The 70180-nt window shown below is 57.7% G+C and overlaps 2 long non-coding RNA genes across 4 annotated transcripts in view; one reads left to right on the forward strand and one right to left on the reverse strand.

The window, feature by feature from the left end:
- Positions 1-49752: 49752 nt before the first annotated feature.
- LOC144318160 (uncharacterized) lies at positions 49753-52511 on the reverse strand. Its single transcript, XR_013383989.1, has 2 exons — positions 52465-52511; positions 49753-51910 (listed from the first exon to the last, which is right to left on the reverse strand). It is a non-coding gene; the product is annotated as an uncharacterized LOC144318160 (long non-coding RNA).
- Positions 52512-69729: 17218 nt separating this feature from the next.
- LOC144319436 (uncharacterized) overlaps positions 69730-70180 on the forward strand; it is a 2886-nt gene continuing 2435 nt past the window's right edge. For all 3 annotated transcript variants that reach the window (XR_013385255.1, XR_013385254.1, XR_013385253.1), the window contains exon 1: positions 69730-69976. This is a non-coding gene — a long non-coding RNA (uncharacterized LOC144319436). The remainder of the gene's footprint in view (positions 69977-70180) is intronic.

A 70180-nucleotide genomic window follows, 5' to 3' on the forward strand; every position in this document is an offset into this window, starting at 1 on the left:
GGCTAACCTGACCCAGAGGGGCCATTGGACCATTTAGCATGCCCCCTCCCAGCCCCCACACTTGGGCAGACACTTGTTTACAGGCTGCCGAGAGGCCTAGATGGAAATTTATGGTGTCGAGGAAAGGCCCTCTTGCCCAGGGTTCCGGCCCATCGAGGGAAGTGCAGAAGCTCTTAACAAATCGATGAGCTGCATTGACTCAATAATAAAGCACACACGCCAGCCCCCACCTGCCCCCCAGGGCTGCTCAGGCTTCTCAAGGGTGGGGTCCTGTGGGCAGCTTCCAGGGGAAATCAAGGGCTTGGTAGAGGCAGCAGAAGGCCCCCCCTGTTGCTGTGGCAGCTCAGAGGTGGGGTCTTCCTGCCTGGGGGAGCGTCCTCTGCCCATCCTGGAAAGGGAGGGGGGTCTGGGGTGGACACGGTTCAGCATTGTTGGTAGGCCAGGCTGTGGTTTTCTGTTTACATTTCTCCTTGAAGCTGAGGGGTCTCTGGCATTGCCACCCCACACCACATCCCTCCCTGGGTTCCTCCTCAGATCCATCTCCAGGAGAGGCCCTGTCACACCTGTGGGACTCCTGGATGGTGTGTGGGGGGGTGGAGTCCTATGCTGGGCCTGGATATGGAGTACGGGGAACACAGAGAGGACGGCAGGTGCAAAGGCCCCAAGGGAGGGAGGACCTGGGTGTTTTCAGGGTCTGGGAGGGGCCAGAGTGGAGTGGGATTCTAGCAGCAGGGCAGGAGACGGGGACAGAGACGCGGAGATGGAGGCAGAGAGGCAGGGGGACAGTGACCGACCACCTACTGAGGGAGGGAGGTGGCGGCGGCTGGGGGGAGATGGCGTTGTCTGGGAGAAGCACCTCATGAGCCCTGTTCAGGGTGGTTAATGTTCTAGCGGCCGTGTTAAAAAAACATGAAAGGAAACAGCATTAATTTCAGTGCCGTATCCTGTTTAACTCAATACATCAGAACTGCTCTTGCTTCAACACACCGTCAGCACGGAGCGCAGGTGAGGGCTCCTGCAGCCTTTTTGTGCTGACGAGGCACTGCCCAGTGCCCTCCTAGGGCCCGTCCGCCAGCAACACAGCTGTGTGGAGGGGAGACACGTACTTCATCACTTGAGATGTGAAGTTCAGTCCAGCTGGAAGTCCACGTGGAGCTCGCAGCTGGCCACATGTGGTGGGGACAGTGGGCATGTCAGCTGGTGTCTGGGTCCCTGGGAGGCTCTGGGCGCTGCCAGGGGGACATCGTGGAGGAGGAGGGATTGGCAGGCTGTGTCCCAGCCTTCTGAGAGGTACGGCTGCGGACTGGCCATCTCGGCCAGTGGGTGGGGGGAGCCGTGGGCTGGTGGCACCTGGACCTGAACTGCGGGCGCCCGAGGCAGGAGGACACAGTGCGCATGGCCCTTCTGAGGGTCTGTAGCAGAGAGCTGAGAAGTGAGGGAGGGGTCTGCGTGGACTGCGGGCTCCCTCAGAGCTAGGCCCTTCCCCAGCCCTCCCCGCTGGGCCACTGGGGGTTAGGGGCAGGGGGCGAGGGGTGCAGGCCTTGTGACCCAGCCTCAGTTTCCTTGTCTGCCTAAGGGGCATGAAGGCGCGTCGGACATCTTATGACAGGATGTTTGCAAACTGTAGAGGGCTGTGCATGAGCATGGGGCGGAGCGATGTGTCTGTCCAGGATGAGACTTGTCCCATCCCCTTCCCTCACTGGTGGCAGAGCGTGGTGGGCCGCCTGCCCAGCCGGCCCCGGGGGACGCCACGTGGCTGGGACGTGGCACTCAGACTCTGCTTCCCATCTGGTGTGACTTGTCTCTCTCCGGACGCCCCCACCCCCTGTGATTCCTGCCCTCTGTGCAAGGAGTGGCCTGTACAAAGCCCAGGCAACTGTGTGCTCGCCTCCGCCAGTCACGCAGGATTCTGTGAGGCACACGGGGCTGCTAGGCCGGCCTGTCTGGGGGCGCCCATGGCCCCTCTTGGACATCTGGGGCCCCCAGGAACCAGGTGCGGGGCATTGGGGGATCTCTGTGTGTGCGCCACCCCCACCCCAGTGGGCAGGGTCCCCAGGATGCCTGGGGCAGCTTCCTTCCCATGGTGCGGGGTCCCGCCGCCGAGTGAGGCCTGGGCATTGAACCCCGGTGACCCACGCGTCCAGACAGAAACGGAGTACGGGCAGATCTGTGCAGGGCTCTCCCGGGGGCTCGTAGGACAGTGGCCCTCATTCCACGGCACTCCTGGGGTCCACGAGCCATTGTGCTCGGTGCCCCATATCCCAGGGTCCTTGAAGGAGGCTCTCTTCGGGGTAGAGCCGTCTGATTCCCAGCAGCGGCTGGGCAGGGGGCCTCCCTCCAACAGAAGGATGGGACCTGCCATCACAGCCCGAGCCTCACCCGCCTTCCTCAGGTGGGCGGAGGGAAGGGCTCAGGTCACGTGCATTGGAGGCCCCTCTTCTTAGCACCCAGGGGCTGCTAGGCGCTGATAGGGGTTCCTCGGGTCCTCAAGTGACCTGTGAAGTAGGTCATCTCATCCCTGTTTTACAGATAAGGAAATGGAGGCCCCAAGCCCAGGCCCCTTCCCAGGCCCCATGTTCTCCCCGCCCTCCAGCACCGCCACCCCCACTGTGCCCTGGAGCAGCTAACACTCTGGCAGCCTCCTGGGGGCCTGCAGCCCCCCGCCCGCCAGGCTCTCCATAAGGAGCCTGGGTGCCTAGAAACCGGAGAAGCCAGACGGCTTGTCCGCTGTTGCCCTGGAGATGCCAAGAGAGGCCTGCCTCCTTGTCCCACTGCCAGGGCTGTGCCGGGTCCCTCTACACCCACATCCAGCCAGTCGCAGCTCCAGCAAGTAAATAGGGCAATTGGAGTGCCAGCAACATGGACCCCAACTTGGACCATGGGTCCCAGGTGCTTGGCCCCGAGACCCAGGTGTCTTCCCCAGGTTCACAGAAAGGGGCACCGTAGGGCTGTCCCTGAGCCTCTGCACCCCTGAGCTGAGGCGAGGCCCTCCTGTCTCTGCAGGCCCCGGACATCCAGCAGGATGCCCCACACCACCTGGGGCATAGGTGGCAGAGCAAGGGCCCACGGGCTCCTGTCCAGACCTGAGTCCTCCTCAGCAGAAGCCGAGTGTGCCCAGGATGGTGTCCTGGCCAGGTCGGCCGTGCCCAAGCTCCTAGATACTCACTCTGCAGATTGGCCAGGCCCAGGACACAACTCCATTAGGGTCCCGCCTCCATGTAATTAGCCCTAATATTGCCCTAATTCTCCCTAATGCTACGTAGTCCTCTGTCCTGGGTTGTCAGGCCCTCCCTGGCCCTGCCTCTGTGGTCTCCTTCCACCCTCCAAACGCAGAAATGACTTTCCCTATCAAAGTGTGCAATAAAAGCTTCGAGGCCCATTTCTTTTTTCTATTTTGAATTCTGTTAACTGACAATTTAACCTAAAATCCTCTGTATTTCCAGCTTGTACAGCTGTAAATAGAGACTGACAGTTTATTTTCACGTCCCGGCTCGAGGGGGGTGGCGGGGGGGAACCCATTTGAAATAAATACTTGCGGGTCCCTGACAGACTCCAGACGGGCCGTCGACGCTGGCTGGCAATCTCTGGGACCTGTCACACTCTGTGATCCGTCTTTTTACAAACACAAACGCTGCTGATTTCTTATCAAATGTAAAACCAGCCCGGCTCTTTCTTAAATGGTTACCACGAGCATGAAATTGACATTGTGAATCACATGTGACACTGGCTTGTCTGCGCTGTAATTGATCGGTGCTTAGGAGCAGGCGCAGGGCGGCCCCGCGCCCCCTCCCGCGGCCGCGCCCCGGCCCCCGGCCCCGGCAGTCCTTGTCAATGGGAGAAAAGTCGGAGAAAATGCTGGATCTGTGCACGTTGTGGTTCCCCCCACCGCGATCCTTCGAGGTGTCAATTCCAATTTCCACGGCTTCATCATTACGCACATCAAACGGCTGTAATTGGCTGCTACAGAAATTTATCCTCCAAAAGCAAGGGGGGGGGGCGCAGAGGAGGGAGCCGCGGAGGACGGGGAACGGTGGCGGTAATGAGATTTTGGAAGCCGCGGTGCCACCCCTGAGGTTGGCAGGCAAGGAGAGCAGAGGCTGGCGCGCGTGGGGACGCATTCGCGCTGGCTAACAAAATGCCGTTTGAAAACAAGTCTGGCGGGGTGTGGGTGTCACACAACAGCCGCAAACACACAGCCCCGGTCCAGGAACAGCCGGCCGCCTTTCACTGCCGCGTCGTCACGGTTACCGCGGGGCGCTGGCAGGCCTCCTCCCCCCACCTTACAGTTTGCACAGCTGGAGGTGCCTGTTCTCATCCCACCAGCCAGACACTCGGGTCATGACTGCTGTTTAGCAGACGGGGAAACTGAGTCCAGGAGGGAATTTGTGGGGATTGCCCAGGGTCCCAGAGCCAGAGCGCCGGGGCTCCTCCCTCAGGGCTTTGCCTCCACACATCCCTGAAGCCCCCTTTCTGCCACGAGTGACCGCCAGCTGCAGTGCTCTGCATCGGGCTCGGCCTCCCCCCACCCCAGGGGCTGCCCACCCCTTTGTCCGGCGGGGACGGCCTGCGCTCCGGCTGGCCATGAAATCTGAATTGGTTTTTCAGGCCATGGATTTTCCCCGGGCCACCTGGGGAGTGAGCAAGTCTGTGAAGACAGAGCAGAGGCCCCGCGGTGCCCCCCCCCGCTGCCCCTCCAGGCTTTCTGCTGCAGGGCTGGCTGCTCGGAGCGAGGCCACCCCCTTGTCACCTGTCTTGGCTCCGGGGACCCCGCCCAGCCAGGGTTCAGCCTCTGACCGGTGTCGGCCGCGCTGGCCCCAGGGACCTGCAATTCCCACCTCAGCAGCGCCCACACTTACCTCCTCTGGGCCCATGCACGGTCCAGCAGCTCCCTGGGCGAGCGTATTTATGTCTCTGTTTTTCCATTTGGATTTTGTGACTGATGAAACAATGATGCTGAGTTACACGCGCAGTGATCATGCCTCGCGGCAGGCGAGCGGCAGCCTTCCCGGTCCAGGGCTGCACAGCCAGCCTCCTGCAGCTGGGGAAGCCGGGCACCTCGCCAGGACCTCCCGGCAGCCTACGCACGGCAGGAAGCACCGCCCGGTTCCCAGATGGGGAAACTGAGACCAAGGAGCAAACGTTCCCTGGTTGGGCTATCACCTAGATACTCAGGCTCACATCCCTGGCCCTGCACCACAAAGCCTCCAGTGGCTGCCTGAGCATCTCAGGAAATCCACTTTGTAGAGCCATGTCTAGAAGCTTCTCAGGCCTCCCGAATGGGAAAGGCAAAATCCTCCTGAAGGCCTGGCTTATTTTTCTCTCACGGGTGTTACTGTGGATGCACCGCAGTGGGTGTTACTTTTTGCCTTGGCCCCTAGGAAGCTCAGACTCCAATCACAGCCTGTTTAACCATGGTGCACTTGTCTCAAAGCTGTCCTTACCTCTACCTTCTCTCTACATTCACCCAATTGAGTGTCGCGTCTCTCTTACTGAGCATCTCAAACCCTCCGGGGAGTGATAAGACTGAAGTGTAGTGCTGGCCGAAGCGTCCCTGGGGGGGGGGGGGGGCTGGTGCTGGGGAGCGTCACTGGAGCGTGTATCTACCACCTCCTTCCTCTTCCCACTTGGCTGTATGTGGGGTCCATCTGGGGGGCTGGCACCCAGGGTGCTTTGATGGGAGGAACATGTGGTGCTGTGGCAATGGGTGGTGAGCCACTCTGGCAGCCCCCAGGGAGACCTCAGTGGACCTGTGTAGCAACTGGTGAGTCCAGAGCCAGCAAGACATTTCTTTTCTTCTGCCACTGTGGATGGAGGACAGCTTCCAGGGCACTCTGTCAAGAAGGATTCCGCGATCCTGTGTGAGAACGCGGGCAGAGGTTGGTTAGCACCGTCTGCAACGGAAGGCTGCCATGTGGGGCTCTTGGGAAGCCCAGGCTCGCTGGCCATCCACCTCTGCAGTCGCCGTTCTTCCCTTTACGCACAGTCCTTGAGAATGGTCCTTGAGCACTGCCTGGGCACCACAGGCCCAGGAAGCCTGCCGTCAGCATAGCCCAGCAGGTGACACAGGGGACGCCTCGGGGGGCCGGACCTGGGGCCCTCTTGCTCTCTTGTTCCAGGTCTGTTAAGATGGACAGCTGGGGCCACCTGTGAGCCTGAGCAGGAGCCTGCGTTGGGGGCATGCCACAGAACGGGGGCTCTGAGGGGACCCCTGGGAGGTCCACGGGGAAGAACCTCGACATGCAGGTGGGAAGATGGGGAAGGGTGAGCTGTAGCACAATCCTGGGCAAGTGAGTGGACGTCTCAGAGCTGCAGGTGTGAACCCTGGGAACATCCAGAGCCTCAACCTACCTCCTTCCCTCTTGGACAGCCACGTGGAGCCTGGGTGGCAGCTCCCAGCCTCAGAATCCACAAGAATGGGGGGGCTGCTTGGCTGTTGCTGTACCTATTCCAGGATGACCTCCGCCAGGGGTGCTCCATGCCAGGGGGAAGCTTGGCCAGTGCACATGCATGTCCTTACCTTCCCTAGGGTTCTTTGAGCCGCCGATACCCCATGAGAAGATTCTCACGTTCAGGCAGAGAGCAGAGACCATGTACGCGGGGTGCTGGCCCATGAACCCGGGTGGGGGGAGCCTTCCCCATCTGCTCAGCTTGATGACAGAGGGGAGGCTGAGGCCAGGCCAGCCCTGGGCAGAGAGGTTCTTGGGGTCTTAACCTCTTCCCAAAGAGTCCTCACCCATCCCTCAGACTCAGAATGGCTGGGGTAAGGTGCTGGGCTCTGCAAAGCTGCCCTGAAGATGGAGCAGAACCTGCCCGCGGCTGCCCGGCGAGAGCCTCCGGGAAGCCCCCTGGGCAGGCAGAGGGATGCTGGCCGAGGGCACAGCAGCGGAGCCGCACACCTGGAGCTCCCCTCCGGAGGTGCTGGTCCTGGGTGCTGGGCGTCTCTCTGGCCCCCTCTCCTCATCCTTCCCACCCCCGACAGCAAGAGCAGGGGCTGACAGGCTCTGCAGGAGCATCCCCAGCGCCTCCCTTCCCTCCGAGGCTGTGGAAACAGAGTCGCAGGGGGTCAAGGTCAGGCACGGCCTGAACCCAGCTTCCTGGCTCCCTCCTTGCTCTTCTTGCTGTGTCTACTCCTGCCGGATGCCTGATGCCCGGGAGACGTCCAGACCATCTGTCCGGGGCCGGTGGGCTGCCTCACGGTGCAGACCCCGGGATGGCGGGCTCCGTGGACAAGCTTGGGCCAGGGGTCTCCGTGCCCCCAACCAAAGCCATCTGAGGCGGGGCAAGGCCGGGCTGGCATCTGCGAGTGAGCGGGGAGGGGAGGGGGAAAGCCCAAACTTTAAGGTATATGGACTGTGAAATTAAATCCAAATACTCAAATAAGGAATCGCATAACAACATAAGCAAAGATGTTTACCAGGGCTTGAAGTTAAATACAGATTTTTTTCATAAACCCAAACACAAAATGCAATAAAGTTCTGTGGAATGTTAAATATAATTTACAGTGGAAAGAATGTTCCTTGCCATCATAAACCTGCAAGCGCAACGTCCCCGTCAGGGTGCCAGGCGGCCGAGTTCCACTAGCCCCTCTCCTGGACCTGGCGTGGGCTGGCCGGGCACTGGGGCCGGTGCTACCTGCAGGTGTGAGCACGGTTCTCCTTCCTGGAATGGATGGTGTTGCCACTAGGTCTGGAGCCGGCTGTGGCTGCCAAATTGGTCCCGTACTCAGGCATCGCTGGAAAACTCAGATTAAGCAGAACTCAGGGAAAGATCATCTGCCTGCAAGTAGCCACCACAGTGCCAACCAGTTCCTGGCCCCACCTGGCCTTCGTCGTGGGGCCCTTCCCTCCTAATATGGCCAGGTACAATGCAGGCCTGGAGAGTTCCCTCCCCGGAGACACCAGCCCTGGGCCAGGGGACCCAGTCAAACTTCCTAACGGGAAAGGTCCTTTGGTAGTCATTTACACTGTAGTGAGAATGAGATCCTTTACTGAGCTCCCTCCCTCTCTGGCTGTGGAATGTGCAACCAGAGTCTTTGTTGACCCTGGAAATCCAGTGGCCTAGAAAGTGTTGCGGAGGGGATGGGAGCTGCCTAGAGTCACACACCTGATTCACAGTGAGTTCCAATTAGAATCTGAGTTTCTGGCCTTCAAGGTCTATGGGGAGAGCAGCTGACATCAGGTAGAGCTCTTACCTGGGGACATCCACGCAGCACAGCAGCCCTGCCAACCAGAGCCACACAGCCTGCATTTCAGGGGTATGTGTGTGTCGGGGGGTAGGGGGATGTAGGTGTCTGTGTGGGCGTGTGTGGTTTGGCTGTTGACTGGTCCCCGACTAGTGGGCTGAGTGTGTTCTAGTGTCTCTGTGGGTGTACCCACACCTGTGTGTCACCTGGGGGCGGCAGGGGTCAGTGTGTGCCTGGGTGGCTGTGAACCCTGCCTCCCTGAACCGGGTATGGGCTGAATGTGGGGGGTGTCTCCCCCTGGCACTGAGTACCTGGGGTGCAGCCCCAACCAGGGCTACTAAAAGTGGGATAGATGGCCTTGCCTCCACTCTGGGGGTATCCAGCCTGGCCAGGGGCCTGAGCACTGGGCTTCTAGGCCGTTGTGGGGATGGGTTGGAGCACATTTCTTTGGTCTGTGGTGGCCCTGTCCCTGTGGTTCACCAGTGCCCCCAACCCCAGGCCAGTCTTGGCAAAGGATCTTGGGCACAACCACCAAGGCTGGAGGGGCCAGGGGGATCCTGGGCAGTAGGGAGGGTCAGCAGCATGGATGTCCCTGGATGGGCTTGTCTTTCCGGGCTCAGGTCCAGCTGGGGGCCCATTGGGTAGATTTTAGGAGGTGGTTGGGGTCACCGTCCACCAGGTGCCAAGCTGTGAGCAGCAGTGGGGGGTCAGCACCCCCCCACACACACACACCACCTGGCAGAGGGACACAGGAGGGCCCAGGCACGGACTGGCTGTCCAGGATCACAGCCCAGGTGGCCCGTCTCTGACCGGTGCCCCCCACTCTCTGCCCCCCTGCAAGAGCAAGCACGTAGGCACCCATCTGCCTACTTACCCAGCTTGTACTGAGTTCCCTTCGCATGCCAAGCCCCAATCTGGAGACTGGACCCCCCAGGACCAGATGTGGCCCCTGCCCTCCGGGGGTCCCCTTCCTGAGGGTGGGACAGAGGAGGCAGTCACGGCCGTGTGGCCAATTGATTTCTGTCCTCATCAGCCCGGCTCTGGGGAGGGGCTGGGCCCAAGATGGGCCACCTGGGTCCCCAGGCCTCAGGGTTCTCTGGGCAGCCTTGTCAGGCCCAGGGGCAGCTGCCCGCTCAGCATCCTGCCTCCTGCTGTCTCTCCCAGGGCTGTGCCCCTCTGCCTGCCCGTGAGTCGCCTGGTCACTCTTAAATTTGCAGGAGGCCGGTGGCATTTCTCCAGACTCCCAGCCTCCTGATTTATGTGCTGCCGTGGGGAGTGTTTTCTTTAAAAACAGGATGGATATGAGAAAAACAACAATGCCCCAAAACCACACTTAATGTGTGGGTCGGGCTGGCTCGTTAGCACTGAATAATCGAGCCTCAACCACACCGCTAGGAAACAAAAATAAACAACACCCACCAAGCGCTCCGGACGGGGCTGCCATCCTTGGGGCACAGTCGGCACCCGGGGCCCAGGGTCCCCCGGACCACGGCGTGCGGCTCCTGGGCAGCCAGGGCTCGGGCGCCTCCCCGGGGACCGCTTCCTCCTGCCGCCTTTGCTGGGTGCCCGCCCTGGGAAAGGTCAGCTGGAGGCGGCACTTCCCAGGGGGACAGGCCTCCCGACCCCTCCCGGGGAGGAAACCCTTTGTGGCCGGGGAACCTAAATCCTGCCCCGTAACTTAAGCCTGCTTCCCCCTGCCGGCCCTCAGTAGAGATGGAGAACAGCTGGCCGCCTCTCCCTCCAATAAATCCCGCCGACCGCGCCGGGACGACCCGCTGGAGGCCGGGAGGCTCACGGGCCTGGGCCCTGGCAGGAGGACGGCGCGCCCCAAGCGGGCACCGAGTCCCCTGCCGCCCCTCCTGGGCCCGCCGCCTTTGTGCGGGTGCTGGGGGCGCGCGGCCGGCGGGCGGGTCGGGCCTGGGGGGCGCACGGACTCCTTTGTGCAGCCAAGTTCCAGGCGCATTGTGTACGGGGCCGAACTTTAGCTCACAATTTGGGATTAGAGCAAATCCGAGTATTTTTCTGCATGCCTGCCCGCTCCCGGGCGCCCGGAGCCTGCTGGGTAACTGCCTATTATCCGCCGGTTCCACTCCAGTGCCCTCCCCAATAAAACTTTTCATATCCTTATAAACGAACTCGATTGCCGTGTTATAAACATTTACACTGTGCTAACAGATCATCTCCGCACATCAGAATTGGCTAAATTCCCTTTTCCAGATGAATATATTGAAGGAGATTAGAGATATGATAGCTTTTCAGATTGCTGAACCCAGAGAAATTAGTTTAGTGAGCATTTACAGAGGCTAAATTGGAGCCATTAAATAGTGGATTAAATTGATGGCACTTTCATTGTCTGTCCTTCGGTACCGCTGTAAAATCAATTAGCCGTCACCAGCCCATTCTCCATATCGTGAGATTGTCCTCCTCCCTGGAAGCTGATGCAAAACCTCCCAGCGGTGGCGAGGGCTGTGAAAACACACCTTTGAGGTGGTGTGGCATGAAATAGCATCAGGGACCGGGGCTGCCCGGGGAGGGCCCCCCGCCGCCTCGGCCCTGCTGGCATCGCCAGCCTCCCCAGGGCCCGCGTGTCCACGGCCGCCCTAGCTCTCCCGCTGGAGGCTGTGGGGCCCTGTGAGGGGTGCCTGGCTGGCATGGTTGGGACCCCACTCTCTGCCCCTGAGTGGCCCTGTAAGTCAGGCCAAAGGTGGCACATGTCCCCAAGGAAGTAGAGCTGTGGAGGTAGCAGGTGTGGAGGATGTAGGCAGGTGGGCTGCCTGGAGGCGGTTTTCAGGTCGTACCTGAGCATGTGATGCTTGACACCACAGCCTGGGGCTGGGAGCCCTTACAGAGCCACAGTTCCCTGAGCCCTCCCCACAGCCCTGGGAAGCAGGTACTACTCCTGTCCTCAGTGCACAGAGGAGGACACAGCTTTAGGGGTCCGCAAGGTTCACAGCTGGTCTCCAGCCTCAAGCAGCTGTCCTAGGTGAGACCCTTGGGGCCCCGCTGTGTTCTGGGACACAGATCGAGGGGACATCGGGGCAGAGAAACCAGGTCCTGGAGATGAGCAGGTGGCTCCAGGGCCAGTCTAAGTGTGGGTGTGCTTGCTGCGGGGGAGGCCAAGGTGAGGGATGGGCAGAGGGGCGTCCTAGGGGTGAGGACAGAAGCGCCCTGTCTTGGGCCAGCAACCCACTTGTGCCTGCAGAATTCTAATGGTCAGCACAAGGACTTGGGGTTGGCTGGTTCACCATTGCTTCTACTGATGGGGAAACTGAGACCCAAGCATGCAGTAGGTGGGAATGCCTGGCTCAGTTCTGTTTAATAAACCTGGTTTATGATCAATCCAGTCTGACTCAACCAGTGGACATGCTTTCTGGAAGTGGAGGGCAGGGCTGTGTACAGGTGGAGGGTCTGAGTGGGTGCGGGGTGGCTGGGCCCCGAGTCAGGGGTGGCTGGGTCCTGAGCTCAGCTGGGAGGCCACCTTCTCCAGGAAGTCTGCTCTGATCTCTCTCCACATCGGTCAGGTGAAGAGCTCCTCCCCTGGACCCCAGGGGCTGCTGGCCTTCCTGGGGTCCTAGTGGTCTAAGACTGTGTAGGAAGTGCTCTACCGGCGAGAAGCCTGCCTCCCCTATCTGTGCTGGGCCATGGGCCCAGCAGAGGGTCAGCCCCTGGGAGGGGTGGGAGTAGCGGTCCAGCTGTGGGAATGCCCTGGCCACCAGGCAGGTCAGCAAGAACAGGAAAGGGATGAGGGAGCCAGAGGAGCCCTGGCCCTTCCTTTGCCCACGCCCAGGAGAGGAAAGGCCTGCCCGGTAGGGAGAGGCTGTGGGAGCCGACCCAGGCAGCAGTGGGGTCTTGGCAGCCATGCAGGAGGGGAGCACCTCGCCTTCTCAGGAGAGAGCCCTACCCACACATGCTCTGCATGCATGACCTCTCTCGTCCCTCCCGTCTACCGAGGAAGGTCACCAGCTCCATTGCCCAGATGAGGAAACAGGAGAGTCTAGGATGGTTGAGGCCCAGCACTGGGGTAGTAGGGGGCTAGGCTTCTACCTAGGGACCCAGCTGCCCCTCCTGCCCATGCCTGTGGGTCCCCTCTCTGGCCTGGCCTGAGCCAGGTGCAATGGCGGTTGAGACCCTGTCCCAATGGCACAGGGCCCCAACCTCCCGTCCTTTCCTCTCTTGTGGCCTGATGCTGTGGGCACTTCAGCTCCCCAAGAGGCTATGTGACCCTCAAGTCTACAGCCCAGACACTGACCCTCTGGTGGGGCGGTCTTGCAGGGGCCTCGGTAGGATGGGAGAAGGTTGGCAGATAAGCTTTCTGTGTAGTCCGGATGTAGACACAAATCCTATAGATTCAGTCTGTGCTGGGGCCTTCCACTCAGTTCCGTGGACGTGGCGTGTGGAGGTCACAGGAGCCAAGAGAGAGTGGAACGGAACGGGCCCATGGGCGGGCAGGTGGGGAGCCCCTGAGATGTGTACCCTGGGTGCTGAGCAGCCTGTCCTGGGAAGAATGCAAGGCCTGCTGGAGGCAGACAGAGCTCGGCCCAGAGCTAGGGTGTTGAGGCTCCCTCAGGGGGACGGGGTGCCTGGTTGCTCCATGCACGGTGCTGGGCACCCCCAGGCAGAGCCTCCGGGGTTGGGGGCCCCCAGACCCCTGCTTCCAGCCCCTGTAGGGCCCCAGAACCCTCCCTGTCCTCACCTTCTTGACCCCTGACTCTGGCAGCTCTGAGAACTGGCAGTCCCCCAGGCTGGTTGAGAGGCCCCTGTTCCAGCAGATTAGCACCCCCCCAAAAAAAAACACATGGTGGGTTTCATGTGAGCTCAGCAGGTGGGCGGGAGGCCTCAGAACAGAGAAGGGGTGTGCCATGGGGAGGGGCTGTGGGAAGCACGTGCAGGCACAGAGATGGAGGCCAGAGAGCCTGGCGGGAAATCCAGGTCAGAGGCTGCCCCCTCCCCCCACCGTCCCCCTCCCTCGCAAGGCAGGAGCACTGCACTCAGTGGGGTGCTGGGGCGGAAGCCAGGCCAGGAAGGGCTCCCTGGAGGTTGCAAATTCTTTGCTTCCTGTATCTTGTGGCTCCCCTGAGGCCCAGGAAAGGACTCCTTGTCCCATTGAGTAGATGCAGAAACAGTCTCAGGGAAAGGTGGGATTTGCCAGGGATCTTGGTTGACAAGTAAAATGACCCTCTGGGACCCAAAATCCAGGCGGCCTGCAGGTGCTCACCTGAAGGGCAGACCATGGGCTCCACCTTGGTTTTCAGATGGGAGAACTGTGGCCCAGAGAGGGTCGGGAGCCTTTCAAGGTCACACAGGAAGCTGGTGGCAATGGAGCCAAGACAGAGGCCAGCCTCCTGCCCCCAGCCCGGGCGCCTCTACTGGGGGCCCACGCACCCCTCCCTGCGTCTAGCCCTTCCCCCATGGCCAGGAGGCAGCTCCCAGGGCTGGATGGATAAGGTTTCTGGCCAGCTGGGGGGTGGGTGCGGTGGGGTCAGGTGCAGGGGAGTGGGGGAGGGCGACAGAGGCAGGTGAGAAGGCCAGCCTCGGGAAGTTCTCACGAACAAACGATGACCCAGCCCGCCCTCAGCCCGCCAGCCCTCTGGCCACTGACAACTGATATTTAGAGTAGCCGGCCTGTCTGAGCACGTGTGACCCAGCTGCAGTGGTGAGGCCCCGCCTGGGGGAGGGCGCTGGGGGCCGCGTCCTCGGCCCTCTTTGCGCTTGGAGCTCCTGTCTGTATGATGGGCTCCGTGTCTGGGCACCCTCAGAGCGCCCAGGCCCGGTTTCTGGGGGTCTCTCCAATCACTCCCCTGGGGACATTCCCACGGCATGGCTGCAGCAGCCTAGAGGGAGGACCCCAAGCAGGATCCGGAGCTAGGCTCTTTGGCTCTGCCACCAACTCACTGGGTAAGTGGCTTTGCCCCTCTGGGCCTCAGTTTTTCCTCCAGGATTCCGGGCTGAGCCACCTTCCTCCTCACCTGGGGACTTTGGGGAAATGAGACAGCTAGGACCCAAGACCCAGGCCAGGTCCAGATGAGCATACAAGGTGTGTTGTGCTTGTCACGCTTGTCACAGATGGAGTTCCCGTTCCACGGGACGTCGGTGGCCTGTGGGGAGGGGCCAGGGTCTCGGAGCCTTTCATCACCTGGCTGCCAGCTCACATTCAGTACGGGCTTCATCTGGCCCTGATGGATGGCTGTAGAGTTGGTTTGAAGGTCTGGGAGAACAGAGGTGGAGCTCCTGAGAACCCAGGCAGAGTCTTGAAGACTCGGGATGGAAGAGAGGAAGGCCACTGGCCCATCTGCCCATCTGTCTGTCCAGAGGCCATTGTCCTGAGTACGGCAGCAGGGGCTGGAGAACGCTGGAGGGCTTCTGAGAACACTTTCTGGAATGTTTGGGCAAGTGGGAGGGACCAGGCAAACAGGCCAGCAGTGAAGGGTGTGTGTGGCCCCAGTGGAGTGCAAAGGCCTCAGGTGGCCCCCTGAGATGTGGTTGTGTCCTGGGTAGAGCAGGGCCCGTGGGGGTGAGGAAGGAGCCCGTGGGGTCCCCCTTCAGAGGTCCCTCTGCACGGCTCTTTCCTTCCTTCCTTCAGAAGAGGCTATGGTTCCTCTGGAAATGCTGGCCAGAGGCTGGGCCCGAGGCCAAGGCCAGAGCAGCTGACCCATCAAGGACCCAGGGGCCTGGCTTCCTTTGAAACACCCCCCCGCCCCCGTGGGTGCTGTGTGATCCCAGCAAGGCAGCAGGAGCTTGGAGCCCGCTGTCCATCTGCCGAGGGGTGGAGGAAGCTGTGGTGGAGAGGGCCTGGCACCGCTAGTCCGCGGCGGATGACCACCGTTCGCGGCACTTTGCCGTCCTGCCTCCTGCATCGCCATCAGGGTCATGTCTTCTTGGGTAAAGCCGCTTGGCTTTCGGTGTGAGGAGAAGGATGCAGGGTGGTATTGGGATGCCTGGGAACCAAGGCCCCATGTCAGAGCCAGCGATGGTTGCCAGCTCTACGGGGTGGAGGTTTGACACGCGAGGAACCACAATATTTCCGAGTGCCCACACCGACTCACTCACTCAACTTGTCTTCACTTGTTCAGGGGGTAAAATATATGTGACATTAAATTGACTATTTAAACCATTTCTCTGTGTCCAGTTGAGGGGCACTGAGCACATTCCCCCTGCTGAGCCACCGTCCCCCATCCATCTCTGGAACATTCTGTCCCTGTGACCGTCCACTGACCCCCACCTGCACTCCCAGTCCTGGCCCTACTGTCTACTCTCTCTGTCTGTGAGTCTGACGCTGCCGGGACCTCGTGTGCATGGGGTCCCTGCCTGCATCCTTCTGCATCTGTCATTCAGTGCTTGTGTGACATGGGGGTATATGTGACACGAGTGCTTGTGTCACTCATGTCCTCAGGGCACGTCCCTGCCGTGGCAGGTAGCAGAGTTCCCTTCCTCTTTAAGGCTGAAGATACTCTCATTGCAAAGAGAAGGATAGTGACTTTAAACTGGAGAAACTCAACAGGCATCCTCAAGTGGCCAGGTTCACATCCCCCGTGATGGGGCAGATCCCTGGGTTCTCCTGACACGAGGCCCCGGGGGGACACTGCGTCACTGCTGTGATGCTCCTGCCAAGATCGCACCCCGTCACGAGAGGTGTTCTGCAGAGTAACCAGCAGCACTGGAGAAGACATCCTTGTCTCCAAAGATAAAGACCAAACGAAGCGCCCCAGAATAAAGGTGATGAAGGAGACGTGGCTGCTCCGTGCAGCGTGAGGCTGGGGACAGGACATGGACATTAGTAGGACAACCGAGAACGTCAGAATCAGTGTTCATTCTTTATACCGTGGTCGCCAGAGCCAGCTCATATGGTCTTGCAAGAGCCGATTGTTACATATCTAGGGATTTTGCAAGCCAGTTGGAAATTATTGAAATTGGCTCTGGTGGGAGTATTCACACCATGAAAATCAGCAAAAGGCACAAAGCAGGGTCTTTTTTTGAGAGCTGGCTTACATGCATACCACTCGTTCTATAAGATGTGACATTGGGGAAGCTGGCTGAGGGTGGACCGGAAGATGGTGCACTATTTTTCAAGTCTGAAATTATTTTAAAATAAAAAGTCAAAAAAATAAAACAATTCTAAGCTAAGAGACTGAACTCTCAGCCCCTGGGCAGGACTCCAAGCAAATGAATCCCTGTCTACCTCTTCAGAGGTGTCAGACACCAGCCAGGCCTGACAGGTAGGCCCCACATCCCAGCCTCCTTCTTGGAACAGAATCTCCCTCAGCTCCTGGGGTGACACACCCCCTCATTCCCTTCTCCTCCTTAGTTTATTTCAGTCTTTTATACAAGCTCTAATTTGGGTCCACCCACCCATATATCCATCCATCCACCCATCTATCCACACATCCATACCCACCCACCTACCCACCCATCCATCCACCCACCCATCCATCTACACCTACCCATCCACCCATCCACCCACCCATCCATCCATCCATCCACCCATCAATCCACACCCACCCATCCATCCATTCTTCTTTCCCTTCCTCCTCTCCCTCCCTCTACCATTTACTGAGCAACTTAAATCGTGCTGGTTCATTGTTCAGTAATGGGCAAAACAGACAAAGCCCCTGATCTCATGGAGCTCATATGCCAATGGGAGAGAAAAGCAAGCAAACAGGGAAAGAAATCTATGAATTATACATGAAGGAGGGGACTAGGTATTGGTGGGATATCAGGGGAAGAGGACCCACTCAGGTGGTCAGGGAAGATTCCGCAAAGAAATGTCATTTAAGCTGATACATGAAGGATGAAGCAGAGACAATCATGCAGGGTTTGGGGAGGGCATCACAGGCAGAGGAACAGTATGAGTAAATGGGAGGCTGTGCAGAGGCCTCATATTCAAAGAGCAGACAGCAAGCCAAAGCAGCTGGAGGTCCTGAGCAGAGGGGAGAGGGCATGAAGTCAGTCGGCCAAGGCCATCAGGGGCCCGACATGAGAAGTAGGGACTGTCTTCTGAGTTCAGTGGGAAATGTTGGGGGATGTCAATCATAGGAATGCCTTGATTCAAATACTCACCAAATTGCTGCAGAAGGCATCCAGAAGCATGGAGACCAGAGAGAGGGTGCTAGAGACGTTCATGAGCAGGAGGTCAACAGCTTGGGCTGGGGTGATGAGAGAAACAGGTAGGGCTGCCAGACCTTGCTCAGAAGCACCTTCCAGGGTTCTGTCCTGAGCAGCCAGGTGGATGGGGACATGGGTGCAAGAGCAAAGGCAGGCGGAGCATTAGAGCCTGAGTCGGGCATCTGTTGGCCCTTGGGAACCTGGGACAGCCAACACACATCCAAGTAGAGATGCTCAACCACTGGCCATAGATGAGCTTTGGAGGAGGGCTGCCGACACGAAGTCAGGAACTGTCAGCAAAAAGATGTCCCCAGAGATCCCTTTCTCCTGACACATCCCAGGGTCCCTGAATGTTGCTGCCCCCTCCCCAGCTCCACCACAGACTCTAGACCCGTGCCCACCTCATTTACTGTGATCCAGGACATAGTAAGAGTCAAGTGGATTGGGCGGTGTTTGATGGGGCCCTGTGTTGGGTTTGGACCCTGATATCCTAGGGCTGTACCTCCTGCATAGCAGACAAGTCCTTGAAATCACAAATCCCCAGAGATGCAGTGAGCTGGGGGCCCACTGCCAGGGGGTGCCAGAGGCCAAGCCAGCCCTGGAAAGTAATTTGGCAGTGTGGAGTAAGCACTGTGGGAATGCTCAGCGCCTTTGACCCAGTAATGCCACCTCTGGGATGCTCTTCTAAGGAAATTATCCAAAATATGGCAAGAGCGTCAGGCCCAAAGATATTCATTGCAACATTATTTTTAATGACCAAAAAGAAATTGGAAACAGTTGAAATGTCCAACAATTGGGGAGCTGTTTAGTAAATTACAGTACACACACTCAGTGGAATACTAGGCAGTCATTAAAAGTGATAATTACAAACACTGGGTGGTAATATGCGAGTGCATCCACAATATCATGTTGAGGGAAAGCAGCATATAGAATTATGTGTACATTAAGGGTGTAATGATGTAAAAAACATATGTAGCAGGAAAATGCCTGGAAGGACACAGAGCGGCATGAGGACAATGTGGTGGTGAGGTGGGAACACAGATATTGATTGACTATTTTTTTTCTGTTTTTGACTTTTCTATAAAGTATTATATCACTTTGGTAATTAAAATATTTAGAGTTTATGGCAGGATGGTGGGATTCTGGGTAAGTTTTTTTTTTTGTGTGTGTGCTTTTTGGGATTTTCCAAATGTTTTCCTAGCAAGATCACTCTGGCTCTGTGATGGGGAGGAGAGGGGATGGGGCTGGAGAGTATGAGGGTGGCTGGGGGTGGACACCACCTCATGTGGGGGCATTCCTATTCTCACCCTCATAAGGGCTGTCTGGGCAATGATGATGAAGGTAGTGATGATGATGGTGAGGAAGGTGCTAGTGATAGTAATAATGGTAGTGATGACAGTGATGAAGGCATTGATCATGGTGATGATGATGGTGATGAAGGTGATGGTGGTGGTGATGATGATTAAGGTAGTGATGATAGTGATGGTGGTAATGGTGGTGATGGTGAAGGCAATGATGATGGTGATGACGATGATAATGGTGATAATGGGTGATGAAGGTGATGATGATAATTGTGATAATCATGGTGATGGTGATGTTGATGGTGATGATAATGGTGGTGATGGTGATGTGATGATGGTGATGGTGGTAGTGATGGTGATGAAGGTGATAATGATGGTGATGGTGGTGATGATGGTGATGATGATGATGGTGATGATGATGTTGAGGATGGTAATGGTGATGATGGTGATCACACTGACAAGAGCGATGATTTACTCAGTACTCACTGTGTACCAGGACTGTGCTAAGTCCCTCAGGTAAACTATTTGGATAGTGAGTGCTATCCTGCCCTTTTCATCATTCAGCTGGTAAAGGCTGATTTATAACCCAAGTCCTTAAGTTTTCAGTGCCTAGATTGGACCAAAACCCATGGGAGGCTGTAAGGAGCTAGAACTGGAGCCTGTGTGGTTGGAACCTGTTTTTCCACCAGCAGAGGGAAAGGAAACATAAGGGATGGCCCAGCTATGGCCCCTCCATGGGGGCGGGGGGTGTGGTTCAGGCCAGCAGCAAAGGGGACAAAAGGTGCTGAGGCAGAAAGTCCTAGGGATGCTGATGACTGGAGGTCCATGTGCTCCAACTTCCTATTCTGCAAGTGGCAGTTGAGACCTGGAGGGGGCAGGTCTATCAACCACATGTTTTGCTTTCTGTATTTTATGACACTCTGATAAGTCAGAGGCCTTCCTGGCCAGGGAGAAAATGCCCACCCTGGGCTGGCCAGTCTTAGAGGTAGCAGATTCTCCCCTGCAAGTATGTCTGCCCCCAGATAAACCAACCAAGACCACACTCCAACTCCCTCTGTCAGGTTCTTGCACCCTAGCCCAATATTTCCCAGCCCTAAGTCACCAGCCACCCTATGGTCCGGAGCCCGCCAAGATTCTTCAAACTACTCAACCCTGAGCCTGCTCAGCTGCTGACCCTGCCTCACCCTTTCCTTCCCATGGAAGCCACAACAGAGGCTCTGGGCCATGCTCCATCCATGGCTCCTTCTGCCTTCTGACCAACCTGTGCTTCCCTGCATGGTGCCCTCTCCTCTGGGGAAATAAAAGATGACTCTTTTCAAAGCAGTTCTGTTGCCATACCCTAACGGATTAGAACAAATCTTGGTACCAATTTCAGGACGGCAGGGTTGGCCCAGGGCCATGTGGTAGGGCAGCTCTGGGTTCTAACGGGAGCCTGCTCTCCTGCTCCTCACGGGGGTGCTACGGCAGGGTGAGAGGGGACTGCTGAGGTCCTGTGGGTTGGCTGGGCCGAGGACAGAAGGAGGAGACACATGCTTCTGAGTTCTGTTCCTCTTTGGCTACTGGGTCACTGCAGTGGGTCCCTGCCTGGTTCTGGGCCTCCTCCCAGAGGAGGCCCTGGGGAAAGAGCATAATGTCATGACACCCAGGCCTTGTGTTGCTGAAGGGTGGGTGCTGTCTGTGCCAGGCTGGCAAGGGTTCCTGAGCTGAGGGCCAGGTCACACATGGGCCCCCACTCGTCCTCATCCCCTTCCTAAGGGAGCCCCTGCCCTGCCCAGGGCCTTCTTGGCAGCCCCTGCAGGCAACAGAGGGCAGGCAGGGCCAAATGTTGGATGTGGGGTGTGTGGGCCGAGGGTAGTAGCCTGAGCTAGGCTGTGAGGACCCTCTGTCCAGGCTGGCAGGGCCCCGAGCCACTGGTGCATCGTCGGCCGCGGCCCAGCTACCCCTCATCTGGACTCCGTGCTCTGTCCATTGGCAGTCTCCCCGGTGCTGTCGGCTCCTGAGCACAGCCACAGCCAGCCCGGCTGCCCGACATTGAGGCCTCCCTCCTGTAATTGGCAATTTTGTCATATTTATTCACAACAGATCGGATTGTCAGGAGCTCGCTGGGGCTCTCCAGAGGCCTGCCGTGAAATCGGTTTGAAATGGCGTGTCAGGTTTTTCTCTCCCTGCTGAAACGACCATCTGGCTGACGGACCAGCGGCTGGGCCACTCCCGGGGGCCTGCACGCCGGCGCGCCCGCCCCCTGTGCCACTCCCGACCTCCCTTACGGACGGGCCCTGGGAGCCAGGCTGCAGGGAGAAGCCTGGGTGAGGCAGAATCCGTGAGGTGGGCATGAAGCTGGGAGCTCCCCGGGCACGACCTGCCAGGGTTCCACATTCCCAACAGCCCGGCCCACTGGCAGACCGAGCAGAGCATAGGGCTGGCCCAGAGAGGGACTGCTCCTGCCCCACCAGATCTGCGCCTGGGCACCAGCTTCTACTGGGAGCTGGGCCCCGTGTGCATAGCCAAGTGTGCTCCTGAGCACGCATGTGCATATATGTTTGTGTGCACAGCAGAGTTGGAGGGGTTTCTGGGTCATGTTGCTCCCTGTTCCATCTGATGAGGGGGCTGTGCACCACACCTTCTTCCAGGATCTGTGATGTGTCCCCTCCAGCAGCCTGGCCACGGCAGCATGCAGTATGTAGCGCTCTGGCGTCACTCACCTGGGGGGCAGGGGGAGGAGCAGGAGGCCCAGGGCCAGAACAGAGCAAATAGGACCCACCTATTTGCAAGCAGGGCTGGGAAATGACTCTCTGGGAGCTGAAGAAGTGGGGGCCCCTGAGCAGACCAGAACAGAGCATGTCTCTAGTACTGACAAGGCAGGGGCATCAAGATGTTTTTTTCTAAGAAATATGTTATTTCAAAAATCCTATGGGACCCCTTCACTCCTGTTAAGATACCTATTTTATATATATATATATATATATATATATATATATATATATATATATATACATATATATATAGTAGTTTTGGGCCAGGATATGGGGAAACTGAAACCCTCATGTATGGGTGGTGGGGGCATAAGATGGTGCAGCTGCTGTCGAACACAGTGTGGACATTCCTCAAAAAATTAAACGTGGAATCACCATATGATCCAGCAATCCCACTCCTCTGTCTGTCCCCAGAGGAATTGGAAGCAGGGACTCGAATGCATATCTGTGCTCCTATATTCATGTAGCAGCATCATTGCCATGAGCTAAAACGTGGAAGTCCACCCAAGGATGAACGGATAACAAACTGTGGTCCATCCACACTATGGAATATTATTCAGCCTTGGAAAGGAAGGAAGGACACCTACCACTGCGGGGACGCATCCTGAGGTAGGGAGGCTGAGTGACACAAGCCAGACACAGAAGGATGCCCGCAGGGACCCCATGCACACGAGGTCCTGGCAGTGTCAGACTCACAGACACAGAGACTAGACGGCGGGGCTGGAGCTGAGGGAGTGAGTGAGGTCAGTGCGTCACGGGGACAGAATGTTCTGGAGGTGGATGGGGGGATGGCAGCCCAGCAGTGGGAATGTGCTCCATGGCCCTGAATTGTAGACTTAAAATTGTTAAGATGGTAAATGTTACATTATGTGTATTTTACCACAGTAAGAAAACCCTGTGGAGCCACCACCTATGGGGATGTTAGAGTTTTGCAAGACAACTTCACCCTTCTATAGGGTCCACTGTGGCTTATTCCAGGGAGGAAGTGGGTGCTAGCACCACTTGGGTGCTCTGGGCTCTGGTCACCCTGCTGCCTCCACAGGGCAAGGTGATGAAGGAATAGGCTTCCCTCTGGGATAGATAGGCACCGGGGGCCACGTGGGCGTGGACCAGAGAGACCTGACTCTGTGCTGGAGCCCACACTGGGCCAGGACTCAGGGACTGGGGTGGCCTGCCAGGTCCTGCTTAATGCTGACAGCAGCACCGGGAAAGCCTGTTAGGTTGCAGCAAGAAATTGGTTTTGGAGCAAAACCAAAAGCCCAGCTCTAGAAGTTGTGGGGACGACAGGCGGAAAGCAGGGCTGGCCTGCCCACACCATGTGCGTCTGTCTACTTGTCCCCGGGGGAGTGGAGTCCCGTCGCCAAGATCCCCTGCTATGTCTGCAAGGGTAATGTGGGGCACGCTGGGGGCTGTCGGAAGGTCTGGGGAGGTCTGGGTTCTGAGTGCGGGTCTATGGCCTGTCTCAGGACCCCCGTGGTGGGGGATGTGGCCCTGAGCTTCTGCAGCTCCTGCCTCTATCTCCCATCTGGGCCAGAGCAGGGCCAGGCTGGACGGCTGCCCAGATGGCCCGCTGGAAGGTCTGTCCCCTCACCCAGGCCAGGGAGACTGCATGATGTCAGCAGCCACACCTGGGCTCTGGTCCGAATATCCCTGCTCGCTGGCCAGGTGGCCCTCAGTCTTTCCTTCTGTACGATGGGAGGAGAACCCGTCACCAGGAGTGACGGGCGTTCTGGAGCAAAACGGACGTCTGCTTTGAAGTCACCAGGATGAACAGGGAGCCCCTGGACCGGGCTCACTCACCTGGCACTGCCTGGATGGCGCCCACAGCCTGACCCCGTGGAGAGCCTCCTCCCCTGCGCGAGGGGGAGGGGTGGGCGAGGGCTCCCTCCCGATCACCATGCTAAGTAGGTGTTTGCATGTTTGAAGCTCTGAGCCCGGTTGCTATTTTCCTAAGGATTAGGAGCAGCCGAGGCTCTTTGCACAGCGCTGCCCTCCGGCTGAGGCGCCAGGCCTCGCAGAGCACCCACCGCAGGCCCACGGGGTGGGCAGAGGCCCTGGCAGCAGGCGGCGGCTGGGGGCTGACGGCATCCTGCTCCGCCCCCCCAGAAGCCACCGGCCGGGGCACAGCGTGTCTGAGCCGGGGTGGCGCTACCTGCAAAGTACGAGCCGGATCCAAGGATGGAGTATGAGAAAGAGTGCAAAACCTTTCAGCAGCAACTCTGCTTAGATTTATTACCTACTGAAGTGGCCAGGTTTGGGGTCTATTACTAAAGGTAATCTCACCTGTTTCTCTTGACCTTTCCCCTGTGGCTTCTAGAGAAACGTAAGAGACATACCTGTGTGGCTTGTATTACATTTTTCTGGATGTTGTCATCGCGTCTGCTTGCAGGGACCTCAAACCAGTCATGTGACATCCTGGGCCTCCGTTTCCTGCCTCTGGGACACTTGGGGGGACCAAGGGCAGGTGGGGCTGGGGAAACCCAGAGCCGTGTCCAGGAGACTCTGGGGCTTGGAGGGTGCTTCCTAGGAAGGCACAGCCTGAGCAGAAGCGGTGGAGATGGGAGGGCGACTGCCAGGACGGGTGGACGGGCGGCCTGTGTGAGCGAGGGGGGTGGGGGCGGCCACAGCTGTGCATGCCAGGCTGGAGTTTGGTCTCAGGGAGATGAGAGAGGCGGTGTCAAATCCCCTCCCCTTCAATCTGGTGACTTGCTTGACCAATAGGATGTGGCGGACATGACGTCTGGGACCCCCGAGACTGGGTCATGAGAAGGCCTGGCCTGCAGCTTCTCCCCTCTTCCACCTCTTGGGACTCCTCTCTGGGAGCCTGTGCTGTCATGGAGGAAATCTGATTACCCCAGGGCTACAGTCCTGGAGAAGTCCCCTCTGGGTACTCAGCCCAAATGTCCCACCTGAGTCCAGCTCTCCATCTGTCCCCACCTTGGCACCCCCAGAGTAGCCCCAGCCCCAGGGCACCCTTCCTCTGGACCATCCCAGCCCCAGGGCACCCCCAGACCAGCCCCAGCCCCAGGGCACCTGCCCCTGGACCAGCCCCAGCCCCATCCTGGGGAGTTGAGAATTGCTGGTGATCTTGGGTGACAGAAACAGGAGAGTCACCTGACTGAGCCCTGTTTGAATTCCTGACCCCAAAATAGGGAGAGATCATAAAACAGTTACTGTTTCAAGCTGTTAAGTTTGGGGATGGTTTGTTGCACAGGAGACAGGAACACACAGATACTTCATTCCTTTCTGGCCCCACCAGGGGTCCCGGGGATGCCCCCAAAGAGCAGAAGGACCCAGTTCAGACTTGCAAGTTGCATTTTGTTGTCATGGTCTGTTCCATGTCCTTCATTCTGGAGCAGCCTTTCCCTGCCTTGGCATGACCATGACACTTGAAGTCACAGACCATTTTGTGGGGCTCCCCTGCACTCAAGTCTGCTGCTTCTCCAAAGCTAGTTTCATGGTTTGGCAGGAGCAGCACAGGACAATCCCCCAGGAGTGTGGCAAGGTGGGGCTGGCTCATCCACAGTGGATCCTGGGGAGGCCTGATTTTGTCCTTGTCCCTAAGCTGGTGCTCATTGCTTTGACCATCATTTGACTGATGCTGCATCCGCCAGGATGCTCCACCATAACGCCATTTCCTTCAGTAATTCACCCGTTCTTGGGAGGTGGTATTTTGGGACTGTAAATATCCCGTTTGTCATCAAAGTTCCCATCTATTCATGTGTTTATTTATTCCAGTTTGTAATAAATTTGCTAATTTTACTGGCACCATGACGCTGGTGTTTAGGTCGCCCCAGCTTGGCCCCTGATCTCCCCACCCTTTCCTGGCGTGAGTATTTCAGCCCCTCCTGTTCCTGCGATGCCAACATTTCTTCAAAGATCTCTGGTTCCCTTCTGTGGAGAAAGGGGGCTTAGAAACCACAGTTTAGGGTCAAGGATGGCCCAATGCTCCCCGGTGTAGCTGCTCCAGGAGAGTTGGGGGCTGCAGGTCAGTGTCACCCAGTGATGGCCTAGCAGATACCAGCAGAACAGGGGCCTAGGGCCCCATGGTGGGCATGGGCCACGCCAGCCTCTTCCTGTCCACACCTGCAGCCCCTGCTCCTGCTGCACCCAGACATGATTCGCAGATGGCCTGGACAGTGTCCCAAAGGCAGATTGAGGTGCCACCCACCCAAGCAGGCAGTCTTCCATCAACACAGCAAGTGCAAGTCTGGGGCTCAGGCAGGCGGCCTGGGAGCAAGGGTGCCCAGTGTGCACGTATGGGAGCACACAATGAGCCATCTCCAGAGCGTGTGTGTGCACGCATGTGAGTGTTTCTGTACATGTGTGGTCTGTGACCATATCCACACTGTGGAGGGAGCTTGGGCATCTGGGGGTGTGTGTGGAGGAGCCTAAGAGAGAGTGAATATTCATGCGCAGGTACTTGTGTGCAGACCCACAGATGTTCATGTATGTGTGTGTGCACATGTAGGCCTGGGTGTGAGGAGCACCCCCACCCCCCCGGGGGTGTGCATTCGTATACACGCAGTCCCAGGTAATTCCTAAGGTGGGAGGTGCTCAGGTGCTATCTGAGTGCACATGTGCCTATATGTGTGGACACATGTGCTCACGTATAGTGGTGTGCAAGGGGGAGGCAGTGGGCATGAGAGACCCTACAGAGCCAGTCTATCCTAACCCTGGAGGCTGCTGACCCTGTGCCGCAGCCCAGCTTGGGGGCAGTTGGGCCTCTGCCCTCCACGACAGTCGGGCTGGGGTTTGGCCTGTTCTCAGCATGGCCTTTGCTGGGGGTCGCTGGCCAGTATCCCTCAAGCCATCCTCCCCCAGATTCTTGGTAGGGGGGAGCAGAAGGAGGCTGAGAGGCCCAGAGAGGCCAGTGGGCCTGTCCAAGGGCGCACAGCCAGTAAGATGCCATCTTCCCAGGCCACTGAGCGCCCTGGCGTTCCCCTCTCCTACCCCTGCCAGCAGCATGGTCCCTCTGTCCTCACCATAGGAAAGACATCTGCTCTGAGCCTTGTTCTGTTTCCATAAATCAGGGACACAGTCCTGTCTTACTACTAAGGGCTGGCCTGTAGGGTTGGAGAACCCTGGAATCAGGCGTGGGGGCTGGGAGCTGCCTCCCTCTGGGCCTGAGCCTCAGGGAGCCTCTGCTCTGTCCCCTCAGCCCCGTGGAAGGGGGCATTGATCCTCAAGGCAGGGGGCCATGCATGCAGGCAGGCGACACGTCCCCCATCGACCCACCGCACCGCCAGCTCTCTCCCTCTGAGATCCACTAACAAGCAGATCTGATGGTGCCGCCAGGCCTAATTGGCAGGACGGGCCCACGCGTGCCTGTCTGGGAGCCCAGCCACTGTGCCCACCCTGGCTCGAGCAGTGCTAGGACCCAGCATCAGCATCCTGTCCCTTGGGCTGCAGTCAGAGGCCAGCTGGCTTCTAGAGGAAGCACCCAGAGGAGGGTAGTCAGCAGGGATGTTGGTGGGCAGATGGGGTCTATTAGCAGGGCACCCCGTGGGAGTCTCTGGTCCCGACCCACACTAAGGATGCTGCCATGAGCTCAGAGACACCCTGGAACCATCCCACAGTTGGTGGAGGGTCAGGAAGGAGAGTGGGGAATAGGGACGTAGTAAGGGGACTTGGGAACCTGGTACAGGAGGGCAAAAGAGGACACGAAAAGGTAGGGAAGCCCCAGAAGTGGCACAATTGGGGCAGTAGATGCAGGTGCTGGAAGATGGCCACTCCATTTATCACCTTTTCTCTCTGCCCAGGAAGAGCTCAGGTCTTGCCTGCTTCCCCTGGAGAGCTGTTGCACACTTAGGCAAGTAAGAGACGGGTGGACTAGAGCTGCTTAGGAGGTAGTGAGCTGCCCATCACTGGGGGTGTGCAAGTGGGAAGTCTGAGAGAGGATTATGAAGCAAGAAGGCTCTAAGGGTAGATGTGCTAGACCTCAGAAATGTCTGTCAGGGATCTGCTCAGCTGAGCACAGTGCTAGGGTGGATGCAGGAAGCTCGGTCCGTGTCCCTGGAGACCTCTCCCAAAAGATTGGTCTGCAAGTTGGAGGACCCAGCTGGGCTCCTTATTCTGTAGCAGACTCATCGCCTGTTTGGCCTGGGGCTCTCCTTATCCCAGAATTCAGCCCCCCCTCCCTGGAGTCTGGCCACCCCCCAGTGCTGGCTCCAACAACAGCAGACACCCTACAACCTGTGCCACAGGTGAGGACATTAATGTCCAGAGGACGACAGGACTGACTGCCCCCAGGCCCCAGCCCAGCCCTCCTGCCCCATCCCCACGGCTCATGCCCCTGTCCCCACAGCCTGCCTGGTCCTCTGCACCCCACGCCCAGTCACTTCGGGCGAGCCCGGAGCTGTTGCACAGAAGGAAGGGAGGGGCGGCCACCACTGAGGCCTGTGCCCGGGAGGCTCTACCCTGGCCGCTCGGCCGCACCGCTCAAAGGGCTGATTGTTCGCAGCCCTGCGCTTGCCTCCAGGGACGCCGAGGCGGCAGCTCGCGGGGGCCGCGTGGAGTATTCACGCCGTGGACCCGTCCGCGGCTCCTCCGTTCCCATATTCTGGATGAGACCACTGAGGCCCGGAGGGAAGCAGGGGGCCCGGGCCCCCCAGCCTGGCCGGGGAGGACCCAGGAGGCTGGGCCCGGAGCCTCTGGCCGGCCCAGGGCACCCTGGGCGCCCAGCACCCAGACAGGTGTGCGCCGCCCCCCACCCGGCCGCTGGCTGTAAATCAGGCGCTAATCTTTCACCATCCGCCGGCCTCTCGCGGGCCTGATGGATGGGCTCCCGGCCTCGCCGACTGCTGCGAAATCACTCAGCGGCCAGACAAGCCCTAAATCTGACGCACCGAGTGTTGAAAGGAGGGATGTCTGTTTTCATAACCTACCTCAGTTACAATAAATATTTAAAATGCGCATTAACATCCTCTTGCTGCACAATCGGCCTCTGTGGCCCCGGCCGCGCAGATTTAATTAGCTCCGGGCTTCCCCCACCGGCCGCGCTCGCCCGTGGACGGAAGGCCCTGGAAGGCCCCTGTTTTCTTAAACTCCCGGCCGCCATAAATACCGGCCGGCCTCAGCCACACAGAGCCTTTTGTCTGGCTCCGCTTCCCGGGCCCCTGTGCTGGGGCAGGGCGGGTCTCTGGGTCCGGGGGTGCGCCCTGCGGACGCCTGTGAGTGGGGGGCACGTCCCAGGGTGGCCTGGCTGCCCGGCCCGCAGCCCAGCCCCGACCAGAGGGAAACCCAGAAGGAAGGCAGAGCCCACACCCCTCTCCTGGGAGCTGCACCCCACCGTGGCAGGTGGCCAGCGTGACCCCCAGCGGGACGACAGGGCCACTCCTGCTCCCCGCGCCCCTCCCCAGGCTCTGTGCCAAGCCCTCCAGCCTTGGCTCAGTAATGTGCAAAGACCCCCGAGCCAGGGACGGCGTGGCCCCCATTTAGAGGTGGGGAAACAGGTTCAGTGCTCAAGCTGTTGGGAGGCCCCCACCGGGCAGGTTCACCGCTGACCCATGCGTGCGCTTGTCATCCCTGCCTTCCTCCATGTGCTCCTGTCACTCACACACCGGCTTTTCCTCCCTCCCTCCCTTTCTCTGCCATATCTGTTAACTTACGGGTCTGGCACCCAAGGACAGCTACTTGCTAGGGCCCCAGCACCCTCTGTGGCAGCTCACAGAGGCACCTGGGCAGTTGGCCTGGCTGTGCAAAGGCCCAGAGGCAGGAGAGCTGGGGCCCTGGCTGTGGTTCTGGAGGCCCTGAATGCCAGGTTGAGATGGCCAGAACTGCCTCCTGTGGGTGGGCTGGACATGCGATGGGGTCAGGGTGGTGTGGAGGAAAGCCAGGCATTCTTCCTGGTGGAGGAGGTGGTAGTAAGTCCCTGCGCAGCCAGCCCTCTGTTCCTTGGCTCCTCGGGAGGCCTCTCCATGGTCCATGCCCCACTCAGCCTCTTGGAAATGTGGAACTAGTTGTTTCCCAAGCTGGATAGGAGACCAGCTGTGGGCTGGTGTGTGAGGCTGGCGTCCAGGTGAGGAGTTCTAAAGCTAAGGGACAGGTTTTTCAGGACAGGAGAGACTGGCTGGGGACTCCAGGGCTGACCATGACATCAAGGCTGGGGTCAGAGCTCCTGGCATGCCCAGTAAAGGGTCCAGGGCCCTGCTTCCCTAGCCTGATGTGTGTGGAAACTGAGATGTAGCGGGGACCGGCCCTGGCCCAAGGGTGTGCAATGCAAGGGTGGCTACTGGGGGTTGAAATGTGCCTCTAAAGATAAGTCTATGTCCAAGCCCTGGTACCCGCGAACATGGCCTTACTTGCGAGCAGGGACTCTGTGGCTGTGATGGTTAAGTTGAGGTCACACTGGAGCATCGTGGGGTCCTCACGGAGGAGGGGAATGCGGACACACTTGCAGGGAAGAGGCCACCAAGAGGTCATGGAGGCAGAGGTACAGGCAGGGTACATAGCCACTAGCCTGGCATCACCACCAGGAGCTGGATGAGGCAGGAAGGACCCTCCCCTGGAGCCCTCGAGGGAGCACAACCTGCACATCTTGGGTTCACACTAGTGGCCCCACAACAGGGGGAGGATCCAGAGTGTGCTGGTTTGAGGCCCCCACCTGGCGCTCTGTTCCGGCAGCAGGGGCCCCTGAATGCTAGTCCCAGCCTGTTTGTCCTTGTCCCCTCCTGTCTGCCCCGTGGTGTCTCTGGGCATGGTGAGAGCCACACTCTCTGGGGGCCAGGCAGCCTGTCCCTGCTGGGACTGGGCTCAGTCCAGCTTCCAGGGGCTTCCTGCCTTGGTTGTAAATCAGGGTGAGGGGGCTGTGAGGCTGGGGAACACATCCCCCCACCTGCCCAGCCTTTCCAGGTGGCATTGGGATCCAGGTAGGGACAGCATTCTGAGTCCTTCCGGTGTCCTGCAAGGCCTGGGATGTATCCCCAGAAGGGAGTCAGATGCGGGGGCAGGAACGGGGTCTGTGGGACAGGAGGGAAAGCAGAGCTCCTGGGACCATGATGTGTACCCATACCCTCCCTCCAGGCCTGGGTGGAGCTGAAGTGGTCACCAAGCTGCCCCCCACAGTAGACTGCTCCATACCTGCCCTGCACCCCGTCCTGTTCGGTAGGCTCCCATGGGAAGGGGTGTGTCTGTGTGCATGTGCCACAGGCTGGAGCAGAGGCCCTATGCGTCTGTGATTGCCTCAGTGAGTGCGAGGCATGATCCCTGGCCTCTGGGACGCGCCCCCCCACTCCCCCACCCCCCGTTCTTTCCTCTGTGGGCATCACTCTCTGAGCAGCTCCCAGTGTCTAGCCTGGGCAGAGCTGGGTGCTGCAGGGCCCTTCCCAGCTGGGCCGTGAACCGGTGGCAACACAGGCCACGACCAAATGAACAAGGTGCGCCCTGAGAAGAACAAAGAGCGGAAGGAGAGGTCTGTGGACCCAGGCTGTGTCTGCAGGTGCGTGTGTATGCGCGCACGTGTGTGCAGCGTGGTGGGCTCCAGGCCTCAGGCACACACATTCCAGAAGCAGGGCCGAGCTGCCTGCCTTATCGAGCCGGTCTGGGGAGGCACACAGCATCCACTGCCTGAAGCTGTCGCAAACCGGCCCAATTTACAGGGAGCCGATAGAAACCCCTCGACGAGAGGGATATGAAAACAACTGGGGGGCCATGTTTTACAACCACCATACCTGACACGGTCAGATTTTCCAGAAAAATCACTCTGGCGGGGAGGCCTGTTGGCTGGGCTCCGAGCACATGGAAGCAGCCTTTGCCAGAGCAGCAAAGCGTGGCCGGGGGAAGAGAGAGGTGGTCTCGGGCAGTGGTCAGGGCCAGGAGGCGGGAGTAGGACCCCCAGGGTCAGCAAGCAGAGGGCCTCAGAGTCAGGACAGGCGGAGGGGTCCCTGGAGCGGGAGGCAGCCACAGAGTGGAGAAGGCCAGACTCCGCCCGGGAAACGAGGACACACCCTCCAGCCTGGGTGCCGGTCCTGCCGCTCATCTGACCACGGGCCGGCCTGCCCGCAGGGCAGCTGAGACCCGGGGGCGCGCATGGGGCTCCGACAGCCAGTATTCCGCAGGCGCCCGAGCCAGCGCTGCTCCCACCCGCTCGCGCCTGTTTATGAAGCGAAGGGTAAGTGTTTAATTAGCCGCCTAATTGCCTGGGTAATTGGGAGGCGTACTCAGCTCTCCAAGTAATCAGTCGGAACAGGCCTCGAAAATATCTGGCCCAATATTCATTAGTGTGGTTCAATCGTTAAACAGTTACCGTGTTTGGTTCCCGACAAGGCCCAGCAAGCAGCTGCGCGCCCTGCAGCCGCCTGCCAGCCCGGTTGGGCAGGCCGCCCCGTGCAGACAGACAGACGGACAGACAGCCACTGCTGGGGCACAGATGCTGGGTGGCGGGAGGGGCCTGCGCCTCTGGGCCTCTGCCCAACTCTCCTGCCCCGGCTGCCTTGTGTCTCCCTGGAGCCAAAGGAGGTCCTCAGGTCAGCAGGGCCACCCTCCTCCTCCCCTTCCTCACCCCCAGGGAGCCTGGTAGCTGGGATTCCAGGGGGAGGTCACAGGCCCAAAGGGCTCAGTGCACAAGGGTCAGCGATGCAAGGGGAGGTCATGATTGTGCCCATTTTACAGGCAGGGTGAATGAGGCCAGAAGAGCCAAGCAGCCTGGAGCGGTGGCAGTTCTCCAAGCCACCCCCACTGCCCCGCCAGCCCCTGGGGCCCTCAGGAGGCAGGCCAGCTCTCTGCTCCCCTTCCCGGGGCCTCACCCACCGTCAGGAGGTGGGCCATCAGTGGACGAAGCCAGGGCCGCGGAGGGCCAGCTGGAGCCAGGGCCCCGCACCTGTGGTCTCCCGCTGAGGCCCAGTGTGGCCCCAGATACTGAGCACTCGCTCACTCATGCTGACTCATGTCTTCTACAGCCACACCAGGCTCTGTGCTGGGGGCGGCGAACAAAGCACACCTGACTCCTGCCCCCACTGACTTCCTCAGGGCATGCCGGGCACGTGTATGGAGGACACAGAGAGGGCTTTGCCCTGCTTGAGCCAGGACCTGAAGGGGGGGGCAGGGAAAAGCAGTCCCAGTGACTGGAACAGCCAGTGCAAAGTCCCTGAGGCAGGAGAGAAGGCAGGAGAACTTACCTGGAGGTGCAATGAGTGGGAGGATGGGTTATGGACACGAGTGAGCAGAGGGGTCGGGGCCTCGCACGCATAGTGCTGCAGCAGAGACAGCAGGCTTTGTCCTCAGAACTGTGGGAACCACTGAGGAGGCTCACGGAGGACAATGTGTGACACTGTGTGGTCGATGTTTTAAAGGACCCTTTGTAAGGGGCTTGGGTGGGGGTGGAGGGGAATCCACATGCAGGTGTGTAGGTGAGAGGCAGGGGTGCTGTGGATGGGAGGGCTGAGCACACCCCTCCACACTCAGGCTCCACCCTTCCCTGCCTGCTTGGGGCCCCAGGAAGGATGCTGGCTTCACCCCTGGTTTTTGCTCTCTGGTTTGGGGTTTGTTTCCTCAGGTGGGCCTGCCCTCTCCCTGCTACTCTAGGTCCAGGCAGCCTGCCTGCCTTGCCAGCCCTAGCAAGGCTCCTGAGCGCTTCACGCTGCCCAGTTGTGCTCACACCTGAGAGAACAGACCTCTTTTTTTTCTTTTTAAGATTTTATTTATTTATTCATGAGAGACACAGAGAGAGGCAGAGACACAGGCAGAGGGAGAAGCAGGCTCCCTAAGGAGAGCCCAATCCGGGACTTGATCCAGGAATTCCAGGATCACATCCTGAGCTGAAGGCAGATGCTCAACCACTGAGCCACCCAGGCGTCCCGAGAATAGACCTCTTATTAGTCTCCTCCCCCAGCATTGTGCTGGCCCTTGGTGACGGCGTACATTCACCAACATTGCCATGCCTGAATCCACCACGATCGTGATGATTTGAGGGTCACACACTGAAAGCCCCTTGCCCTTGAAGGGCAAACAGGGTGACCACACGCACGGTGGTGAACAGTGAATAATGCATGGAATTGCTGGATAGTATGTCGGACGCCTGAAACCAGTATGACACTGCATGACAATTATCCTTCAAAATAAGAGTGCAATTCAATCACCTTGTGGGGTGTGCGGGAGGAGCTGGACCAGGAATGGGGAACCTGGGCCCGGGTCCCAGCCCCACTGTGTGACCTTGGGCAAGCCTCAATGGCTTATCTGGAGAACAGGGTGGGGGTGTGTGCCCAGTGATGGGATTGTCCTGGGGAACACGAGCTGAGACATTGGATAACTGAAGGGAGTTACCTTGTGGGACAGTAATGTGAGTGGCACTGTAGATGGAGTCCCAGCTGCTGCCAGCCAGGTGGGGTCACACATGTCCCCTCCTCCGTTTCGACCCCCCAACCACCATTTCTTTTTATCGGAGGTAATATTTATGTAGCAAAATGAACCACTAGTCGTTTCAGAGTGAACAGTTCAGCGGGATTTAGTCTGTTTACAGTGCTGTACAACCACCACCTGGCCCCAGTTCCCACCCCCAGGAATACCCAGTACCTCCCCACTGCCTCCCCCAGCCCCCGCAGCCCGATCTGCATTCTGTCTCTGGGTCTGCCCACTCTGGACATCTCATACAAATGGAATTGCCCCATACGTGGTCTCCCGTGTCACTGAGATCACAGTCTGGAGCCTCACCCCTCCTGTGTGGGGCTCGATGGGGTCCCGCTGTGCAGACATGAGCCATCTTTTGAAGCAGGGATTTTCATGTTCATTTTACAAACACAGAAGCTGGGCACCAGCAAGGCTTCTGTTGTCCTCTGAGCTCACAGTGTCAGGACAGGAGATACTTGGAAGTGGTGTGGTCGGGAGAAGGGCCTGGACTCGCTCGCTCTCCCTCCCTCTCAGTTCTTCCCCTCCGGAGCCTGTCTTTACTTAACACTTAGGTATTTTGTTCATCATAGCCTTTTCCATTCATTTTTACTGATTTTTTAATTAAGAATTTTAAATTTGAAATTTTTAAATTGAGCTTTTAATTTAGCGATGATTGTAGGTTGATGTGCAGTTTCAGGAAATGGCACAGTGTGCCTTACACCTGGTTTTCCTTGCTAGTGGCATCTGGCCTCAGCTGCAATGCAGAATGCTGACACCGATACCCTCTCTTGGATAGTTTTTACGGAAGAAGCTTACAATAGCGATCATACAATTACTTCCATTCACCCTTATGGTGTTCAGGCTATTATTATTACACATGGTCCTTATATACGTGGTGTAAACTCCACAAGATATGGTTATTTCTCTTTGAGCAGTCGATGATCGTTTAAGTAGATGCAGGTGGTGATAAAAAGATCTCCTGTTTACACACGTGGTTACAGATGTCAGGGCTTGTCATTCCTGCATGGATTCACACTTGTCTGCTGTCCTTCTGCCAGAAGGATGGAAGGATGTCTTCCACAACTCCTGTGCTGCAGGCCTGCTGGAGGCAAATTCTCTCAACTCCTGCCTGCAAACACCTCTGTTTCACCTCCAGTTTTGGAAGCTATCTTCGCTGGGTATAGAATTCCAGCTTGGCTTGGTGACGTTGCTCCACCATCTTCTTGCTCTGCAATCCCCAGGAGAAGCCTGCTGGTGCTTTTGTCTTTATTGCCCTGGAGATGTGTGGCTCTCCCCCGACCACCCTGGGGCTGCCTCTGTCACAGCTTTTGAGCGGTTTGACCACGACATGCCTTGTTGTCATTTTCTTCATGCCTTCTAAGCTTGGGGTTCGTTGAACTTTTATGTATGCATTTATAGTTTTCCCCAACTTTGGCAAATTTTTAGCCAAAGGTCTTCAAATAGCTTTTCTGTCCTTGCTCGCTTTGTCTGGGACTTCAGCGACACATGCATTGGGCCACTGTAAGTGGTCTTGCAGAAGATACCTTTTTCACTAAAAAAACAAAAAAACAAAAAACAATGCTTTGTTTTCTCATTCTGGGTAGTTTCCATGACTGTCTTCAAGTTGAGTAATCTTTTTCTCCATCGTGTCTAATCTGTTAGTAATATTATCTGGGGAGCTTTTCATCTGGAACATCATAGTCTTCAAGACTAAAAGTTCAGTTTGGGTCTTGTTTGTTTGCTTTGTAGCTTCCATGTCTCTGTTGGAATAGACATGGAATATAGTTATAACTAATCTAATGCCTTTGTCTGTTCCTTCCAGCGTAGGGTGAGTTCCAGCATCGGGTCAGTGTTAGGTAATTGAGTATTATTCTCACAGTGACTCGTGTTTTTCTGCTTCTTTTCACACCTGATCATCTTTGATTGGATGCCAGACACTGTGAATTTTGCCTTTTTGATTCCAGATTGTGTTTGTGTTTCTGTAAATGTACTTGACCTATGTTTTGGGATTGTAGTGAAGTCAGGGGGCAACAGCCTTGCTGACTTTGTTGACTGTGCCTCTGGGGCTGTTCTATGCTACTCCCCACCATTGTGACTAGACCTTCCTAAATATTCTTTCCAAGGCCGTGAGAATGACGAGTTTTTCCATCGGGAGTCCAGCTGTTAGGAAGAGGCCTTTCCCCAGTCCTGCATGAGCTCCAGCATCATTCTCTTATCCTTTCAGATGGTTCTTTCTTGGATAATTTCCTCGTAGGCATGCAATAGTCAGCACTCTCCTGGATACTCAAGAGACCCTCTGCAGATCTCCAGGGTGTCCTTTCTCTCTCTGGAGGTCTCTCCTTTCTGGTACACTGTCCTGCAGATTCCACTTCAGTGCCCCCAGACTCTGAGCTCTGTCTCGTCAACTCCAGGAGTGTGCCAGGACACACCTGGGTTCTCCCTTTCTTCCTCATGGTCTGGAAATTCTCTCAGTGGCAGGGCATGGCTTGTTTCTCCCCCATCTCTCAGGAATCTCTGTCCTTTGATACCCGATGCACAATATCTTGACAGTCATTGCTTCTTGGATTTTGTATGTTTTTTTAAATAATTGTTTCAGATGGGAACATAAATCTACTCCCTGTTACTGTATCTTGGATGGAAATGGAAATCCTCAGTCAATTTTTGATGGCTAAGGGTAGAATCACCATTGCAGAAAAATCAGAGTTCAGACATGAATCCTGGTGATGACATGTGAGCCCTGGATCAAGCCGTGCCTGAAGCAAGACACCTATCCCAGATAGTTCAACTCTAGAAGATAACAAACTCCCTCTTCTGTTTAACCCACCTGGGCTGCGCTGTCTGCCCCCTTGTTACTGCTGGCTTCTGATCCAACATTGCTGCACAAGGCAGTTCCCTGAAGGTGAGAGATGCTCCAAGAGACAGTGGCAGTGAGTGTAAGCCTAGGCCAGACTGGAACAGGTATGGGGTTACTGAGTTTTACAGTTTTGAAAACCCACCCTGATCAGGTGAGGAGAGTGGGTATAGGTCACATGTTCTCCACTCTGAATCCTCCAAAAATGTCTCAAAACATTTGAAATAAAGCCCAGGGTCCTTAGCATGGCCTGGCACCATTAGGCTTCTACAATGCCCTCTCAGCCTCATTACCCTGCTCCAGCCCTCAGGCTGCTAATCCATTCCCACCCCAGGGCCTTTGCATGCCAGCTGCCTGGGCTGCTTTCCCATGGTGTCTGTATGGCTCCACAATGTACCTTGGTGTGCCCCAGAACCCCACACAGGGTGGGGCATCCAGTGAGTTGGTGTCTTTCCCTGGCTGGGCCCTTAGGACAGGGCTGGGGTGACCCCCTGGAACTTCCTGGCAAAGGCTCTCCTGTGGGCCCAGCTTTCCTGGAGGTTGGGGGTAGGGCCCGGTCCCAGACCTCCAAACTGCTCTCCCCTGCAAAATATCCCCTTCCAGCAGAGAGGATGGGTCGGGGAGACAGGAAGGAAAAATAATTACTTCTCAGCCTCTAACCTTTCCGGCAAGTGACTCGGTAATAAATAATCCCCGCGTCCCTCCAGTGCGATCCATCAGCAGGAGCTCCTAATTACTCCAGACTCACTTTGAAACCACTTCCAGCCCCACTTTCAAATAAATAAAAAATTAGCGTGGACTGGAGCAGAGACCCAAAGGCAGGGCTGCCCACAGCCTCTCAGAGGTGTGCTGAGCCAGGGTGGGGTAGTGCCATGGGGAAGCCTGCAGTCAGGGGAGCTGCTGGCTGCCCATCAGGTCTCTGACGCAGGCCCAGGACCCACCTGTCACATTATAGCATCTCTGCCAGTGGTGCTGGCCTGCAGACGCTGCCCACCCTCCTGTGGGCGCCAGGGTGTCAGGCTCGGTGTGGGGGCAGATGTGTGGGCCCCAGCCTCCTTCCCGCCCAGCCCACTTGAGTGAGCACCCCTGTTGGGGACTCAGGTGTCTTCCCTCAATAAGGCTTCTCTGATAGTAACCAGATGGTGGACAGGCAGGGAGACCGGGGCCTGCCTGGCCAGCCGTGCCCGACCACCTCTGCTCAGGCACATCGCAGGTCCCCCAGCTCCGTGGGTCGTCCTGAGCCCCCCGCCGGGCTCACCTGACTGCAGTGGGGGCCGCAGTGCCTGGCCTCATGCCCTGTCAGGGACACCGGGAAGGAGTGTAGGAGGCAGAAACTCATGGGTGCTGGGCAGTGTGCTCACCTCCTCCGGGTATTGTGAGGTGAGAGTCCACGAGGGGGTGCCAGGCAGCAGGGAGGGGCGCAGAGGCCAGGCGGGTGTGGAGGGCAGCTAGGGGGCGTACGGGGCCCCTCAGCCAGACCCTCCGCAGGAGAATTAATTAAATGCATCTCACTGCCGCCGAGCGATTTCTGCTGACCTCACCAGGCCGATTAATATTTAATTAGCTTTTAGGAGGGAGGGAGGCACTTATTAACCTGCTATGTCAATCTGTCACCATGGGTCTTGGACAGACGGCCTTCTAGGGAAGCAGCTCCTGGAGCCCCCTGGACTAGGGCAGCCCCCTCAACTCCCAAGGCCAGGAATGCTGTGTCCCCAGCTTGGGCTGCACTAAAGACTGAGTTTAGGGGCTGCCCTAAGGTCTCTTAGCCTGAGTTGGGGTGAATGGGGGCTGGAGGGCAGAGGGTGCCCTGAGTACCATTCACTAGCCTTTATCTAGCTCGGGCAACCTGCTGGGGGAAGGAGCATGAGGGGCCCCCAGATTTGGGGAGCAACTCCATGCTGAGGCCCCAGGAGTGGCTGGGGGTTGGGCCAGCAGAACCGTGCTATGACAGGAAGCCCTGCCAGACCAAATATGCGACCTGGACAACATACCTGGCAGCCATCTCTCAGCACTAGCCTGATGTTACCCTCTGCAGGGCCTGCCAGGTTTTCACAAGAAGAAGAAAAGCAAGTTTCATGGGAACTCTCCTAGTCTTTCAATTCAATAACAGATTCCACATTCTAAAAAGCTAGGTGAGCCCACAGCCCATGTGGGGAGTGAGCAGCCCTAGCATGTGGGTCCTCAGAACACCTGGCTCAAGAGGAGAGCACACACCGCTACCTCAAGGAGCAGCCACCTCCACCCAGCCCCTTCCTGCCTTTGTGGCTGAGCCTGGCCACACCCCCACTCTCACTGAGCGCCCTGCCACCCACTCCCCAAAAGCCCCTGGACCTTTGCACGTGTTGTGTCTCCACTGACAAAGTGAGCCGAACCAGCATTCTTGAGTTTGAGTCTCCCTGTCTCCCTGTCTCCTGGAGGCAGGCAGGGCTTATCAGGTGGGAGAGGGAGAGCCTGGGACCCCGGGGACTGTCCCTGGGGCAGGTAGTCCCCAGTCAGGGTGACAGCCAGGTGGGGCAAGACACCTAACATGGGCTGGCATGGGGACTGCCCATTGCCCCTCTCTGCCAGCCGGCCCCCCAGGCCCCTCCTGAGCCCACAGCCAGGTACACGGGCCGACTCAGTGAGGACCTCTCTCCCCCATGTTGGCAGGCAGTGATGAAATTTTTAAATAAGGCAAAAAAATTTAAACTCCCTCGAGTTTTATTAAGCAGGGATGCAGCAAGGTAATTACAAACTGGCTTAATTAAAATCCACCCTTGGAAAGCACCGGTGGGTGGCCCTGGCAGGGAAGGAGGACAGGACGGGGAGTGGCTTCCTTGCGTTGAGCCTCGGTTTCCCCAGCCGTGATGTGGGGGTGACACTAACAGCTGGCCCAGAAGAGCTGTGGGCAGCATCAGTGCAGTGTCCACGTGCTCAGAGAGGCCAAGGGCCTTGCTTGAGTCACACAGCAGTACTAGCAGGGCTGAGCGAGCCTCGGAAGGCAGGGTCTTCCCTTCCAGCCTGCCCTATGAGGGCATGAGCGGGCGACGAGGGTCCCAGAGACCCAGCCTCAGAGTGCACCAAGCACCACAGTCTGGTCAGCTTGGGGAACCTTCCAGCTGGAGGAGGTGATGGTGGAGGTGAGCAGGACAGGCCGTGCTCACTGGCCGGGGAAGGGCAGTCCTGCTGAGGACGCTTCTGGCAGAGGGCAAGGCGAGGGCTCGGGGTGCAGAAAGGCGGCAGCTTGGTGGGTCAGGGCCACGAGGAGGAGGTGGCGAGGGATGGGAAGAGGAAGCAGAGGAGGGGGTCCCCATGGGCTTGCTCTGTTTCTGCCTCTGCCTGTCGGGGCTGCCATGAGGACAGACAGAGGTGGGCAGCACAGCCTGGGTGGGAGTGGGCAGGAGCTGGGTCCTGGCACGGAGCCGCGGCATCCCGGCGCCAGTCACTCCCACCTTCCACGCGGGGCCCTTGGGACCCAGAGAGGGACAGTCAGGACCTGAGAGGGGCCTGATGCCCCCGGGCAGGGGTGGGGAGCAGCTGGATGGAGGGAGCAAGACAGAGACAGGGAGGAGAGGCTCAGGCAGGGGTGGGGAGGTGGGGGCGTGCCCCCTAACAGGTCACCTCCAGCGCAGGGCCCAGGGGGGACCCTGCAGCTCCTTGGGGTCAGGGGCCCAGGCAAGGCAGGCCCTCTCTCTCCATCACCCCTATGCCCGTAAATTACACATTGGCTGCCTGTTGCCGCCCACTGAAAGGGAGGGCAGCCCCCACCGGGGTCCAGGAAGCCTGCGGGGTCACCCGGGCCTGGTCTAATCCTGGCATGGCCGCTGGCCAGCCGAGTGGCCTTGGGCGAGTCATCTGGCCCTGAGCCTCAGTCTCCCCTCTGTCCAGGGGGGAGCCAGCCTCCGAGTCTGCCTGCCGTGGGAGAGTTAAGCACCCGGCACACTTGGTGCCCTGACCGGGACCCGGCCTGCCGCCCAGCTCATCCTTGGGATCCTAGCGCCAGCCCCCAGCCCACCCCCCCATGCCGTTCCAGCTGCCACCCCCAAGGCTCATAAACCCCTGAGCTTTGATCTGGCCGGAAGAGACGGGGCTCCTCCCGGCCGGCCCCTCCACGTCTCACCTCCCCAGCCCACTGCCTCCATTAACCTCTGTACCCCGGCCGGAAGGGGCAGCCTCCGCCTGGCCCGTTCCCATGGTGGGGGTACCCCAAAGCTGGGACTCCTGGGGGCCTCAGGGCCAGCCTGGGAGAAGATCCCGTTGTAGTGGGGCCAGGTGACAGCCTCAAAGGGTCACCACCCGCGGGCAGCCACCCTGAAGAGCTCAGGGCATAGGTCGCTCCCGATGCCCAAAAACCCAGGCCAGCAGTTCTACCTCAGAGGGTGGATGCTGCTCGCCTCAGCCTGTCCCCTTGCCCAGAGCCAAGGCTGGCTGGTCACCCCAGCAGCGGCCACTGCACGTCGCCTGAGGGCCCTTCTGCCCCAGGGGAGCTCTTGGGGGCGGGCGGTGAAGGAAGAGCCCACTGAGTGCATTTTCTCATCGGTGCTGTCCTGGCCACCCTCTGGGGCCCCATACCGTCCACTCCCACCCCCAAACATCTCCGTCCCTGGCCTGTGCTCCCAGGCTGGCGGAGGGCAGCAGCCCAGCTAGAGCTCTGACTGATGCTCCCAGACAGGGTCCCCACCGGGCCTGCTGGAGAGCTCCCCTTGCTGGCTTCCAGCCCGCTGGTGCAGCCCCCGCTCTGCGTTCTCACGCCAATCACCGTGGCCTTGTCATCGCCCCTCCTAGGGTACGGGGCTCACGCTCCAGGACAGGTCAGCAGCCTCAGCACGTGGCTGCACACCGCGGCTCTGCCCTGAGCACACACTGTCCACGGAGCCCCCAGACCCACCCGGCTGAGTTTAACCCTGACCCACTTGCTTTCCCTCCCCTGGCCAGCCCAGGGAAGCTGGGTGGCTGGCCCAAGCAGGTTTCCAGGGGCTCTGCACCCCCACTGTGGCACCCTGGTCCAGGTGAGGCATCTGTAAATGAGGGCACCCCTCCCCACCTCCTAGCCCCCCACAGTCCTGTAGCCTCCAGCCCTCACGTCTGAGCACCCCCAGTCCTGCAGCCTTCAGCCTCACCTCTCAGCCCCACACAGTCCTGCATCCTCCAGTCCCCACCTCTGAGCCCCCTACAAGTCCTGCATCCTCCAGCCCCCAGCTCTGAGCCCCCCACAAGTCCTGCAGCCTCCAGCCCCCACCTCTTAGCCCCGCACAGTCCTGCAGCCTCCAGCCCCCACCTCTGAGCCCCCCACAGTCCTGCAGCCTCCAGCCCCCACCTCTGAGCCCCCCCCACCGGGTTCCCACATCCTCCACTCCCCCCCACGTCCACTCCGTCTGGAATCGACACATTTCCTTCCGCAAAATGATGCATGTTTTCCCCGTCGGGTTTACAAATAACTTCAAATTTTACTGTTTTCTTTCCCTAATGAATTCTCTGAAACGTGTTACAAGCTCCCCGGTAATGAATGTGGAGCGGTAGCCGCGATGCGGTGCCGGTGCTCGGCCTGCCTCCACCTGGGCGCCGCTGAATTAGCCCTCGCCGCACTCGGCGCGCGGCCCTGATGCAGCCTTGTTTAGCGCAATTGGTGGGAATCCATTATATTGACAATATCCATTTGTGTAATTCCTGCATTAGGATTTTGTGCTAAACTGTGTTTGAAAGGCACTGCTGACCTTGGTTACCTCTTTAATTGTGCTTAAAAACCTAGATTAATTCAGAGGCGAAGTCGACCGTGCTGGGAAGGGACCTTGCTGGGCCCAAGCAGTGGATGGTCCTCGGGCCTCGGGTGGTGGCCGGTTCTGGAGGGTGTTCTCTTTCCCTTGGAGCTGCCGGGAAAGCCCAGAGGCTGGGCAGGCGGAGAACCGTAGCAGCTCCCAAAGGTTGGGGGTGCTGGCTGCAGGAACCCCGCTGTAGCTCCTGGCACTTACTGTGGCTCCTGTGACTTACAGCACTTTTCCCAGGTGAGGAAATTGAGGCACGAGATGGAGATGGGTGGGTCTGGGTGGGGTCCAGACAGCCAGAGCCTTGCTCCATCTGCCGCAGGCCCCTCAAGAGAGGCGGGCAGGGCTCTGCACGGCCCTGGCTCCTCCTGCCTGGCAGACCTGAAGGAGGCTCCGGGGTCCCACTCTGCTGTGTTACTGGTGGATAAAGTGAGACCAAGCAGCCAAAGGCTGCCTCTGGGTCACACAGAGAGGTGGCAAGGTCAGTGTGAAGCCAGTCTTCCCGATAAGCCAGGCCTCTGGCTCGGCTGTTCTGCAGATTATCGGGTGCCTCCCCCCCTTAGTGGGGGGCAGTCACTGTAGAGGGGCATGCATCCCACGGAATGAATGAGGGCCCTGGACCTGCTGAGCCAGGTCCAGGTCTTGGCTCCTCCCTGACTTGCTGAGACAAGACCCTTCCCCTACGTGAGCCGTCTCCTCGGCTGGGCAGTGGAGTCCTGACTGAGCTGGCCCATCTGTTAGTATCATGGAGATAATTCTTGGTGGTCCATGCCCAGCACAGGTGGGCATCCCTGCTTTCACACCATGAAGTGTCCATCCTTAGAGCACATCAGAATTTCCAGGGTGGGCTCTGGGGGTGCAGAGGGAGGTGGGGGTGCCCCAGGGCACTGCCCTGGGTCCTCTGGCAAGCTGGCATGGGACCCCCATGTCAGGGGGCAGGGGAGCACCTGAGATCTGAGGCCCTGGTCCAGCTCCTGCTCTGGAGCCCAAAACCAGAGCCAAGGGAGTGCCTGCCCTTTGCCCTGTCTGAACCTGGTGTCTGCGTGCATCCTGTGGGGACAGTGGAAGAGATCATCTGAGATCATCTGAGGACGAGATGGAGAAGATGCTCTGGAACCCGAATCTAAGTGCACACACGGTTGGGGTGACCTCCCTGGCCACCTTTCCCCAGGAGGCCCCTGTGTGGGCAGATGAGGTGACAGGGCTCCTTGGGCAGGAGGGGCTCACAGGGCTGAGGGAAGCAGGGCAGGACGGGGAGAAAGTTTCGCAGAGATGTGGTCCATCTGAGGCTGACCCCTCATGGGAGCTGCAGAGTGGAAAGAGCACTCTATGCATACGTGCACATGGGCACACACTCCTGCATGCGCACACTCCTGCATACACATGTGCACAAACTCCTACACACACACAGTTGTGCACACATTGCTGTATGCGCACACACTCCTGCATGTGCACACATGTGCAATGCTTCTGCACTTGCACACATGTGTACAGACGCATGCATACACTCCTGCATGCACACTCATGCATACATTTGTGCATGCACACACAGGTACACACGCTCCTGCATGCACACACATGTGCATGTGTGCACATACACACAAGCGCATGGTTCTAACACCTCCACCAAGATAGCATACCCATACCACACATCCCCCACATACAATGCATGGTCTCGTGGCTTCAGTGACTTTGCAGGTTCCAGGAAACCTTCATTCCCCCCAACCCTCTGACAGCAGCCTCTCCCTGTGGCACTCACTCCGTGTCCCCCTCAGAGCCCCCAGCTTCAAGCAGAGGAGTGGTAGAAACAGGTGTCTTCTGTGATGTGCTTCTCTTGGCTTAGCACAACACCTCCAAGATCCACCCATGTTCAGTTCGCATCTATCCTTCCTTCCTTCTGCAGTGAATGATTCTCCGTTGTACGGACAGATCACATGCTGTGTATCCACTCATCCACGGATGGACATTGCGTCGTTCCCAGTTTGCGGATATTGTGACTCACATGTTATGAACAGTCGTGTGCAGTTCCGTGTGCACCTGTGCTCCCCTTTCTCTCAGGTACATGTCTCAGAGTGGAATTGTTGGGTCACCTGGAGGCTCTGTGTCCAACCTTGTGAGAAAGTGCCAGAACAGTCTCCACTTGACATCATCAACGATGCACTTGCCCGTCTCGTGTACCGTAACCACCCTAGCGGGTGTGAGGTCATATCCCACTGTGGCTTTGGCTTGCATCAGCCGTCAGCTCATGACGCATCTTTTTGTGGCTTATGGGCCATTTGTGTATCATCTTTTTTTTAAATTTTTTTTTATTTATTTATCATAGGCACACAGTGAGAGAGAGAGAGAGGCAGAGACACAGGCAGAGGGAGAAGCAGGCTCCATGTACCAGGAGCCCGACGTGGGATTCGATCCCGGGTCTCCAGGATCGCGCCCTGGGCCAAAAGCAGGCGCTAAACCGCTGCGCCACCCAGGGATCCCTGTGTATCATCTTTGAAGAAATATCTATTCAGATCTTTTGCTCATTTAAAAAATTAGGTCCCTTGTCTTTTTTATTATATTTTCTAGGTACAAGCGCCTTATCAAATATATGACTTGCAGGCATTTTCTCTTGTTCTGTGGGCTGTCTTTTCACTTCTTCAGTGATGTCCTTTGAGACACAAAAGTTGTAAATTTTTATGACGCCCAATAGATTGATTTCTTCTTTTGTTGCTGGTGCTTTTGGTGTCAGAGCCAAAAACCACTGTGTCACCCAGAGTCATGGAGACTTGCTCCCACATCTTATTTTCAGCCCATCACAGGCTCCGTGGTCACATTTAGGCCTTGACACAGTGTGAGTTCATTTTTCTTATAGGTGGTGAGGGATGCTTCCCTCTTGCACATGGACGTCTGGTGTCCCAGCACGGTTTGCTCAAAACACTGTTCTTTCCCCCATTGGATGGTTTTGGCGCCCTCGCCAGAGGCCAATGGACAGCAAGAGTACGAGTTACTCTGGGCCGCAGTTCTGTTCCCATGAGCCCCATGTCCATCTGTGTGCCGGTGCCTCAGTGTCGTGATCACTGCAGTTTGGTGATAGCTTCTAAAATCAGGACATGTGAGGGCTGCAACTCTGTTCTTTTTCAAGATTGTTTTGATGATTCTGGGCTCCTTGAATTTCCATATGACTTTTAAGATCAGCCTGTTAATTTCTGCAAAATGTTTTTTAAAAGACCCAGGATTTTTTTTAAAGATTTTATTTATTTATTCATGAGCGAGAGAGAGAGAGAGGCAGAGACACAGGCAGAGGGAGAAGCAGGCTCCATGCAGGGAGCACGACGTGGGACTCGATCCCAGGACTCCAGGATCACACCCTGGGCTGAAGGCGGCGCTAAACCGCTGAGCCACCCGGGGCTGCCCTAGACCCAGGATTTTGATATAGATTTAGTGAACCCATAGAAAGCGGGGAGCGCTGACATCATCTCCAATCTGTGAACACGGAGTGTCCTTCTGACATTGTCTTCAACAGTGTCTCGAAGTCTCAGAGCACAAGCTTTGCACTTCTTTTGTTAGATTTCTTCCCAAGTATTATATTGTCATAAAAGCCCTCTGGTGCCGGTGTTCGCAAGGGGGTGAAACCAGTACCGTGTGGTGGTGCAACCGGCTGGAGAGAAGGGAGGCAGGTCATCTCTCACGTGTAACAAATTCCCCAAATCCTGCAGCCCCAAACATCACACACCTATCGTGTAGCCATTCCGTCATGCAGGGCAGGTCGAGGCGAGCAGCTTAGCTGGGCGGTTCTGGCCTGGGTCCCTCAAGAGGCACAGGCCAGGGGGCTGGGTCTGTGTCCCCTGGGGCCACCTCGCAGGGCCCTCCCGCCATGGGCAGGAGGCATCGGTTCTGGCACAGGACTTTTCCCTGAGCCTCCTGGGCTTCTCACGACGTGGAGTCTGGCTTCCACCAGCGAGTGTTACAAGGGGGAGAGGCTGCGTGGAAATGCTTCTTAGGACCTTGACCCAGAAACTGCACACTGTTTTGCCACATTCTCTTCATTAGATGCAGGTCACTGAGTCCAGCCCACACCCAAGGGAAAGGGACTCAGTCTCCACTTCTCTGTGGATGGATTTTTTTTTATTTTTTTATTTTTCCTATTCATGATAGTCACACAGAGAGAGAGAGAGAGAGAGAGGCAGAGACACAGGCAGAGGGAGAAACAGGCTCCATGCACCGGGAGCCCGACGTGGGATTCGATCCCGGGTCTCCAGGATCGTGCCCTGGGCCAAAGGCAGGCGCCAAACTGCTGCGCCACCCAGGGATCCCTCTGTGGATGGATTTTAAAACCACCGCTGGAGTGGCTTTGGGATGGGGGTCCCTGGGCCTCTCCACGCCAGACTCTGGGTCAAGAGCACCCCTGCTGTGCTGCACCAGGACCCATGTGGGGAACCAGGTGCTCACCTCTGCTCAAGCTGGCCCAGAGCAGAGAGAGGCTTGACCCCCAGGTTTGTGGGTTCCACCATGCATCACAAGAGCTCTAGTTATTCACCTCCATATGTGTGCACAGCTCTTTACAGTTTGCAGAGCATTCTCCAGAACAGTGATAGGATGCACGGTGTGCTGGTCAGGCCCTGGGCTGTGTCTGTCACACATCACGGTGGTGACACTTCACCATTTACAGGTGAGCAAATGAAGGCTAGATGAGCGTGCACCCTGCAGGTCACACGGGGCAGCCCCTGGGCCCAGGATGCCCCGTCTCCCTGCAGCTCCCACTCAGAGATGGAGGATCCTGCCCACAGCTCCAGAGAGTCCTCTAGGACACAAAGCCTGAGTGACCCCCCTGCCACCTTAGGAGTTCCCAGGTCGAAGGTGAAGAGGGAGGGAGGTCTCTCCTGTCAGAGGAGCTGCTGTGACCTGTTGTCCTTGTGCACTGGCTACCACATGTCAAGCGACCACAGTGTCCCCCACATGGAGAGCGGGCCCTCACCAGGGTAAGTTTTCTCTTGCATCCCAGAGGGACCCCGACTTTGCCCCGACCCACATCCTCTCCCCAGGTGTACACCCCAGTTTCCAAGCCAGCTTCAGCCTACCCACCCCTTCCCACCACCTTAATTAAGTGGCCAGGCTCCAGGCCCTCACCCTCGCCCAGGCTGGGATGGCCAGGAAGCGCACCCCCCTGAGTTATTTACTTTCCTTAATAACCTTTTATGAGGGGCCTGCGCGGCCTTCAGGGGAACGGCAGCGCCGGCTCCGGGGTCATCCCTCAGATGTGCTTTTATTAACTTAGAGTCAGCCCGCCAGCAGGTTAAGCAGCAGCCCTCGTCCCCGGGGCTGCACACTGGACGCCTGGCCGTCCTGCCCCAGGTGCGGTGCGGCCGGGCCCAGTTTAATTAAGTCCTGCTTCTGCCCGCGTCTCCGCCGGGCGGGCGGGCGGCAGCTCGAGCAGGAGGCCCCGGCAGCTCCCAGCGTGCGCCTCCACCTGCCGGCTCTGCGGCACTCTCTGCCCACCTGCCTCCCCACAGCAGGCCTCATCTGGAAAATCTAATCAATTTCCTATTTAATCAAAATCAATCAATTTCATTTAATTCTACAGTTAGTCGATTGTATTGAAGTATAATTTATACGCCGTGGAACGCTCCCCCTTTACGCATACCGCTCGATGAGTTTTGACAACTGTATACACTGGTGAGGCACCAGCGCAGTCGAGGTGGGACAGCGGCCGCGAGCCACGCGGGGCCACCGAGCGCCTGGGCCGTGGCCGGTCCGGGCAAACGCGAGCCGGGTGTGGGAAGTGCACAGCAGGGTTCCCAGACAGTCTGGGGAAGAGACGTAAACTATCTCACTAATGATTTCCATAGCGATTCTGTGTTAAACAGTGACATTTTGAGCACAGTGAGTTAATACAATAGATTATTGAAATCAACGTCAGTGTTCCGTTTTGCTCTTTGAACGAGGCCACTGGTAAGTTTAAATGACACCTGTGGCTCATGTTGACATTGCTGTTGGCCGGCACGGGTGCAGAGCACCCCCTTCACCCCAGAACCATGCTCCACGCTCCCACTCTGCTGCCCCGCAGCCCTGCCCCACCTGTGAGATGGGGCGAGAACATTCCCTCCTGGCCTGGTCCGGGGGCTACGTGTCACAAGGTGCCGTGTGTCTGCAGAGCCCCCGGCTCTGGGCGGGAGCACCGCACACAGGTCAGCACCACAGGGCCTGGCATCTGGCTCATCCTCCTGTGTCGGTTTCAGAAGGAGGGAGGTGCAGGACCCTTGCTCTTAGGGTCCCCACAAGGAGGGAACTCTGCCCCAGTGCCCGCCTGGTCGCCCTGGCCTGTGCCTGCCTAACTCCCGCCTGTGACCTTTGGGGCCCGAGAAGAGGACCATGTGAGCCCCAAGTTTAGCCATACTGCACCCTGATGGCAGCTTCAGGAGGAGCACTGCAGCTTGAGAGGGGAGGCTCTGAGCAGCACGGCAGACGTGGGCACTGGGACCTGTGTCGTCACCCACAGGCTCTGCCGGCCATGGCCTGAGCCTTGGCAAGAGGCGACCACTGTGTGAGGCCCTGGCGTCCAGGCACCCAGCCTCCCACTGTGAGAGCCCTACTGTGCACTGACCCAGGCGCTGGAGTGGGAATGGGCACACAGCCACCCCAAACAGATCCCAGTTTACAAAAAGCTCCTCTTACGTAGGGCACCTGGCTGGGGCTCCGAGGAAGTCCGGCCAGGGGCCCCAGAGAAAAAGACCAGCCCTGATGGACACGGGCGATGGGTCATAGCACATTGAGCAAGGCGTCCGCAGTCACTGCCGGCACACGTGCATAAATAAGCCGGGGAGGGAGAGCCTTACAGAAAGACAGCACGTGTGGAAGGATAGTGGGACTCGAGAACTGACCTTGGCCACCCCACAGAAACAACTGATTGGAGCGAGAGTCACCGGTAAATAAACAGGGTGTGAAGGGGAAGGGAGTTTTCCCATCATCTGGCGTCTGTCCCCCGGTGACTCAGGTCCCCTCCTGCATCACAGACGTCCCCGCAGCAGGAGGAAAGAGCACACAGACCCACGTGGAGGGAGGCGTGTATGACCAGCACCTTGCCTGGACTGTTCGAAATGTTGACTTCACAAGATTCCCTGGTGGAAGGAGGCTCACAAGGCACGTTTGGAGATCCTGTGAGTGTGGACTGGGTGCAGGATGAGGCTGGTGTGCCATCAAGGACACAGGGTGGTGCATGGAGCTTGAACAGGGACAGTGGGACAGTCACTCGCCAGGTGGGCTGGTCCTGGGAGCTGGCTAGAAATGCAGAGTCTCAGGCCACCCCACTTGGCTGAACACAAATATGCATATTTTCTTTCTTTTTTAAAGATTTTATTTATTTATGAGAGAGAGAGAGAGAGCAGGGGGAGGAAGAGAGGCAGAGAGACAAGCAGACTCCGTACTGAGTGCAGAGCCCACCATGGGGCTCAATCCCATGACCCAGAGGTCATGACCGGAGCTGAAACCAAGAGTCAGACGTTTAACCGACTGAGCCACCCAGGTGTTCCTGCATAATTTTAATTTTTAATTTTCATGACAGCTTTACCAAGGTGTAATTGATTTCCCATATTTAAATATTTTGACTACAGTACCCCCCGCCAGTGAAACCATCACCATGTTCAAGTCAAAGAACACATCCTTCACCCCAGAGGTTTCCCGGAGCACCCTGCAATCCACCCCCTCACCTCCCTATCCCCTGCCCTAAGCCTCAGGCGACTCTAACCTATTCTGTCTTTATAGATCAGTTTGCATTTTCTATCATTTCACCTGGACAGAATATATACCTCTTTCTGGTATGGCTTATTTCCCTCCAGATAAAAACCCCAAGGTTCATCCATATTTTTGCACATGTCAATCGCTCCGTCCTTTTCGTGGCTGAGCAGAATGCTGCTGAATGGATATACCGCAATCTGTTTGCCAGTCTGTCCATGGACGCTTCCGGTTTCCGTCAGTCTTGAAGCTGTCACAAGCATTTGTGTACAAGTCTTCATGTGGACTAATGCTTTTCTTTCTCTTGGGTAAATACCAGGCCAGGTTGCCAGGTGGGCACGTATTTGACATTTTAAGCTCCACCAGACTGTTTTCCACAGCAGATACGCCACGTCCCATTTCTGCCAGCAGCGCCCAGAACTTCCATTCCCTCCACATCCTCGTCAACATTTGCTGTGGGCAATCTTCCTGTTTTTAGCCGCTCTAAGAGGTGTGGAGGGTGTCTCAGCACAGGTGTTGCATTCCCCTACTGATTGCAGGTGGTGAGCATCTTTCCAGGCGCTTGTTTGCCATCTGTACATTTTCTTGGGGGAAGTTACTCTTGAAATACTTGACTGTTTTTGTTTTGTTGAGTTTTGAGAGCTCTTTATATGTTCTGATATGAATCTCTCATCAGGTGTATGATTTGCAAAGATTCTCTTCCAGTTTATGGTTTGTTACTCTGCTCCCTTCGTGTCTTTCAAAGAAGAGTTTTAAATTTGACAAAATCCGGTTTATGAATATTTTAGCTTATGGATCATGCTTTGGATGTCATATCTGCGAAATCTTTACCTACCCCAAGTTTACAAGTATTTTATCTTTATAAAAACATCATTTAAAAAAAGATTTTATTTATTTATTCATGAGAGAGACAGAAAGAGAGAGGCAGAGACACAGGCAGAGGGAGAAGCAGGCTCCATGCAGGGAGCCCGATGTGGGGCTTGATCCTGGGACTCCAGGATCACAACCTGAGTCAAAGGCAGATGCTCAACCACTGAGCCACCCAGGCGTCCCATATAAAAATGTCTTAGAATTTGATTGTTGTAAACATCCAGATGATGTTTTCTTCTACAAGTTTTATAGTTTGAGGACTGACTTTTAGGTCTGTGATCCACTTTGACTTAATTTTTATATGTGGTGTGAGTTATGAATCATAGTTCTTTTTTACTGTTTTTGTTGGTTTTTTTTATTTTTTATTTTTTTGGCCTACGGATTTGTTGAAAATCCATTTGTTGAAAAACCATCCTTTCCCCACTGACTTGCCGTTGCATTTTTGTCAAAAATCAGTTGCCTGCATATGTCTGTGTGTCTATGTCTGGGTTTTCTATGCTGTTCCGCTGACCTGTCTATTCCTTATACCAATTTCACACTATTTTTTATTGTAGCACTTCAAGAAGTCTTAAAAACCACAAAGTATTAGTCCTTGAACTTTGTTCTTCTTTTCCAAAGTTTTTTTATTCTCTAACCTTTGCATTTCTGCATGCCAATTTCTACAAAAAGCTTGCGGGGATTTTGTTTTAGATTGCTCTAAAGTCCCAACTGAGAGCCAGCACCTGGGCTTGGGAGCCATTTCTGGATGGGCCCAGGAGAGAACAGTGGGGTGGGAATGAGACACTCAGGTCTAGACTCTGGCTTCGGGCCTCTCTGGCACGGGAAACTGTCACTTGTGTTCTCCTCCTCTGACGTAGGGACAGTGGCACTCAAGGCCCCAAACAGCTGGAGATTATGGATGAGGGTGGCATTGCTGCAGTGTGGTGGGCATGTGTGACCTCCAGCTGGGGTTCTTCGAGCTGCCCCTGCATCCCACTGCATGACAGGGGTTTCTGCGCTGCCCTGTCCAATCCAAACCTCTGTGTAGTGAAGATGATCAGTAAAGCTCGCTCAGGGACTTGAACTCCCAGAGTTCCTGGACCCTGTAATAAACATAAATACAACTAAATAGGACACATATTTCTGGTGAATGGGTAGCTGGAGTGTGCTGACCTGCCTCAATGCAAGACACGTTGGTATTTGGTCTTTGTTGACGGGAGCACTTGGAAATGTGCTCACAGCCTCCCCCCGTGTGCTGACCTATGCACTGTTCTCAGAAGCCAGGCCCTGCAGCTGCCAGGGGCACCGAGCCAGGAAGCCCACCTGGCCCAGGGAGCTCCTCTCTGCACCACCCAGCCCAGCAGGGAGTACTTGCCCACCTTCCAGGCTGGAAGCTGACCCCCAAGTTTCCCATCATGTCCTGCTGCTGGTTCCCTCCTCTCAAAGCCCTCCCTGCAGTCCTCGGAGCATGGCAGGGTCACCCCATTGTGCCAGAGGTCCAGAAAGACGAGGACTCTTCGCTGAGGCTGTTCAGCCTGTGGGGAATGGGGGGCACGCAGCCCCCTGGCTCCTGGCTGCCCCTCTGATGCCCCGAGGGCACCTGCCCAGCCCCACCCGCCCCCACTCCCCATGCACTTGCCATGCACCTGCCCTGCACCTGCTGTCCTGCTGCGCTGCCTGGGGGCTGCTTCCTGTCCTCCGAAGAGCCACCCTAGCTATTTACCATGGACTCATTTAAGTTGGTTAATTTTTAATAATGTTGAAATTTCCATGTGAATAATTCAGGTAAATTATTTATTAAAGCGCAGGATAAAGGGATCAGGAGAATTACCAGTAGACAGTGTTACCTGGGGTGTGGACAGTGTGAGCGAGGGGGTGAGGCGGGGGTAGGGAAGGCCTGCTGATTGCGCAGCATCATGCGGACCTTCACCCAGCTTTGTGGCTGGGAGGACCCCACCCCCCCCAGGCTGGACACGTGGCATGGGCACAGACACCATCACACCTGCTGACTACCCAGCCACCACATCCTGTAGCCTGGACAGGACACACTCTTGAGTCCCCGTGTCCACCCGCAACAGCTTCCTTCATGCCCCTGTGGCCATGTGGGCCCCTCCAATCTGTCCCTAGCAGCCCGAGGGAGCTTCCTGCCCCCTTGTGAGGCCCCCAGGGCCCGGTAGGACTGCCCTCGACACACAGCTCATTGCAGGCCCTCCCTGCCTCCGCACCCTCACGCCCATGGAAACACTCACCATTCAGGGCAGGAAGGCCCTCACTGGGCAGAGCCCCCACCACACCCAGCCTGCACCCCTAGCTGTCACCCTGCATCCAGGGGCTCCAGTCCTGCACCCTGGAGCTGCTCTGACACTGCTCTTTCCCTCCCATCCTGGTGAGGGGCCTGCAGCACCTGCCAGCTGCCCCCTAGATATGCCCAGCCCTGACCCCCACCACTGCCACCTGGGCCGCCCCCAGACCCAGACCCTCACAGCCCCCCTATCCACTCCCCAAGAGGCTCTAAAATGTAAATACCATGAGTTCCTCTCCTGATTAAATCTCTCCTGCCCCCTCCCCCACCCCGCCGCCAGTGCTTCTGGAGCATAGCCCTAGCTCCTTGGCCATGCACAAGACCACTGCCCTCCTGCGACCCACCCTGCTCCACTCAGAGCAGAACCTAGAAGCTAGTTCTAGCAGGGGGTTCTAGCAGAACCCAGCTGATCCATGCCTGAAGGGAGGAGGCTCCTCTGTGTGGGACTGGGGGCGAAACTGAGGCACGGACCAGGACCACCTGACCCTGACCAGCAGGGGGGCATCTTCCCAGGACTACCTTGGCATGAGAACCAGGGAGCCCAGAAAGAGACCCCAACCCCTTGTTTAGGATCTGACCTTGGTGTGGGGGTGGCCGGGCTGACAGGTGTTCTTGTTTTTATCAAAATCTGAGCTTGTGGACCCATCCTGGGGCCAGCAGCTGCCCTGTGCCCTTTCACTGTCACCTGGGAGCCCACTGGTGCCCTATCCCCACAAGCCACTGCCCAGCTTTAATTGCCAGCATCACAATAATTCCAGTGGAGGGGTTTTATGTGGACACAGTCCATGGAAGCAGGTCTGACAACATCAGGATCGTTTCCAAGTTCCACAGGCAGTGAGCTGATGGGGGCCCATGAGGTGAAGAAGGTGACCAGGTGGGTGGACCCTACTGACCCACGTGCAGCCCCTCTCTGCTCCTATGGCTGGGGAAGCAGCTTCACACCACCCACTGTGCCTCAGTTTCCTATTCTGTACCATGGAGAAAATCCAAGCACTTGGGGTTTGTTCGCTGCTCAAACAGAAGGACCACCCACATGAGTGTCAGGTGGCACCCACTCGACCCAGCTGCGAGCATCATCCTACCTTGCAGGTGGCAGCGAAGGCAGGGGCAGGGAGGAGGGAAGGGAGGTTCCCAGAGGGTGGGTCCCCCCGGCTGCAGTGCCAATACAGTCTCTGGGTCCTGGGTTCCCCCATCCAAGAGCTTGTGTCATGGACCCTGAGGCCTCCATCCCTGGCCTTGAGCATGTCCCTGTGAGGCTCACACATCATCTCTCCGAGGATCCAGGCCCTACTTCCAGTTCCCTGTGGGCCAGCCTGGTCCCATCTCCCACAGCCTCTAGCTCCTGGGTCAGCTGGGAGCAGATGTTGGGCAATGTTTGCTGGATGAGCAGAGGGCCGGCCGAGGCTGGCCAAGGGAGCCCAGGCTAGCCCACTGACCCACTGTGGGCCAGTGCCTAGGATGCTGGGGCAGGGCTGCAGGTGGGAGCTGGCCCCTCCTCAGATCCTGCCCCCCTCGAAGCACCTCAGAAGAGCTGCTGTCTTGAGCTAGGTGACCCCCCCCCCCAGGAAGGAGGTGGAAGAGAGATGGGAGAGGATAAGCCCTGTAGGGATATCCTCAGGACCTTCACTGTCCTGGGGCTCCCAGCTCCACGTCACAGCTCCAAGAACTGTCAGCTGCTCTGTAGAAACAACCCCCACCTGATTCCAGGCCTCCCCCCTGCCCTGAGCCCTCAGGCTGCCCTACAAACACCTGCACTCTGGGGTTTAGACCCCCAAATCCACCCACCTACCAGGTACAGAGCCTGTGCCCCAATGTAACGGCCGACCTGGGCCTGAGCACCTGTCTGTATGAGAGGTCCAGGTATCCAGGTTGCGGGGAACACGGAGCCCACGTCTGTATGTCAGGCAGGCGGGCACTCGGGGAGTAGCCCTGGGGGCACCGCTCTGCCCCATGGGGTCACTCGGGGACCCAGGACCTCAGCACAGCCAGGGAAGAGGTTGGGAGAGAGTGCTGGCATCCCTGGGCAGCTCCAAGCCTCAGCAGCCACATCTGCGAAGTGGGGACAAGACCTCCACCCCTCTGGGAGCGGCACCCACTCTAGGAGCGTCTCAGGGAACCAGGGGGAGGGGTCCACCTGGTTCAGAGCCCCAAGTGGGTTTCGAGGAAGGAGCCTGCAGCCTGCTGGGGGAGCCCCTGTGGACAGCTGAGGACACCCCCAGAAGAGGGGCTGGCTGCCCGGATCTCAGGGTCACGGGGTCACAGGCCACTGAGTCCCTGCCACAGGTCCCACCAAACCCACCCTCTCTGCCACCTTCCATCCTGATGCTGGGAGCCCTCAACCAGGCCCCATTTAAAGAAACATCCCTGTTAAAACTCAGCGTACATATTTGATTTAATCACGGAGTGCTGATTTTTGCAAAGCAGGTCATGACCCTGGTCATTTTGTGAAAATGAATTGCCTGGGGAAAATGGAAATTGTCACTTTATTATAGGATTAAAACATTCAATCCATTTGAATGGTAATGGGAAAGAAGGCCAGCCCATGTCCTTCCTTCTCTTATTATGAATTAGGATCCAGGAGAGAGGCAGGTGGGGCTCCCGGGCAGCAGGCAGCCTTGGGTTTGATGCCCCTCCTGCACCTTCTCAGGGGAGGGGGTGTTTCCATAGGGAGGGGAGGATCCTCCCACGCCTCCTCCTACCCCTCCTGTGGCAGCTGTCCCCTCTGGGGGGCTCTGCCCACCCCCATGCTGACTCCGGCCTCCAGGGACTCCAGGTTCCCTGAGATCCTTCTGCTGGGGGCTGTTCCTGCCTGAAGGTCCAGCCCTGGCCGAGCGTGTGGCCAGACCCGGGGGCACTGGGCCATGCTCCTGTACCGTCCCGCAGGCCACCACAGCGAGATGCTCCAGAGAGGCCTAAGACCCATGGGGCAAACAGCGAGAAGAACCATTATAGTAAATAAATATGCCTTCATGCATTGTTCACTGCGGCGACAACATAGAGCGGACAGTTTCTGTCGTCACCATTTCTAAGTGTCCAGTTCTCTGGGCACACTCACATCATTGTGCCTCCACTGCCACCGTCCAGCTCCAGAAACTTGCCTTTTGCCAGCCTGAAACTCTGTCCCCGGTAAATGGCAGGTGCGCCCTCCCCATTATACCTCTCTCTCTATGGCACGAGCAGGTCTGTTATTTTTCATCCTGTGCTGTGTTCTGAGACTCTTGGGACAAGGTTCCAGCCTGCAGCCCTAAGGTGTCACCAGAGGATCCCAAGACCCCAGCTTGCATGAGCCTCTGAGCGAAGCAGGGGACGACCAATATCCAGGACCCCCGATTCTAAGGGTGCAGGACAGGAGACCCCAGCGGATACCCCGAGGTCACAGACAAGAAGCATGGGTGCCCTGCAGGGAGTCAGGTACTGGACAGGGTGGGGTTTGGGGTTGGTGGGAACTGAGTGTGCACCTACTACCCCCTCCCCAAGAAGTGAGCTGCGCCCACTGCCTATTCCTGGGCATGATCAGGACCACATGCCACCCACAGGCAGGCCCCCCCAAGCAGCTGGTGCCCATGACATGGTGTGAACAGTGAAGAAGGCAGCCTTGGAGAGCGGGAAGGAGGCCAGGTAGTGGGGACAGAGACATGGGGCTGCGCTGGGCTCCCTCCCCTGGCAGTAGAAGGTGGGAGGTCAACGGGTCGTTGGGAAAGGACAGTGAGGGGACTCAGAGGTTACCTCTTGCTGCTCAAGCTGACTTCTCTCCTTCCCTTGGAGGGTCAGGAACACTGGGGTGAACGTCACTGGTGTGGGTCCCAGCTTGAGCTCCGAGGTTCATACTGGACTCTGTGCTACCTGGCAGGAGTGACCATGGGGGCCTCAGTTTCTGCATCCACAAGGTGGTCCACCAGGGAGGTGGCACCTCCCACCTGGCCTGCTGTCAGGTCTCCCCACCAGCTCCTCTCCGCAGCACGGGTCTCCATGGCAGGAAGAGGGTTCTCACTTATTGCCTTGCTGGACGGGCCGTCCGCAGGGGCTTGGGCAGTGCATACCAATAAGGGCACCAGTGGGCAGGTGGGAGGCGTTGGCCTCCACCAGAACAAAATAATTAAAAGAGGATTCGGGGGGATCAGGCCTGCCTGTCGCTAGGGAGAGGCCAGCACTTAACTCTTCCCAGACTGGCCTGCTCGGGACAAACCTGTGACCAGGGCAGCGTCAGGAGGACAGAGCCCAGGCCAAGGTGGCCAGGCCCAGAACCCCAAAGAGGAGAGGCCTCGGATGGGGTGCCCATAGCTCTGGGGTTCAGGCTCCCCTGGGGATGCCCTCGCTCCTGACCGTGTCCTTCTGGGCCTTGCCCTTCATCCTGTCCCCGTGTCTCCCCTGGGAACTCCACCGACCACCCTTTGCTTGCTGCCCCTTCCACTTGAGGCTCTAGAAAAGCCAGCCCCTGTCTCTGTTGAGTTCTGCAGGATGGACAAGAGGATAGCGTCCATTGGCTTGCCCAGGCTCCTGGGCTACCCTGGAGCCCTTCATCCCTAGGGGCGCCGCTGGCCCCTTCCCAGCCAGGCCACTGGCCGCTGTCCACCAGCCTTTATATCCTGAGCCAAAAGCAGAGAGATGGAGATGGCCCGGCCTCACTCCCAGAGCCACAAGTGTCTACCAGGCTCGGGTGGCCAGGCTCAGGCTACCCCGACCCACCATTCCATGCCAGGGTCTTCAGCCTTCCATCCACTCTCTGGACCCCCGACCCCAACCCATACTGTCTCAGAAATTACTTTTGGCTCTGATGAGCCAGAGCTGGCTTTTGTGACAGCAAACCAGAGACCATGGAATACACGGCTCACATACCTTCTGCAGCTGGGCCTAGGGGCTATATTCATGTCCAAAGAATGTATTGAGCACCTGCTGTATACCAGCATGATGTAGCTACTGGGGAGACAGTGGAGCACAAGGTTGACAGCACCGTCCCCAGAGCGAGGGCTCTCAGGGCAGATGCACAGGACGTATCAGCCATAAAAATTGAGACGGTCATTTGAAGCAGAAATACAGGCACAAAGTCCAGCCGGGGCACACGTCCCCTGTTCTGTTGCTGCTAACCAAGCCACTTCAAACATAAGGCAACAACCATCTTGCCGTGCCGGGTTGGGGATTTGGACAGGGCACAGTGGAGATGGTGGCCTCGGCTCCATCATGTCAGGGCCTCAGCCAGGTCTTGGAAGCTGGGGTAACCCCAAAGCAGGGGATGAGCCATCTGGAGACAGCTTTCCTCACATTTTGGGGGTCCATGCCAGCTGCCATCTGGGACCTCCAGGTCCCCCTGGCCAGGACGCCTACAAGTGGCTGCTTGGGCTTCCTCACGGCATGGCAGCAGGGTCCCTGGAGACTCGCTGGAGTCCTGCAGGGGAGCGGGGGGCTGGGGTATAGAAACTGAGGCCCAGAGAGAGACCCAAGCTGCCCTGGGCCACATAGTGAGATGTGGTTGGCTAGACATCGGAACCCAGAGCCACATCCCAAACTATTACCTGCCACCCTGGTGTTCACCCCGGGGGTTTGGAATCTGTGATGAGACAGGTCCCCTGGCAGGGACTGGACTGTGGCACTGGCAAAGTCCCAAATAACTGAGTGACCTCAAGCCTGGCTCCACAGAAGACACTGACCAGAGACAAGCCAGTGTCTCTGGACCCCAGGCCTGGTCTGGCAGAGGATAAGAGAACTCCAAGCCCTCATCCCGCCCCACCCTGCCCCTAAGGACAACATGACACCTGACTTGAGCATGACCTCACAACACAGGGGTGTGCTTTTGCGTGCTGGGCAGGGATCAACTCACCCGAGTCCTGCTGCCCCACGTCACATCCACAGACACTGAGGCACAGGGAGGGGCAGCGGCAGGCCTCAGCAGAGGGAGGAGGAGGGTGTGGGGAGCCAGGAGCCATAGGGACTCTCTGCACCCGCCCTATGGCTCAGCCAGGAAGCCCCTCCTCCCGGCATGGGCAGGCAGGTCTCTAAACCCAGCATTGCCATCAGCCAGCTTAGAGAAGCCTGCAAGCTTAGGGAAGGCATCCCCAGGGGCCTCTGAACCATAAACAAGTGGGTCCCACAGGAGCAAAGCCATCCTGGGGCATCCTGCCTGTCCTCTAGCCCAGGTCCTGTCCTCACTCGCCCACTGGGGTCATCCTGGACTGCAGCCGGGACACATGCCTCTTCTGTCCCCTGTGCCAGGGTTTCTGGGGCCTGATGCAGCCCAGAGAAGCCCGGGACACATCCCTGCGGGCCAGGACCCTGCTCCTGGAGCCCCTCATTCCGGCCTCCATCCTGCTTCTAGCAGGACCATCATCCCTTTGTCTCCGACCCCACCACGTGGGGTGTGTGGGAGCAAGACGGACACCCAGAAGGTGGAGCCGGTGCAGACCCAGGAGGCCCAGCTCAGGACTCCAGCCACGCCAGCTGCAGACTCGGCCCCCAACCCCTGCCAAGGCCTGTGCAGACCCTCCCAAACACACATGGCGGGTTTTTTTATTAAACTTCCTTGTTAATTGCACAAGTAATGCATGAATACATCTGGAGTGAGTTTTAAAACAAATCCCAGACACCATATCATTTCACTCATAAATACTTCAGTATACAAATGGGGCTTTAAATAATTTGCTGTTGAAATGATGTTGGTTTCTCCTATGATCAACACGGTACACACTAATAGCGCAAAGAGGATGGGAAAGGAACCCCAGGCAGCCTCGGGGACAGCGGCCCACACGGTCAGTCCGCACCTCCGGTCCTCAGCCCGGGCCTTTCCTGGCCACGCTCGGCACCTGCGGCTGCTGGTCCGTGGGTTTTCCACGGTCCATGGGGCTGCGCTCTCCTCCCTTACCGCTGGATTTGCATTTCCCCGGGGCTGTTATCAGCTCATGAAACATCTATCCCCATGGCCTCCTGTTGGGTGCAATTCTTTGCGGTTATAAACACTGCACTGAACATCTTTGTGCTGGAGACCATGTATGGTTTTTGGATCATTCTCCAAGGAGAGGTTCCCAGACGCCAGATCCCACCATCAAAGCTCCCGTCCCCAAATTGCTTTCCAAGAAGACACAAACACTGTTGAAACCCTCATAAATCATGGCAGGGGCAGGGGCTCCCTGGTGCAGCAAGGTCACTGGAGCAGCAGGGCCCTTCTTGCCCTCGGGTGGGACGGTGTGTGGGAAGGAGGCCTGGAAGGCCAGGCTCTGGTCCTCAGCCGCCACTGCCTTGCCCACGGTGGCAGCTGGGCACTAGCCCAGCCTGTCAAGTGGGCACACATCCACATGGGCCATCAGTGCCCAGCCCAGGCTCGCCCGAGGCCTTGTTTGGCCCTTGCATGCCCCCCACCCCCCCGCCAACACTCTGGCCTCATGGAGACTGGGTTCAGCACCCAGAGGAACAGAGGGCCCTGTCCATTTTCCAGTGGCTGCATCCACTCTGCAGGAATTCAGGAGCTGGGAGAGGCTGGGGAGGGGAGGAGCCACCTCTGGGTGTGGATTCAAGGATGTTTGTTTTCATTCCTCCTCTCCCCTGGGCCTCAGTCTGAGCCCCCAGGGGAAGGAAGGCAGCTTTGCCAACCTGCACAAGGAAGCTGGGGCCCCAGACCCCATCTATCACCACCTGCTCCTTCCTGGGGCCCAGAGAGGGTTTGTTACTTGCTTGGAGCCACAGCCACCCCGTCAGACCTCTGCTGGTTTCCCCTCAGCCCTGACCCCGCAGCAGGAGGCCCAGCAAGCAGGACACAACTGTGGCCCCATCTTTGGGCCACCTCCAGGTGCCAACACCTAGCCCAAACCAGCACCTGTGGGAGCCTCCCCAAGGCAGGCGGCATCCCCACTTCACAGATCCGGAAACTGAGGCTAGGCCTGGGAGGCTCCAGCAGAAGTTTGCGGCCAAGCAGCAGGGGTGCTGGGGGAGGGCTGTGGCCACTGGTGCCCCCCACCCCACCCCCAGGCCTGCTCTCTTGCCCCTTTCCCTGCCCTGGTTTGAGTGTGGATTTCTGTCTATTTGCGGATGCCTGGCCTGCCCCCTGGGTTCCAGAAAGGATCAAACCAAACTAGGTGAGAAATCCTGGCAGAGGGAAAATGGGAGTAGGTGGCAGATGGAATTGTACCACTTCCTGTGGGAGGGAACCCCAGGAAGACAGGAGGCCGGTGGAGCTGGGGGTCACCAGCCCAGGGCTGACCCCATGCACCCTCTGTCACTGGGGCAAATCCCCACAGTGCTGCCGCTGCCAGGAACCCCCCAAAGCCCCAGCCCCCAGCTCCAGCCCCGCCAGGAGGGAGCCCCACCAGGAAAGCCCCAGCCCCCAGCCCGGCCAGGAGGGAGCCCGCCAGGAGCCCCCCAAAGCCCTGCCCCCAGCCCCCAGCCCGGCCAGGAGGGAGCCCCACCAGGAGCCCCCCAAAGCCCAGCCCCCAGCCCCAGCCCGGTCAGGAGGGAGCCCGCCAGGAGCCCCCCAAAGCTCAGCCCCCAGCCCCCAGCCCCGCCAGGAGCCCCCCAAAGCCCAGCCCCTAGCCCCCAGCCCGCCAGGAGGGAGCCCGCCAGGAGCCCCCCAAAGCCCAGCCCCCAGCCCGGCCAGGAGGGAGCCCGCCAGGAGCCCCCAAAGCCCAGCCCCCAGCCGGGCCAGGGCTCCCCCACCGCCCGCAGGCCCCCCCAGAGGCCCGCCGGCCCTCCCCTGCCCCTCCATCCCCGCCCCCGCGGCCCCCCAGCCCCAGCCCCAGCCCAGCGTCGGCCCAGCCCCAGGTGCGCGGCCCGGCCGGAGGGGCGGCTCCAGCTGTCAGTCGGCGGCGCATTACACGCTGTAAGAAGGTGTTGACAGGAGCAGCTGGACGCGGGCGGGTGATGAAAAGAAGCAAATTCTCTGCGATTCCTCGCGGGGCCTCCTAGCGGCGAGGGGCGCCCCCTGCCGGCGGCGCGCGGGACGGCCCCGACCCCAGGTGCGCGGCCCCATTGCGCGGGCGGGACACTGAGGCCGCCTACGGGGGCGCGGGCCAGCCGAGGGGTCACAGGCGGGCGGGGCCGAGCCCCTGCAGGCCTCCTTTCTGTGAGCTGCAGGGGGTGCAGGGGGGCCCCAGGAGCCGTGTGCAGGGCACAGCAGGGGGAAGGGGAGGCACAGGTGGGGATGGAGGGGGCGGGAGCTCATGAGCCCACAGGCCAGGTGCAGACCCACCCCAGGTCACCTGCTCCGGGATGGGGGAAGAAGGGCTCTGGGGGCTCCCTGACACCCTCATGGCAGAGGCCCTTCCCACACAAGCAGGGATTCAGGGACGGGAAATAGGGGACACCACTGCCTGCCCTTCCCTCCCCCTCCTCCCAGGGACAGAGATGTCCCGGAAACGGACCCTGAGACACAGGGGCAGATGGGCTAGACAGAGAAGGGAGGAAAGGAATCAGGAGATGGAGGTTTTGCGGATGATGTCCAAGAGTGTCCCCTGATTTCCACAGTCTTTGTGTGAGCCGGCCCATGACTCAGCCCACTGCAGCCAGTGGTGCCCCATGTAACCCAGAAGGGTCAGCGGGCCCAGCCTTCCTCTCAGCCCCGACATGGATGTGGGAGCACAGGTATGGATATTTTTGTCCCATGCAGGGCTCACTTAGCTCCAGCCCAGTCATGGGGGTCCAGCCAGCGACACCTGCTCTGGGCACAGAGGTACAGAGAGGACTCTGGAGGAGACATTGCCCCCTGCTTGAATGCTCCCACTGACTGGGAGCCCACTATCTTCCCCCCAAGCAGCCCATCTTCTCTCTGGGCCTCTGAAAGAGTTAGAAATTCTTATTCTGAGTGGATTCTTTCTCCTGATCAGCCCCTGCCCCATGGTCTCCAGCACTGGCCTCTGGACATTGATCTGACAAACATGTGCCGAGTACCTACTATGCGTTAGGGACTGTTCTTGGTGCTGGAGCCATTCTTTAGGACCTAGGAGGCATTGAGGGAGAAAGTACATCCCAGGCCTGGGCCAGAAGATAGGGAACAAGCATTTTAAAAGTTTCTTACAGATTTTATTTATTTATTCATGAGAGACACAGAGAGAGAGGCAGAGACACAAGCAGAGGGAGAAGCAGGCTCCATGCAGGGAGCCCAGTGTGGGACTTGATTCCAGGACCCCAGGATCACGCCCTGAGCCAAAAGCAGATGCTCAACCACTGAGCCACCCAGGCATCCTGGGAACAAGCATTGATTCTGTATTTCCTGTGTGCCAGACATCAGGCCTCCCCATTTCACGAATAAGGAAACTGAGGCTCAGGAGTTTTAAAGCCCTGTGCCAGGCACCAGGCAGGTTGGGATGGGCCAGACTCTGCCTTGCCCATACGATGGGCCTAGGGACGCTGTGACCAGACTGGCCTGGTGCTATGGCAACCATCTTGCCATCGATGGAGGCTGGGAGAGATGCCAACACAGAAAACATCAGAACTGAGAGATGGGCAGAGACGGGGTCTTAATGACTATGAACTTCTGGATCAAGCTATGCCTGAAACTAGACCCTCGAATTTTCACTTCAGTGAAATCACAGATTCCTTTTTTTGCTTAAGTCAGTTTGAATTGAACTTTTCTGTTACCAGCAATGCAAAGAATGCTAAGTTCAAAGGATCTGTTGTCCCTGAGCAGAATTCCTAAGCATGGTGTTGGGGGCATTGGGGAAAGAAGGGACAGGCCACACACTCTTATAACAACAGCTAACGTTTACCCAGGGCTAAGAATGTACGAAGTGAAGAGCTGTTCGTGGGTTAGCTCACTAGGTCTTTACATGAACCCCGTGAACTGTATTCCATCACATCTGGTATATCCGTTAGTTAAATAATGCTGGCTGCTGTGACAAATAAGCCCCTGCAAACTGTCAGTGACTTAAAGTCAAAGTTTATGACTTGTTCCTGCAAAGTCCCAGGAGGTGTTTGGCAGTCGGGGCACATGTGGTGACCCAGAGCACGGGGCTCCTTCCATCTGGGGGCCTCAGAATGCACTGGATCTGCCTGGTTGGCCCACGAGAACAGAGAGAGAGAGAAGGAAGGAAGGGAGGGAGGGAGGGAGGGAGGGAGGAAAGGAAGGGAAAAAAAAGGATGGAAAGGAAGGAAGGGGAGCACCCTGGGAAGAGTCTATGGGCCAGGCCCGCAGGCTTGCATTACTTCTGCCTGCATCACACTGGCCACAGCTCGAGCTTGTGGCCACTTCTGGTCTCACTGGGTGCCCAGGAGGGAAAGGAAAAGATCCCCTTTTGCTCTGAGAGATCTTACTCTAAGTCTCATCGACAGGATAAGACACAACCAGGAGCCAGGATCCAAACCACCTGAAAACCGTGAGATCCCACCTCACACCCATTAGGATGGCTTCTACTAAAACCCCAGAAAGCAACAGTGCTGGTGGGAACGTAAGAAATGCCACCAGCCACCACTGTGGAAAACAGCTCCCCAAAAGTTAAATATGCAGTTACTGTAGCATCCAGCAGCTCCCCTCCCGAGTATACACCTGAAAGAATTGAAAGCAGGGTCATTTTTTTTTAGATTTTATTTATTTATTTATTTATTTATTTATTTATTTATTTATTTAATTTATTCATGAGAGACACAGAGAGAGAGAGAGACACAGACACAGGCAGAGGGAGAAGCAGGTCATGACCTCGGGGCTGTGGGATCAAGCCCCATGTCCTTCAGGCCCCACGCTCAGCAGGGGTCTACTTGAGGATTTTCCCTCTGCCCCTCTCCCCACTCTCTGTCAAATAAACAAATAAATAAAATATTTAAAAATAAACTAAAATAAAATGACAGATCGCATGTTGGGGAGATCACCGCGCTGGCTGTTCTTGTGGCGATTGGGCAGCAAATGGGCATCCTGGAAGGCTGGCATTTGGTGGACATGCATCACGGACATGGAAAGGCCCAGGCCCTGGGCCCCTGACACAGTAGTCACCTGCAGACAGGTGTTCTTGCTTGATGGGGACAGAGCCTCAGTGTGGGAAGATGGAACATTCTGGAGATGGACAGTGGTGATGGTGGCATAGCTGTGTGCGTGTGCTTAATGCCCCCAAACGATGCACGTAAATATGTATGTCTGAGCAGGTGGTGGCAATTGGCAGGCGACCGGCTCCCCACCAGTGCTGTGGCCTCCGCAGAAACTCCCTGACCACGGCCCCCTTTATGACCCAGCCGGTGTGGCAGTCCTCCACGGCTGCTGGAACGCATTACCCCACACTTAGTCAACTCCAAACAACACAACAATTTCCTTATAGTTCTGGGGTCGGAAGTCTACACTGGATCCGGCAGTTGCTTCTGGAGGCTTTCCTGGCCTCTTCCAGCCTCTGCAGACCACGCATTCCGTGGCTTGGGGCCCTGCCTCTCCTGGTCCTCTTGCCTCTCTGCCTGCCTGTCCCTCTCTCGTAGGGACCCTTCTGATTCCCCACCCATCCAGTCCTACGATAACCCCAACAGCCTTGACTCACTCACAATGGCAAAGTCCTCTCTGCCACATGGGGAACTCTACTCCCAGGTCCTTGGAGGGTCATTATTCAGCCACCACACTTGGGTCTCAGACTTTCTTACCTCCATGGTCTGGAAAGTCACGGGCAGCCAGGGTGGCCCTGGTGCTGAGATAGCATCACTGTACACACATCGCTGATGTCCAGACAGAGTCATCAAAGCTATCACGGGGCATGGGTTATTCTCTCCTGCATACTTTGGTATTTGGCGGGGGGTATTTTTTTTTAAGATTTTATTTATTCATGAGAGACATAGAGAGAGGCAGAGACATAGGCAGAGGGAGAAGCAGGCTCCCTGCACAGAGCCTGATATAGGACTCAATCCCGGGACTCCAGGATCACGCCCTGAGCTGAAGGCAGACGCTTAACCACTGAGCCACCTAGGCATCCCTTTGGCGGGGGTTTTAAAAAGATTATTTATTTATTTATTTATTTATTTATTTATTTATTCATTTATTTATTTGAGAGAGAGCTTGGGGTGGGGGGCAGAGGAAGAGAGAGGATCTTAAGTAGATTCCCACTGAGTATGGAGCCCCACATGAGGTTCGATCTCATGACCTGAGATCACAGCCAGAGCTGAAATCTAGACAACTACCAGGCGCCCCTACTTTGGTATCTTGTAGTTCCTACAATGAGCATGTGCTATGCTTACAATCAGCACAAGGGATCATAGGGTGATTGGTGATATAGGACAGATGACAGACCAACAAATGGCAGGTGGGCTTTCCTGCCGGCAGTGGCACCTGGTCATCGAGTTCAGATGATGACCAGTGCCCAGGGTGGAGCCGGGATGGTGAGTAAGAAGTCAGTGCTGTGCCCCCAGCTGGTCCTGGGGCAGCAGCCGAGAGAGAGCAGTGAGGTCCATGTCCCAGAGGCTCAGAGCCAGAGGAAGATCGGGGCTGGACCAAGGAGGAATCTGAGTGGATCGGGGGCTCAGGCTAAAGCCGGGGGGTGGACACTTCATCGTCCCTGTCACCTGCTCTCTTAATTCCTGCATCATCTGTGGGAGTCCTTGGTGTGGCTTCCCCAAGAGGCCCAGAGTGGTGCTGAGACCTGCTCATGCCCACATGGCCCGAAGGAACCTGACATCAGTGATGCCCTGAGCTTGCACAAAGCTAAGGGACCAGGGGTCTGGGGGGTGGAGGGACAAGTCACTCCTGAGAGGTGGGCTCAAGGTGGAGGCAGAGATGCTTCAAACCCGGCCAGAGGTGTTTTAGGGGCTTCCCCTCCCCGCGGGGAGCTCACAGGGTCTGGGACCAGCCCCAGAATCCCAGAATCCCAGAATGCCCCTAGCCGGCAGCAGCAGGATTCCCCATTTGTCAGGAATTCAATTAGGTGGGAGAGTCCTTATTAATTTTATAGGCTTTGCTGGTCTGGAGGCTGCGCCGGGGGCGAAATGGGAGGGCCGCCTCTTCCCTCAGAGCTCGGGGTCAGCCTGCAGAGGCGGCGCGAAGGCACTAGTCGAGGTATTAATGAGATGCCTCTAGGTGCAAATAATAGTTTAATAGGTGTGACTTACCGGGGGGCGCCCTCCCCTCGCCGCCACGCACCTCCCGCACACCCAGACAGCCCGCCGCGCCGGCCTCCCTGCCTCGTTAGAATAAGTAATTAGAGTGTACGAACACTCACTTTGACACTTTAATAAAGTGTCAGCCATCACCAATTTGGTATTTAATAAAATAAAATTAAATATTTATTACATTTTTGTATGCATTATATTTAAAACACATTTGGCCCCAAGTCACCACCCCTTCCTAGCACCCCAAGATTTTAGTCCCAAGGACACCCCTTCCCACCTGTCAGGAGCCACCCTGTGGCAGGAGACGGGGCTGGTGATGGGACATGAGGCAGCTGGTGGGGGGGAGGCCCAGGGAGAGGTGTGGCGGGAAGAGAGGAGTCCCCCCCCTCCGGGTGAGAAAAGGCAACAGACGGACCCCCACAGACACCTACGAAGGTTTGAAGGCCTTGGTCTTTCCTGCTTTGCTGTCATTCTGGACCAAGACTAGCTCCAAAGCACTTCTTGTCCTGTCCCACCAGCCCCCCAACAATTTGCTGAGGGCCACTGAGGGCCCCTGTGGAGCCAGCAGTGCCCGGAGCCTTCAGGACAGCAGGTCCCAGGTGCACCTGGGGAGCGGGCAGGTGCACGGAGGTGGGGCCAGGGCCCTGGAGTGGCCGGCTGCATGGACCCCAGGTTCAGAGTATCCCAAAGACCCCAAAAAAGCCTCAACCTCCCAGAGCAGGCCCACCCTGAGGATTTGGCAGGGGTCTGAGGAGTTGGGGGTCACACTGCATGTGCCATAAGTGGTGGAGCGGCCACCAGCCTCCCCCAACCCACCAGCGCAGCTTCCCTCTGAACCCAAGCCTGGTTTCCCCCTCTTCTCGCCCCTGCACAGCCTCCCCCACAGCTACCATAAAAATATTGTTTCTGATAAAAGTAGTAACCGGGAGGTTTAAATGCAGGAGATGGAGAGCTCACCAGGCGGGGAGCAGTGTTAGGAAAGCCTCTGTTACGCAGGAGCAGGGGGTGATGTGAGAACCACACTGGACCCCCACCCAGGACCTGCTGTGGGGGGTCCTGGATCCGTGCACCCAGCCAGGAAGCTTGAGACCGCAGGGGCCCAGCACCGTGGGCCCAGCGCTCCACGTGGAACACACGCTCTCGGGACAACGAGCAGTCATAGGACGTGCGCCCCCGAGATGTGGTTGGGAGTGTGCTCGGCTGCACGTCCGTGGGGGCTGGAAGCTGGGAAAGACCATACGCCCCACGTCGGGAGTGGAGTACGGCACAGCAAGGAAAAAGCCCCCTCCACAGACCTGCTCAGCATGGAGTGAAAGGAACCTGACATCACTGCGGGATCCCGCGTATCAGACGTCTAGGTCAGGCAAACGCCGCTGGTGGGGAGGTGGGAGTCCTTCCGGGCTCTTCTGCTGAGCTGACGGCAGGGGCTTGGCTTGACGCCCCTCCTCAGAAGGGCACCCTGGAGGCATCCCCCAGCTCCCTCTGCAGGCCTGGAGAGCCGAGGGCCCCCCCACTTGGGATGCCCCTGCCGAGAAAGGCCCTGAGCTCTGCTCATCTCCCCAGTCCTGCCCCACGCCCACCCCCAGCAGGACATTCTGTGCCATCACCCGCCCACACCAATGCCCCATCACCGTCCCCGTCCCCGCTGGCCTCTCAGCTGGCCGTAGCCTGCTGCTGGCCAGGAGCCCGAGCCGGAGCCTGTGCTGCACCCCAGCCAGCTGAGCTGGGTAGGGGGGCCCTGGCTGCCTCCAATGCTGGACCCCTAACACCCACAGGCTAGAGGCTAACCCAACGCACCCCAGGCCACACTGCAGCTCGTGGCCAAAAGAAAAATCAGAAAATTGGCTCCTGACTTTTTTGTGGCATCCTGGTATTTTGTTCATCCTGGACTTTGTGTGTTAATTTGGAGTATTTTGAGTACTAGACCGAGCTCGCTGATGGCGCTGCTGTGCACCCTGACCCCGACCGCCTTGCGGCCGTCCCGGTTAACCCAGTAGCCAGAGCAACACGCGCAGTCAAGTCTCCGAGCCCCCAAGCCCCGTGCAGGGCGCCCATCAGTTGCCCTGCCCCCAGTGTCCGAGCAGACCTCCGCCCCCGGCAGAGGCCCAAGGAGGCCAGGCGTGTCAGGGCTGGTTATGTGACAAATATGCAAGGTTCTGAGGGACAGCTGAGCGGAGATAACCGGCACCTGACGCCCAGTGGGACAGTGGGAAACCGCAGGCTCCTTTCCCGTCTCTGTCTCTCCCTCCCCCCACCCATGTTTGCAGCAGAGCCATGTGAATTAAATGCACAGAAGATGGGGTTCCACTTGATTCACAAACTCCCCCGCTCTGCCCATAACCAGCACCCTCCCAGCTTGCTAGGAGCCAGCAGTACCACCACTGCCTCCTCTTCTGCCAGCGGCTCTGCTCCCTTTGCAGACAGGGAAACTGAGGCTCCCGCAGGAGACTCCACATGCCAGACCACTAAGGAGCAGGGGAGAAGCAGGTGATTCCCATCTAAACCCACGGCTGGAGCCACAGCACCCCTGGTCTTGTTGCCCCCACCCCATTAACTAGCTCGTGGACCTTGCTAACCTGGAGGTCAATGTGGGGGTGACTTGGGTGCGGTGAGGTCATAATCAGGCAGGCAAGGTGGAGGGAGCCAGGGAGCTGGCAGGACGCTGAAGGTGAGGGAGGGCAAGTCCCTGGGCCCCCAGCGCCCCCAGGCCCCACGTTGCAGATCAGCTTCCATGACCACAGAGCCCAGCCGCCAGCAGCACACGCCACAGACAGGAGAGCCAGCAGGGTGGGTCAATCCCAGCTGCCCCTCCATGACCACCCCCGCCCCAGGAGCCAGGCCAGGGGGCTCCTTCCTGTCCCTCAACCCCCACACTCTGCAGGTAGGCTGCCCTGCTCAGCTGCGTGGTTGGCTTTGGAAATTCTGCTGAGAGGCCTTATTTGTTGGTATCTGTGGCAGGGGTACGGAGGGGTCTGGCTGGGAGGTGCAGAACCAGGGCCTGTACAGACCCCTCCCCACAGTGGATGAGAACCCAGGGTGCAAACCCAGCTGGGGATTTCCTCGCAAGGTTCCATAGCTCCAGACT

The sequence above is a fragment of the Canis aureus genome, chromosome 8 (genome assembly GCF_053574225.1).
Source record: "Canis aureus isolate CA01 chromosome 8, VMU_Caureus_v.1.0, whole genome shotgun sequence".
Taxonomy (NCBI): domain Eukaryota; kingdom Metazoa; phylum Chordata; class Mammalia; order Carnivora; family Canidae; genus Canis; species Canis aureus.